The 54594-nt window shown below is 50.4% G+C and overlaps 1 protein-coding gene across 3 annotated transcripts; it reads right to left on the bottom strand.

The window, feature by feature from the left end:
* Nucleotides 1-3113: 3113 nt before the first annotated feature.
* SMOX (spermine oxidase) lies at nucleotides 3114-40769 on the bottom strand. Of its 3 annotated transcripts, none has more exons than XM_045295499.1 (8): nucleotides 40669-40769; nucleotides 36973-37009; nucleotides 14870-15103; nucleotides 13048-13274; nucleotides 8857-9030; nucleotides 7920-8679; nucleotides 6184-6344; nucleotides 3114-3571 (listed from the first exon to the last, which is right to left on the bottom strand). In XM_045295499.1, exons 3-8 carry the CDS (start codon nucleotides 15075-15077, stop codon nucleotides 3434-3436), a joined length of 1668 nt encoding a protein of 555 aa, XP_045151434.1. In that variant the 5' UTR covers nucleotides 15078-15103; nucleotides 36973-37009; nucleotides 40669-40769; the 3' UTR covers nucleotides 3114-3433. The 3 variants fall into 3 exon arrangements, with proteins under 3 accessions (XP_045151434.1, XP_004697912.1, XP_004697913.1); XM_004697855.3 differs by lacking the exon at nucleotides 36973-37009 and adding an exon at nucleotides 4003-4092; XM_004697856.4 differs by lacking the exon at nucleotides 36973-37009.
* Nucleotides 40770-54594: the final 13825 nt, after the last annotated feature.

Raw genomic sequence — 54594 nt, 5'->3', positions numbered from 1 at the left:
AGGGGGAAAAATGAGGAGCTGATGTCAGGGGCTTAAGTGGAGAGCAAATGTTTTGAGAATGGTGAGGGCAACAAATGTACAAATGTGCTTGACACCATTGATGTATGGGTGGATTGTGATGAGTTGTATGAGCCCCCAATAAAATGATTAAGAAGAAGAAGAAGAATGGTCCCTGGGCGGGTGTGGAGCTGGATTCTCCCTCCCCCTTGCAGAGCCAGAGGAAGGCACTTGTGGCCCGCATGCCATTTTTGAACCATGTCAACATAAGGCCAACCCTCATCACCAGGCGGCTGGAGCATCAGCAGAACCTTCCTCCCTTCTCTGCTCTGGGACGGCGACGGCGTCTCCACTGCCAGGAGGAAATTAGCTGCACAAACACAACCAGAGGAGGCCCTGGGTGGTGCCAGCAGTTGCTCGGCTGCCAACTGACTGCTTGGGGGTTTGAGTCCACCCTGCAGAGCCTCAGAAGACAAGTGGGGAGATCTGTTCCCAAGAAGTCAGCCAACGAAACCCTTCAGGGGCAGCTATACTCTGAGATGCACGGGGCTCAACTCAACTGCGGCTGCCTTGGTTGGCTTTCTCGTTTTCGCACAGGATCTGTTGCCTGTTTTGGGTTGGAGGGAAGAGGAAGAGAAGTTCATACTCTTGCAAACTTTTTTTCCCATTGGGTTACAGCCTTACAGACAGGAACACACTCACATTTTCCACGGATGCCTTTTTTATCAACGTACACACCCACCCAAACACCACCCAGACCAAGATCTGGGTCACTTCTACGACCTTGTGCCCCCTCCCAGGCCCTGCTCACCTCCCTTCACTTCTAAGGCCACACACGACATTAGTTTTGTGGGTTCCTGAACCGTGTACAAAGGGACTCACACAGTGTGAGGAAGCGGGCACTCAGGCCCGCCTTCTTTCCCTGTCCACAACGTGTCTGAGGTTCACTCGCCTTGTTTAAGCCGGCTTGCTTCCTCTCACCACTACACAGGACAGAGGTCAGAGAACCTCTTCTGCCAAAGGCCATGCAGGTGTTCATTCCATCACTCACAGGCTGTCCTGGCTAAACATTCTGCTACCTCACCCCGAAAGTGATGGCAGGACCTGCTTCTCTTGGGGGAGGCGTGTGACGTTCGCAGGGATTGATGCTTTCCTGGGCCCTCGATGGCCCGCAGGCTGGATGCTCCCCACCCAGGTCGTAGAGGCCATCCCCAGCATCGACTTTAATAATAATAGCCCACTTTAATATGTGGGTTAACCCGAAAGGTCATATTATTGAGCCCCACTAAAGAATGGAGCCCTGGTCTCTCTCTCTCTCTCTCTCTCTCTCTCTCTCTCTCTCTCTCACACTCTCACACACACACACACACACACACACACACACACACACAGTCTCAGCGTCATTAACCACCTGCAGGTCCTCAACCAGTTACCGTACTCCTTTGAGGTTTCCCTTCCCAGGGACACATCCCACCCAGCATCAGCCTGTGTGGACATGCAAGTCAAACTGTGAGCATTTAGGACCAATGACCAGCAGGCAGCCCAGGGGCCGTGGGCACTCAGGCACCGGTCTCTGCTCCCTCCCTCTTACCTAACCAAAGCCAGGTCCCAACTTCTGTACCCTTGTCAATGCTGCTAGGTGGAGATCTCTAAGATAAACCAGGGAACTTCAGAAAGCAGGTGGAGATTTTCCATTATCTTTTCATTGCATGTTTCCACGAACTCTCTTAAGGCCTTTCCTGATATTACCTGATGCACTCACACAAAAGCAGGGCAGGCTGCTTACTTTGTCCCCTTGTGCATAGAGAACAGGTGGGGCATCCGTTTATACTGGCTGGGCGCTCAGAGAGGACCAAGACGCTAATGGAGGCTGGGGTTGTTGGGGAGTGGCTACTAGGGGCGGGGTGGGAACATATGGCACAGTGTGCCCTTTTGTAGCGTTAGGGCTTGGACCCGGGAGACAGATCCTGGCTTCAAACTTTCCTTCTATGCTTACGTTGATCATTTTTTTTTTTAAATTGAGAGTTTTGTAATTCAGAATCCTTCCAACAGATGGGTGCCGGCAGTTGGATCTGAGTCAGGGTAACCACGGAGAAGACTTCTGCACCCTACCTGCTCACCTCCTCTGTGCCCCCCACCAGCAAGGCACACCTGTCGTGTGTGTGCAGAGCAGGGAGGGGACGTGTGTGGGTGCATCTAGGTGGTAGGCGCACTCCCTAAGCATCTGGGGTGGCATTTGGTCATACTAAGGGCAATGCCCTAAATGTCTGGGAAGGCCTAGACCAGGAGCCTCCCCCTCTTCTCCATGCCCTGCCCCCAGCCGTCCTGTCTACCACCAGGCAACTACAGTGAGGAATGGCGGTCTGTGCTTTGAGTTTCTCTGTGCGTGTGTGCAGGTGTGCCTTCACATCCACACACGTACGTGTGCCTGGGAGGGAGGGAGTACATGTGGGTGCAAGGACGTGTGTGTAGAGATGGGGGTGTGGATACAGGTTTGCGTGTGTCTATCTGTGGGGGAGGGTGTCCAGGTAGGGGTGTGTATATGTGTACAAAGGTGCCTATGCAAATGTGTGGCTATACTCAGCATGAACGAGAACAGATTGCCCCTTCAAGGCAGGCAGGCCGGCCCGTGGGATTCAACAAGTGGGTGCCACTCAGGACTATCACTCTGCCCAAAAGAGCAGCCAAGTCCCCCCACCTTCCCAAAAGACAGTAGCACGGGCCAGACCCAGTGCCCCACAACCAGGGCACATGGGTGATGAATGAACACACCGAGTGTGGCAGGGTGCCCCCTCCCCTGACCCTCACTGCCCTCCACACTGCCTTTCTAGTCAGGCTTGGAGAAGCCAAGGAAAGGCTGGTGGGTAGACCAGGACGACCGGAAGGAGCTGGGGTATGTCAGGGAAGGACCCTTATCCCCAAAGAGCTCTCAGCAGGGAGTCAAACAGCCCTGTCCTGGGGTCTGGAGACACCCCTTGTAAGAACTGAAGGCACCTTCCCTCAGGGAGCCAGCCCAGTCACAGTTCCCCCTGCTGTCCCCTCACTCAAAATGGGGTGTCTGGCTCTAAAAAAGAAAACACAGGAGCAGAGGACGCCTGAATAGAGCAGCTGAGGAGCACGGGAAAGGCAAGCCTCTTTTTATTATCTTAAAATGCAAATTATTGAAGGCACTTACAATAACGAGGCAGGAGGGGTAAGACTATAGGAGGGTGTGGGTCAGAGGAAGAGGTAAGTCAAGGGGCCCTAGCCTTGCCAGGCCCAGAAGGAAAAGCTACAGGCCAGGTCTGGAGCTAGTCAGGACATCTAGCTCTACAGAAGAGAAAACTCCATCCTACCGAGGGTTAGGAGATCAGGAGCACATGGCAGCAAAGGGCACGGGCTAGCGGTCACGAGTTAGTGGTTCTTGAAGGAACACGCTTGGCAGTGAGGAAGGCCCTCAGTTCCCCTGCTGGAAGAGGTCTCGGTACATCTCGATGAGGCGGGCAGCCTCCCGCTGGCCAGAGAGTAGAGCACCATGGGTTGTGGAGTAGTACTTGCGGTGGGTAGCCTCCCCCGAGAACAGCACCTGCATGGGCTAGTGGCAGAAGCGGGAGTAAGGGTGGAGGAGCAGCAGCTGCCATCTGCCCAAAGCCCCATTCCATACTATAAGTCGGAGAGGAGAAAGCAAGTGCCTGAGATGCAGGTACTGCTGCTTTCAGAGGACGAGGCGCTGCCCATGCCACCTTCCCCTGCTTCTTTCCCAAACATCGAGGCCTGTGAGCACTCTGCCCTGAGGCGGTTTGGAGTGCTGCCTCTGCACTCTCAAAGGCACATCGTGCCTCTTACGTAAGAACTCAGACAAGTGCTTTAACTTCCCTGGGCCTTGAGTTTTCTCAACCACAAAATGGGTTTATATCACCTATTTTTGCAGGCGGCTGCAAGGGTTAAGTGACATAATGTGTCTAAAGCACTTAGAGCCCGGAAGAACAAAAGCACTCGATAAAGTGAGGTGGGAATTTAACAAACCTTTGTGGAGCCCCTATTATGGTCCTGGGACTGTTCTGGGCACTTGGAAGATAAAAGGTGACCGGGCTGCTGCTTTGAGGAGCTTCCATGCTGTATGCAGACACGAAACCCAATTACTACACAGCATCATGTGTGCTGGCATGGGTGTTAGGGTGAGGTGTGGAGGTCAGAAAAGAGGCCGACTGAGAGGCAGGTTGTATAAAGTTTCCCAGAGGTCACAGTGTTCAGACTGCTTCTGGGAGGGTACTGGGTGACTAGGCAGGCAGAGAGCATGAGGGAAAAGTTGCGATTCACTGGAGCAGGCTCACTCTGGGAAATGGAAAGCATTTTGGTACAGACAAAACTCAACCTGGAGGGAGCAGGTGTCTCCGCGGGGTTGGGATGAAGTACAAGTTCTTGCATTCCAACCTGAACTTTATCCCAGAGCCTCTCAACATGGCTGGACATCACTGGGGGAGCCTGACACAAGGCCATGTTGAATTCAGCAGGTCTGGGTTGGGGCCTGAGCTCCTCCATTTCTAACAAGCTGCCCAGAGATGCTGCCACTGCGGGTCCATGGACTTTGGGTAATAAGGCTTCACCCCCTGAGCCAGGAGCTCACCACAGCTGTACTGATTCTGCCCTCCACCCATCCTCCTCCTCCTCCTCCTAAAAAACCTGGAGCTGTGAACTGGGTTCCCTGCCACCCAGGAGAAACAGCCTATCCCAGATTCTCTAGCATGTAGATATAGTCAGATGACAGCTCTGGCCAATGAGCTGTTGGTGCACCTATGGGTAAGGACACCTGGCTGGGCGCCAAGGACTCCCCTCTTTTGCTTGTCGGCCTTTCCTCCTCCTTCCAGCCTAGGATGCAGGAGCAATGGCTACCGTCTCAACAGCCATGCTAGGCTGCAAGGTGAGCCGAAAGATGGCAGAGCCATGTGCTAATCAGCCAAGCTCCTGAGCCCTGTCCCCAGCTTTCCTCGGCGTGAGAAAAGTAACTCTCCGTCTTGTCTTGTCTAAGCCATTGTTCCTTTCAAGTGGTGGTTGTTCTATGCACTGCTCCTACCCAGTACAGGTGACAAGGTAAGCTTTGCTCTTTGGGGAGGATGGTTATGGCAGTGGGGAAGATCCTTTCTGGGGGCCTCCGTGCAGATTTTTAAGCATTGGCCCTTTCCTCCCCTGCCCCCCACCCACTCCACCCACCACACAGCTGGGCTGGCATGAATCCTGGTGGTTGATGGACATCTTCACTGATTAAACCAAAGAACTGTGTTAAACACCATTCTCCCTGTGATTTGAATATTGATTATCGGCTGGAACCCCAGGGAGGTGGCTAATGTGCTCAGCTGCTAAGGTTTGAGTCCATCCAGAGGTGACCTGTGGCACAGACCTGGTGATGGGACTGCAAAAACGCAGCATCCTATGGGGCACGGTTCTACCATGCCTGGGCTCACTGCAAGTCATTTTCCTAATACTGTACGCTTGACGGAAACGCCTCGTAGGAGGGAAAAAGACATGTAACGACTTCTCTGAGACTGACTGCTATTTTTCTCTCAGTGTCTCAAACTCAAACTCACCCCCATCAAGTTGACTCCAACTGATGGCTACCCTATGGGACAAAGTGAATCTGCCCCGGAAGTTTTCTGAGACTGCGAATCTTTCTCCCAGGGAGCAACTGGTGGGCTTGAACCACGGATCTTGCAGCTAGCAGCTCAGTGCATCTAGTTGTTAATAATCTGAGGGAGGGTCATTCCCAGTGAAAGACACTGGGAAACTTCCTTCCATAGAATCGGTACACCGACACAACTTTCCACAATGACGGGCAGGTTCTATAGCTCTCGCCCGGCGGCCACCGACAGCACATGGCTCGTGCAACTGAGAGCCTACGATCCCAGCGGATTTACGCTCCATGCAAATTAGGAAAGTGAAGTTGACAGCTCCGTAGCTAATGGCTGCCAGATTAGCCCAGCGTCGGCTGGGTCAACTTTGCTAACCTCAAGAGGCTGAGGTCTCAGTGTGAGCCCATCTTTGCTTCCAGATGTTGAGCGCTCGGCTGCTTCTTGCTTTCTCTTTCAGTAGAGAAGCTGTCCTCCCCCACTCACCCCTTGGTGAACACAACCCCACCCCTCACCCTGGACCAAGTGTCCCTAGGAAGTACCCACACCGTGCCCTCGAGCCGTCCAGCACCCCCACACTCACCGCAGCCTTGGAGCTCTCTGTGTACGGCAGGGGCTTGGCCAGCTTCTCCACATCGGCCCCACTTGAGCCCACCTGTGTGTATGAATAGGAGCCTCGGAAGTGGGGGTTGCTCCCCCAGGCCGAGCGCAGGATTCGCCGAGGTTTAGGAATATTAGGGTTCCCTGTTGGGGAGTCAGAAGAACCAAGGGAGGGGAGAATAAGCAAGGCTGCATATCCATGACATCACTAAGCGGGCAGCCCAGCCCAGTCCCAGGGCTTCTGGAGGGCCAGGCTGCTATGGGATAGGGCTGGGGGGGGGGGCACAGAGGATGGAAGAGGGCACATAGGGAGGACAGGGTTCTAGTTGAGCACCCATTCCCTGCCTCCCTGAGCTCTCCAGAGAACTCCCCATGTTTCTGGGGCTTCCTTTTCTCCAGTTTTAAAAATCATCACAGATAATAATGGTTCCCTTTCTAACTTCAGGGGTTCTTGTGAAATCTTTAAGGAATACCCAAAGCAACCTTGCCTTGCAAGTCAATTCTGCCTCACAATGATCCTATAAGGAGAATTAGAACCGCTCCATAGGATTTCCGAAGCGCTTACATCTTTACAGAGGCCGGCAGCTCCATCTTTCTCCCTTGGAGTAGCAAGTGGATTTGAACCAACTTTGCACTTAGCAGCCCAATCCTTAACCCACTACACTACCCGAGCTTATGGATACTACTCTACTCATGAACTTATGGATGGAAAATGCTCACCTTAAATAAGTTGAACAGTAAGAAACAAACCCACCCCTTAGCAAGACGTTGATGTCTGGGCTTTTACCACCAGGCTCTGGAATAAACATGACACCTAGCTCTTTGAAAGCTTCATGCTGAATGGATGCCAGGTGGGGCCACTTCTGGTGACCACCACGCCAATCAGTGTGCAGACAGCCTGGAGTGCGTGAGGAGAGCTAAGAGGAAACCCAGAGTCCCTAAAGAGCCCTGTTGAAGTCGTGGGTTACACGCTGGGCTGCTAACTGCTCCCTGGGAGAAACATGTGGCCGGCCGCACCTGTAAAGATTTCCAGTCTTGGGAACTCTAGCAGGGTCGCTGGGAGTGGGAGTCAACTTGATGGCAGTGGTCTGGGTGTTTGCTCAGGTCAGTGTTTCCCACAGCGGCCAATACCGGAGGAGAATGACCAGCAGGTGCCTAACATGTTCTCCCTGATTACAGGCTACAGGGCAAGAAAACTTAATAGGGGGGAGCTGAGTCAATTCTCCCCCCCTTGAAAAGGGAGTGGTGGGCCAAATAAGTTTGGGAACCTAGGGCTTAGGTAGTGCAAAGAGTTAGTTACTAGCCCTCAGCTCCTAACAGAGAGATTGGTGGTTCAAATCCATTCACAGGCACCTTGGAAGAGAGGCCTGGAGAGCAGTTAAAAAACCTCTGGAGCACTGTTCTGTTCTGACAGACAGGAGATTGCAACAGCCACTGGTTTTTACCAGAGAGTGGGAGTCCCTGGCTGGAGCAAATGTGACCCCACTCGGCTCCTAACCACTAGCCAGGAGGTCTGAGTCGGCCCTGAGGGATCTTGGAAGGAAGGCCTGGTGATGGATTCCGGAAAGATTAGTCACTGAGACCCCACTGCACACAGTTGGACACACATGGATGGGGTGGCCATCCATGGTTGGAATCGCTAGACGTCAACTGGTTTTCCCCGCACACGGAGGCAGCCCGTGGAAGGGTGGAGAAGGTGAGGGTGGCGGGGGCACCCACCTGTGAACTGACGCAGCATCTCCGTGCAGATCTCGGCCACAGCCTCATCGTCACACTTCTCCATGACAAGGGCCTCCTCCCCGCAGATCCAGCCGCTCAGCACGTGGCCGTAGCGCTCGGGCGGGTAGAGGACGTCGAAGCCGCAGATCTTGCGGTACCAGTGCTCAGGCGGGTAGGTCAAGGTGCGGCTCTCCGCCTCATCCTCCCACACAAACTGTAGGCTGTTGCACTCGGGGCCCCAGAAGGGCTCCTCGAATTCCAGAAAGATCTTGTCGGTGGTGCTGATGCCCAGGCGGTGGATGGCAGCCACTTTCTCGGCGGGCAGGCCTGGCCGGAAGAAACTCGAGTACTGCCTCTTGAGCACGCCCAGTGACATGGTGACGATCACGTGGTCCGCCGGGACCACCTCACAGTCTTCGCACTCCACCAGCACAGGCCACTGCTCGTCCTCACCCCGCCCGTCCTCCCGGGGCTCCTCTCCTCGCTGCTGGCCCTCCCCGGGGTCATGATTGTGGTCACCCTCCCTCCGGGGCTCGATCTCGGGGCCACGGGGGCGGGCCGAAGCCTGGTCCCAGTGAACACAGCGGACGGGCTTCCCCAGCTGGATGACATGGGCGGGGATGCCCCGGGTCAGCAGCTCCACCACCCGCATGAAACCCGAGGGGATGATGTGGTGCGCGCCAGGAATCTCGGTCCACTCCCCGAAGGCGCTCAGGGACACTTCGTCCATGCTGTGCGAACTGCTCTCACAGCTCTCCACCTGCAGGCAGAGCCAGAGGGGGCTGTGGTGAACCCCAGAGCAGGGGGTTGGTGGGGTGAGGGGGGGGGGGAGGCAGCATGGAGCAACAAAAAGCCCCTACCCACCCCCACCCTAACCCAGACTCCGGGGTGCTAGTTTTCCTCCACTTGTCTCCCGCCCATCAGCAGCAAGATCTACCTTCAGGTACTGCTGGATCATGGCAAGCTTCAGGCGCTTGGTGGCCTCTGAGTCGTCTGGGTCATCCCGGATGCGGTTGCGCACCTCCTCCCGGGTGAACACCCCCACGCTGTTCTGACTCTCAGCATTGACTGGTTTACCTCGCTGGAAGAACTCCTGGGTCAGGTTATAGACCTGCCAGAGAGACCCGGGGTGCTGAAAACCCATGCCACCCCACCCCACCCACAGTCATCACTCAGCTGAATAGCATCATCAACCAGAGTGGGGTCACCGCACTGTCCACAGGAGGACGACTGGAATGTCCAAAGTTTGGTTATATGTAGATTTACCACAACCAGGGGTGGGGGGTAGGGGGTTGCTATCTCTCAGTTGTGCTGTGCCCCCACTGTACTGAGGGGCACTGACAAGGTCAAGTTTCCTATGGGCCTCCAGGAAGGCCAGCTGGGCCTGTGAGGGAGGGGAGTTGGGCCCTGTGGCTCAGACCAGGGTGCAATGCCAGGTGCCCATCCAGTGTCTGCCTCCTGCCCCAGGGTGGCCCCCAGGGCCCTGTGGGAGCCTGGGTGTGCACATACTTCCCTTGCCCAAGACCCAACAGTGCACACGCTTCCCCTGCCACTCCTACCAGCATGTCTGCTTGATTCCTTCCCCCTAAGGACTGTAGGATGCTGTGGTCAGGCCACTGCTATTCCTTCTGAGGGACTGGCAGTGTTGCTCTTTGGCCGAACATCTGTGGCTGTGACTGAATCCCTGGTGTGGGTCCCTTTGCAGAGCAAGTGTGGATTCCATAAGCACACATCCAGGAAACAATGTCCGTTCTGTACCCCAGCCCTGCCATCGACTGGGGGCCACCGAGTGACAAAGGCCCAGCCTACTGAGTTCCACATCCACCCCCACTCCATGCCATTCCACTCAAGGAAAAGGCCTCCACATGAGCTAGAAACATGAATTAAACATGTCTCTGAAGGAGAAAAATGAGTCAAATTGTTCGTTTCCCCTCCCTTATAGTCACAAAACGTTAGGCATTTGGCCTTAACTGGGGTTCCCATCAAATTCCTCAACCAGAACCACTGCCAAAGAACTGGACCTTCAAGTTGCTTCCTCCACCCCACAGCCCCGTTCCCAAGTGTTGTTTTCTGCCTGCTCCCCCACCCTGTGGGTGATAAGTAACATGGTAGCCAGTCCTTGGCTTACATTGACTGAAGGCCAAAATGCCCCACTGAAGAGTAACAAATGTCTTCCCACAGCATGATTCAATTTTGGGGCCAACCACTAGTAAGCCTTAACTGAACGTGGGTTTGTCATAAACACATAGTCCTTCGGTCTTGCGTTAGCTGACATCTTCACAAGGTGGTCAAAGGGAAACAGGACAGGTCTGTTAAACGGCTCATTGTGATGGCGCCAATCCTCATCAAGCACTTTTTATTGAGATTTCACTTAATCCCCTCACCCCTGTGAACTTGGGACGACTACATCTGCTTTACAGGTAAGAAAGGTGAAGCTGAAGCAAGCTCAATAACTAGCTCACTTACACCGCCGATAAATGGCAGAATTGGGATGTGAATCAAGGCAGCCTTAGAAAATGTACAGCCAGAAAACTCCTTCCTTACAAGAGGGGGTTGTGAGACTTTGGCTTGCTTTCTTTGGACATTAGGAAAGACCAGTCCCAGACAGGGACACCGCGGGTGGTAAAGCACAGGATCGGCATAAGTGAGGGAGACCCTCAGTGTGATGGACTGATACCATCGCCCCAACACTGGGCTCAAACATGCCAGTGGGCTTCCCTATGGTGCCACCAGGACCAAGCACCAAGCACCTGTTCTCAAAAAGGTCTCCCTCCCAGAGTTGGGAGTCGATTCAGTAGCAACTAACGACAGTCTTGTGCTGGAGATCCAGCTCTGTGGGACACTGCTGAACAACCTACTTAACAAATATAATATATTCAAAAGCTATCAGCTCATTATAAAGCCACTCTCAGGCATTGCTTCTGTGTTTTGAATCCATTCCTTTAGTATTGGCCTCTTGCACCAGTAAAGAGTCAAACAAGAAAATCTGTCTCTTCACATCATGGATCATTATTATTGTTATTAACATGGAAATAGTTCAGTCTCCTCTTCCTTCTGATCTAAAGCTTCGCAATCCAGTTTGATGATCAATGTTATATGCCTCCGTTGATCCTGGCTCACACTCTTGGCTTTTAAAATTCAAAGCCACCAATGAAAATTGATGTATTTTTAAAGATGATCTACTTTTAAAGACATCTAAGAAAATAAGTCATGGACTCTCTGACAGTCCTTCACAAGAGCCAGCCTTACCTGAACTAACCTGAGAATCAGAATGTGACATCCCACAAAAGGCCAACTTGGGGAAATAGCAGGTCATGTCTTCCCATGAAAAATTCAGTCTCTTGTCTCTGAGTAGCCCTGGGTCAGTGAGAGCACAGAACGCCAATGGACTGTGTACACAATATACCTTGTGGTCGCAAACACACAAGACACCAGGAAAGTGTGGGTACATGTGGTAGATCTCAAGTTCAGTGCTGTCCTCTGTTGTGCATGGGATACACCAAAGCAAATGTTCTTTCTCCTTTTCCATGGCCAACACATGAAGAAACTTCACAATACAAGGGGGTACACCTCCCCAAAACAGAATTTTTTTTCTTTTCTCCCCCCCACCCCCAAAACTGTGTAAAAATGTTTTACAATGCAACCGAATCACCTTCAAAGTACTCTCCATTACACTTAATGCGTTTGTCAAATCTGCCAATTCCTTTCTTGGAAACATTTTTCAAACTCATCTGTTTGGAGGGCTGACAGCACTTCCCTTGTTTTTTTCTTCGCCTCTTCTACATCATCAAATCGCTGTCCTTTCATGTCCCTCTTCATTCGTATAAACAAAAGGAAGTCGAATGGAGCAAGGTCAGGTGAGTAAGTTGCATGGGACCAGAGAGGCATGCTGTTTTTTGCCAAAAACTGGCACACTGTGATGGCTGCCATGAGCAGGTGCATTGTCGTGGGGGCAAAACCAGTCCCCTATCTGCCACAAATCAGGCCTTTTTTGTCTCACAGTTATACAATCTTTTCAGAACCTCTAAATAGAAAGCTTGATTAACAGTCTGACCTGGTGGAACGAACTCCAAATGCATTGTCCCTGTCACCTCAAAAAACAATTGAGCATTGGTTTTGGGGGGGGTACCCCCTGGTAGGTGCTTGTTGACCAGTTTACTGACCTAGCATGAAAGGTCATTATATTAAAAATAACAAGCTATCAGAAGGTAGAGCCTACACATGTTACCTTGCTTGTTCAGTGAAGTTCACAGTTCACACTGAAAGATATTAAAATATTTTTAAGAATTTTTAAAAAACTGAATAAGACAAAGATGTGTGCCATTACCAGATCTATCTAACACTGTACTGCAGATACTAGCCAAAGCAATAAAGCAAAAAAAATAAATAGTCTAAACCTGTGCTAACACAGTATGCACTGGAAACATGTAACAATTTAAATTGAAATTAGTTAAAATTAAATATTTGGTGCCTCCATCTCACTAGTTACATGTCAAGTGTTTAATAGACACACGAGGCTAAAACGATTATATTGGATAGTACAGGTCTAGAACATCTCCATCATTGTAGAAAATCCTATTGGACAAAGCTGGTCTGAGAATCAGAAAGGAAAGAGATAAAACTCATTATTTGTATAGGGCTATATTGACAAATGTCTAAAACATTACTAGAACATCAATTTTCTAAACGATTTACTATTAATCATGTATTATTAAAACTTAAATAGTTTAGCTAGGTAGCTAAAGTCAATATGTAAATGCCAATTATATTCTACATATTAGAAAATAATGTTTCATTTGCAAGAGTATCCAAATACACACACACTTACCACTACTGTCCCTACCCAAGCACCTAGTGATATAGCAAACAAAAGATGTTTAAGGCCTTTGCAGAGAAATATTTAATCATGTGTATCAGTGATCTCTTGGCTAGTACTTCTATATTCATCATCTTCATTTTATTCTCAAATTGACTCGCATCATCTTCATTTTATCCTCAAAGGTCCCACAAAGCAAGATATCGCCAGGATCACAGAAGACTCCAGTAGGATCGCCTGACTCCCCCAACCCTGTCAGGGTACTTCCAGTTCCCAACACCCTCGTGCCCAGGTGCCCAGCTCACACCTTACCTCGTTGTATAAATCGCTGAATTCCTCAACCACGTCCTTGGGGATCCTGCGGCCGCGGTTGGTAAGGTAACAGGCCACCCCATTCTTGGAGTAGAGGCTGATGCGGCCCACACTGCGCTCCCCATCAGTTGTCTCTTCCAGGAGCCCGTTGGCTTCTGCTAGATGATAGATGGGATTCCCGTGGGAGCCATGGATCCAGGTGGCTCCCAGCTCAAAAGTGGCGTGTCCTGGTGGTGACAACAACAGGTCCTTAGAGGGGCAAGAACTTCAGAGAGGGCCAGAATAATGCCTCGCTCTCTTTTTTCCAGAAAGATCCTTCCACCCTCCACAACAGGGCAGAAAAAGAAGACTAGGTATGTTTTCTGAAAGTCAACCAGATTTCCATGAAAAGCTCCCAGGAGAAGCCACGTGTGGCACAAGGGTCTCACTTTATACCTTATACAACTGGAGAGACATGCCCAGCCAACAGCCAGCCCCCAGACACAGAGGTAGAGGAACCCTGGTTACCTGTTAGACTAGGATCCACATGGGCAGCAATGTGAAACCAGCAGCTCCGAGAAAGAAAGATGAATCTTTCTACTCCCATAAATGGTTACAGTCTTAGAAACCCACAGGAAGGTCACTATGCACAGCATCAACTTGGTGGCAGTGAGTTTGGGGTTTTTTGAGACCCAGACGTAAGGCCATCCTAGACAAAGCAGTCCCAGACTAGTCGCCAAAGGAAAGCAGCTGTATAGGTGAGCATCAGATAGAAAAGCAAAAAAGAAGAATGCCTAGTTTCTGGGGGAGGTCGTACTGCTGTCTGTATTGTAGATCAGACAGCAATTGCGACATAACAGATCATCCCCGACACATAGTGGATTGCAACACCATGGCTTTATTTGCTTGTAATTCTGTATCAGCAACTAGTTGCTTTTCTATCTGATGCCAGGCCCTGATGGTCTCATCATGATCACACATGAAGGCCCCTTCCCTGAGGCTCCCAACCAGCTCTTATAGGGTCTTGCAGGTACCTGGGGCATTCCCCTCCCCCACCCCACTGGCTCCCAAGTGCCAGACACACACCTGTATGTGCTGGGAGAAAATGAACGCAACATCACATACCCTTTCCAGGAAATGCACTAGAGGAAGACATTGAATGTGATTGGAGTTCCTGCAAACACAGTACCCCTGTGTCTATAAGCTCTGCTTGTCCTAAGCCTGACCAGCTCCATGACCAGATTCCTCATCCCTCCCGTGGGCACTGCATCTGGCTGGCCCCACTGCCCAGTATGGGAACAGACCCAGGGGCACACTCCAGGTCAATATGTGCTCCACTGTGTCATTTCACGTTCTCCTTCCCACTCAGCCTCTCAGTGGCCAAATGCCCCCTAGCTGAGAAGTCTAGACCTCCCGCTACATTTCAGGTAACTTCCCCACCTGGCCCACCTTCATCCCTATCCAATGCTTTCTGTTCAGCCTTCATCACTGTGCAGCCTCTGCCCCGATATTCCCCAGGCCTGCACAGCACATACAAGGAGGACCCAAGCCCCACCACCTCCACTGAGCTCAGCTCCTACCACCAAGGGCTAGTACTCAGTCCTGATCTACTAATTCTCACTCAGAACTTAATGACTGATAGAAATGTGCAGATTTTCCCTTCGGGTGAAATAGAAACAGACACACCTGGTGCCAAGAGAGTCCCCTCCCACCTAAACAGTGCGAGCACAGGGAAGGGCTAAAAGAATGGGACTTCGGGATCCCCAGGGGCCAGGAGCTGAGAGTCAGGAGTGATGGCTGACCGCATGAGACAATGCTTAGGCTGGACCGGGGGGACGCTCACCAAGTTTCACGCTCTGCACACGTCCTCCGATGCGGCTGGAAGCCTCGAGTACAGTGACATCCGTGAAGCCCTGCTCCAGAAGCGCTTTGGTCGCTGCTAGGCCAGCCAAGCCAGCGCCGATCACCACCACGCGAGGCTGTCCCCTTCTCCACAGGCCACGACTGAGAGGGTCATTCGCACTGTCGCCACTGGATTCACAACTTTGCATACCGTCCGCACTCGCCCTCTAGGAACCTGTGGGCAGCAGGGGAGGGGCACTGAATGCTGAGGGGGTGCCCACCTCATTGGCCCCATTGGATGGATGGTCAGGGCTCCCATCACAAAGAGGGGCCTCAATCCTACCTCCCAAAGTCCTGGACAAGAGCCATCTGTGAAGGGAGTGGGAAGGTTGGAGGGATGGGGAAAACGGGGGGAGGAGACAAAAGGTAAGAAGAACACATTTGGATACCCACCAGCAGGCAGGACAGCCGGGAACTCCCCTTGTGCCCCTGAAACCCATCAATGCCACCCCAAACCTGCTAGACACTGCCTCTGTGTTGGCTGTGGATCCCAAGACTAAGAAATTAGCAGGTCAGAGAGGGGGTGACAAACAAATCCAGAGGTTATGGCCCTGGTGCTGCTCCACCTCAATCCACTCAGCCTGGCGCAGCAGCAGCAGGCCAGCTTACACCCAACCCAGATGCTCACAAGCAGCCCCAGGCCACCCCATGGGTGCCCACACAGGTCCCACAATGCTCACACACGGCACTGGATGCTCTGCCACTCCCTCCCTGCCCGGCTCTTCCCTGGCACTCTCGCTTCCTTGCCACTTCTTCTCCTCTGGCTTTCTGTTGGACTTTCACAGCCGCATGCTGGCCGCACTTTGGTGGGCAGGACATGTTCCATCCTCCTCCCAGAAAGTGCCACGAGGCTGGTGCCAGATGAGCCTCTGCTATTCCGGGTAAGTCTCTGGATGCTTTCTCTGACCACCCAGCCCCTCCGTCACCACAAAGTAGCAAGGAGCCAAGGACAGTCGGCCGTGAGGACCCGTGGTACCAGAGACCAGACATCAAATTGACAGTTACATTAAGCCAGCTTGCTCAGAGACGCCAGGCTAGGGGAGCTGGCCAGGGAGTCAGAACCTACTCTTTTCTCCCCAGAGTGGCCATGAGGGTTTGAGGTGTCTGGGGATCATCCTGGGGGTGGTGGGAGTGGGGGCGGTTCACTCAGCCCTGAGCCTGTCCCTGCTCCTTCCTGGACAAGAAGTTTAGATCCCGGTGGCCTTTGCTGAAGTTTCAATGGCATGGCAAAAGCTGCAGTGTCTTTCCAGCCAGTACCTAACAGCAGGGGAGCTGCTTTGGGTGGAAGGTGGCTGTCAGCAGTGGTCAGGGGTGTATACAAAGCTGTCACCCACATCTAATTAAAGCTGAACATAACCTTGCCCGGGACAGAGCAATCCCATTCCTATGAACTCAAGAGAAGTAAGACATATCCCACCAAGTAGACATGTTAGAGAACGTTCACAGCCACATCCGGTTTGCAGAAGGCTGTGGATGACAGCAGAAGATCCAGATCCATTTGCAGGGCCCCACATGGAGTAAGCCTCTGGTGACTCTCCTCGGCCCACAGCCGAGGGATGTGAACAGCCTTGTTATCAGACAGACAGCACTGTTAAGTCGATTACAGCAGATGCACTTATTAAACCCAACACCTTATTGTTTGATCTCCCTCTTGACCCATTTTAAAGTTGTTTCAGGTTTTAGTGTTTCCTGCTTTCTTTTCGTGTGAGGTTTTTCTATGTTTTACCTAGTTGTTGTTGGTTTGTTGTTTGTTTACTGTGTATGGTTTTGTATGATTGTGTTTTGTTTTGTGTGTTTTTTTGTCTATGAAATCCAGGACAGGTAGATCTACAGAGACTGTAATTGGATGGGGGTGTGGTAAAGGAGGATGGTGGAAAATGAGGAGCCAATAACAATGAGTATGAGCCAAAAATGTTCTGGAATTTATTGTGGTGATGACTGCACAAATCTTCTCAATATGATTGAATGATTATATGATATGTGAAGTATATGTCAATAAAACTATTTTTAAAAAAAGGATGTTCACAGCAGTTTTGTTCATGATAGCCCAAACTGGAAACAACCATAATGTCCATCAACATGAGGATCAACAAATAGGGTATGCTATAGGTAGCAAATACACATGTAATGTATGTGTGTGTGTGTGTGTACACAGTGGATTTAAATATATATATATATACACACACATATACATTTAACTCCACTGCCATTGAATCAATTCCAACTCACAGTGACCCTGTGTAGGGTTCCAAAACTGCAAATATTTAGTGAATCAGAGCTTCAACTTGTTCGCAGAGTATGGACTGGTGGGTTCGAACCACCAGCCTTAGCAGCCCAGTGCCATCAGGGCTCCTTATTTACATAAGGCTCTTCAACAACAAGAAGGACTGGTGCACTCTGACGATATGATATTGAGCAAAAGAAGCCCGGTCTGTACGGCTCCATTTACATGGCGTTCTTAAGAGGACACAAAACAAGTCCTTGATGATAGAGGCCGAAAGAGAAGTTAAACTCTCTGAAGAGTCGGGAGGGAACATTCTAGGGGATGGAGAATGTTCCCTATCTTGATCTGCGGGGTGGTTACCCAGCTGTTCCTAGAGATGAAGATTTGCTGAGCTGTATGTCGTTAAGATCTGTGCGATTTACAGGATTCTGTGTAAGTTACACTTCTGTAAAATGATGGCATCCGTCTTGCCTACTTTTCATGCGCGTGGGGAGAAAAGGAAGGCAGCATGTGACCGGCCAACGTTCAACTTCCTTCCCCACAAATGGAAGTCTGATCCTGGAACACGCCCCCCCCCCACCCCACCCCCCAAGGCCTCACCTTGATCTGCTCCCTCTGTCACCGTCTTATTTTCAAAAGTCGACAAGCGGTTCCCTTGCACCTCCCACCTGCAACACCTGGGCTAGTTTCTGGCGCTGCCAAGGGCAAGAATAAGGGCCCTGGAGTCCCACCCCTCAAAACCAAGCAAACCAAACTCACAGCCCCGGAGTCTATTCGGACCCACAGTGCCCCGACCGCAGGGCAGGGTAACCGGCTCCCTGGCGTCTCAGAAGCAGTTAGTACCCCAACTCCGGGTCTGGTGGGTGAGAATTGCCAACCTTCTGGCTAGCAGCCTAGTGTTTAACCCGCTGGGCCACCAGGGCTTCTCTAGGGCTGCTGACACCCCCACCGCTGGGCCCAGGGCGCAGGTCGGGCGGCTGCACCGCGAGTTCGAGCTCCCTCAGGGGCAGAAGCTCCGCGTTCAGAGCGGGCACTCCCCGTTCAGGGGTAAGAGCTCCCCGTGGAGGACAGGCTCAGGGCTCCCTGCACCGTCAGGTCCGGGGCCCAGAGGCCACGCGGGGGAAGGCTCAGGCCCTGCCTCCTCCCACAGGGCGTTCTGCACCGTGCCGGGCCTCCCTCCCAGATGCCCGGTGCCTGGCCTCCTGGGAAGGTGGGGGTCAAGCCTCTCCGCCCTGGCTCCTCGCCGTCCCCCCTCCCCAGGTTCTCCTTCCGGTGGACTAAATGCAGAGGTGAGGATGTGGTGCCTACACAGGTGGCTGGAGAAGGGAGCAGAGGGCTGCGACAAGGCCCCCTCCAGCCGTCTGGGCCCCCGCCCCCGGATGCGTCCGGCGGGTGCTGAGTCAGGTTTGTAACACGGGCGGGCGTGCTTGGGGGGACCCTGGGCCAACTGCGCTGACGCCACCACTGCCGGGCACCCTGTGATCGACCGACCGACTGCAGACAGACAGCGACGTGGCAGCTCCTGCCCCACCCCCACGTCCACAACTGCGGTGGGAGGGGGGGCGCACGTGCGCTGCTCTGTCAACAGGCTGATGCCCTGGCGTCAACCCCACCCCAGAGCCCTGCCCTAAAATGACCTCTTATATACACTGCGGTTATATACACTCCCAAACTTCACTGGGAGAACCCCTTCTCTAAAAGCTCCCTAGGGCACAGGGTGTCACTGGATGAAACTGGGAGCCCAGCTGCTCCCCCAGAATCCCCATCACACAACTCCCAGGACCCTACCTCTGAAAACCCAGGCAGGGGCTGTCTGAGAAGCCAGTGCAGGGACAAGAATGCTGGAATGCCAACCCTGTGGGAGGGTCCCCTGAACTTCCTGGCTGCCTGGAACCCCAGTATTCTTCCAGCTGGTCCTCACTCCAGGACAGCAACAGTTAAACAGGGCCCTCTGTGGATGTCACAAGACTCAGTGTTTTCCAAAACCTCCTGAGTGATAATAAATGGTAAAGCTAAATTTACAACAGAAAAGTGGATGAAGGGAGACAGCGGTAGGTGTAAGGCATGGGGGAGTGGGGGGATTTACAAATCATCAAGGGTTCATGGGGAAGGGACAGTGGGGAAAGGGGGGAAAAGGGGGGAAATGAGGAGCTGATATTAAGGGCTCAAGTAGAAAATGTTTTGAACATGATTATGGCAACGTGTTACAAATGTGCTTGACATAATGGATGGATGGATGGATGGATTGTGATAAGATCTGTAAGAACCCCCAATAAAATGATTCATAAATATATATATAAAAAGCTAAATTTGGGGACAGAGTTCAGGCGTGGCTTGTGGCAGACACAGGCAGGTGAGGTGGCTTGTGTCTAGGACAAACACAGGAAGGACCCCCAACTTCTAATGCAATGGTCTCAAAGACCCAGGGCACATGCAGCCGTGGACACACAGAGATGCAGCAGATAAGCAAGGGTAGCATCAGGCACCTGTACCCCTTATCTTCAGTGGGGCTACAGCTAACCGCAGTGTGTCCCTGCACTGGCATTGTCCAGATGGGCCCTGTCGACCCCTGGTGTCCCCAAGAAGCTAGAGAAGTCCCCATGGCCCACCAAGAACAGAGAGAGAGGCATCTGCCCTCAGCCCCCATCTCAGCCCAGGTTGGTGGGGGTGGGGGGGTGAGAGAACCACCTCCAGGACCAAGCTACTGTGGGCTAGGGGTCAGCTACATGCTGAAGTGGATTTGCTGACACTGCTATCTCCAGGTGCATCTCTGGTGGTAGAGTGGTTGCGCTGCGATCCGCATGGTCAACAGTTCGAAACCACCTGCAGCTCTGTTGGAGAAAGACTAGGCTTTCTACTCCCGTAAATAGTAACAGTCTCAGAAACCCACAGGGGGTCGCTATGAGTCAGTATTGATTAATGGCAGAGTGAAGAATCTGGGGGTGGGGGTAGGGAGTGGATGAAGAGAGGGGCGATGAAGGTGGTAGCAACTTGGTTTCTGTTGGTGTGTGGCATCTTTTACTTTCCCTTTAGGATTATTTGATTTTTTATTAAATTTTTTTTAATGAGAAAACACTGATGGAGGAAGAAGAAATACTTGGCTCTCCTCAGGGCCTGCCTGTCCTTCTCTTGCCTTGGAAAAGAAAGAAATAACATCCGCTCCTTGATCTGTATGCACAGGAAAAACAGAACACCCTGTACTTTTTGAGCAGATAAAGGAGAGAAGAAAGTGCTGGCTCAGCCAGGCAGGGGCGGGCGCTGAGGGCAGCAGACACTTGTCTTCTTGGCAAAATGGGAGGGGGGGTCTGGGGCTCCCTGCCCAGTGCCAGTGCCTGTGCCAGGGCCCATTTGCTCCTGCCTCCCATGTCCCCTAGCAGGTCATGCCTGGTAGCATCAGGAAATCAGGCCAGCAGCATGAGTGGCCCCCACACCCAGATTCAAAATGCTCCACACACCACTGCTCCCCACTTCCTTGGCCTGCAGACCACTACTCCCCCTGCTGCCCAGAGCCAGTGCTGCCCTGATGGAGCCTGCCAAGAAGTCAAAACGGAAGGAGGAACTCAGCAGGGGAAGGAAAGACACAGGGAGGGAAGATGGGGCCCTGGCCCACACGGTGGCTGCCAATGATGGTCAGCTGAGGGCTGGCAGAGGGCACGAACAGGCAAGCTTTGTGTTGGCCGGCACCTTGGCACTCTGCCCGCCACCACCAATTTCATTTCATCACCTGCAGAGATTTACGCCAACAAGTATCCTTCTAATTACCAAATTCTGGCAACACGATCTATTTCTGGTGTTCCAAGATCTGACTCTGCTGACCTCCTGGAAATGCCAGAACAGAAACACCGCACACCTTCTGTGCTTTCCCCATCGTGCGTAAAAGCTGCTGGAGCACTAAGTACTCCCACAGCTCCAAGGCATTCTCAATGGAAGACCAAGCCAACCCCACAGCCCGAAGCACTGTCACCCCTAACCTTAGCTTCTCCACTGGGACTCACACAGAGTGCTGCTCAGCTTGCCCCGGTCTCAACCTGCCCTCTCAAAGACAAGCATGACCTGGTCTCTCATGGGCCAGGGAAGGAAACCCAACAATCCACTGGGCGTCTGTGTGGTAGACATGAGCGAGTTCCCAGTTCATCAACCCTCAGGACCCCGCTGACCCCCTCTGGCTTCAATTTTCACAACCGCTCTCGTCCCCGAGCACATGCAGACTCCAACTCCACCCAACTGTGGGGTCTGCAGGCCACACGGCACTGTTCCTCCTCACGTCTAGGTCCCAGGTTCTCAGCACAGCGCACACTGGTCCTTCATTGTGTGACTGTGTGTAGCTCGGGTCACCAGCAAGGCCCGCTCCCGTGGGTCCTGAGCAACAGACACCTTGGAACGGGGGTTCCTTGCACTGGTTCTTTTCCTCAAAACGTAGGCATCTCACATAGAAAATCCTCTTTCCTATGACCCGGGCTGCAGCCCAAATCACTGAGGAGGACCAACATTCCAGGCTAGCCGGGTGATAGGCTGGTGCTCTTCACAGAGTGGGCCCCCAAAGCCAGTGAGGGAACCACAGAAGGGTCAACGGCCCATTGCGGTTGGGGTGCCTTTCCTCCAGAGCCCTGGGGTCCTCACCCAGAAATCTGTGGGGCTTTCCCCTCCCCAACAATGGCCCCACTTCCGCACTCCAGGAGATGCATGTGGACCATAACAGAGCTCGACTCCACGGGGTTTTCAATGACATGTCTCCAGAATTACATTGCCAAGCTTGTCTTCCAAGAAGCCTCTGTGTGGACTTGAACCTCCAACCTTCTGGTAAGTCACCAAATATGTAAACACTACCACAGCAGCCAAGCTCCACAGAACCCCATACCCTTCCAGGCCACAGCCTTCCTTCCCAAGTGACAAAACCCCCCTCAACTCGGGCTCCTCTCTGAATACAAGCTAATCCCCATTTGGTTGCTTTTTCCTTAATGTCAACCCTGAATAAATGAGCTCATTTTCCAGAGGGGAAGAAGAAGACCCTAATAAGGCTTTGAGCCAACCTGGCTCACCTCACCTCACCCACCCCTTGGGGTCAGGGGCTCTATGAGCTGGTGCACTCCAGAGAGGCCCAATCCTTCCAACCAGCCAGGCTGTCCAGCTCCTGGAACAGAAGGAAGGAGTGCTGGCCTGGGCTCTGGGTGCCCTCAGCTAACAAGTGACAGCTCAGCCCTTACCCACCTCAACCAACCTCGGGGATCTGCACACCTCTCCTCCCAGTGCAGAGGCCTAATACCTAAGAAGAGGTGCCCCACCACCTCTGGGCGCTTGGAGGGCCCCTCTCTGCTTCAGGCTTCCATCATGGAATAGGGGTGGGGGTGGGAAACGGACGCTGGGGCTGGTCCAGGGAACCTCTTTGGACAGCCTGGCAGGTCTGGCGAAGGATTTGGATTCCCGCAGCCCCCCAGACAATGCAATTATTCTTCAAATGTGAAAACCACCAAGAAATCCCAGACCAGCTGCTTCACACAGCGGCCTAGACAAAGGGGCTCTGTGTCTGTGGGCGAGGCTCCTCCCACCCCTCAACCCTAGGGAGGGGCTGGGCTCAAACCCCTCCCCACCCAGCCCTCCTCACCCAGACCAACCAGGAAGTGAGAAGCAGGACCGCTAAGCTAGCCACAATCTAGGTCCAAGGGGGTATAAGCATGGGGGTGGTGGTGGGGGGGTGGTGGTGGTGGAGTGAGGTGGGGGCAGGAAGCCCCCAGAAACAGGAGGGGAGGGGACACGGGCCCAGGCGCCCAGCTGCAGATTCAGAACCCAGCTCCATCGCTCCTTTGCCACGTGACCCTAAACGAGTAGTGCCTTCTCTTCTCTGACCGCACTGGGTCCACCTCTGACCTCTCACCCCAAAGGCCCACCCAGCATCTGCACCTACCGCCTGGGTGCACCTGTCTAAACCCCAACCGATGCTTAGCTGAGCTCTTTAGTCTTCAAGGCTTCCCACCGGCCCGGTGGAGACAGACAGGATTCGATCAGACAGAACAGGGAAAGGTCTGACCCCAGCGAGGGCCCCCTTTGAGGGGAAGGAGGGCGGAAGGTCCCCACAGAGTCCAACTCGAGAGGGCAGGGCCACATCTCCGTGGGCTCAGCGCTAAGTTTCTCTAAGAGATGGGCTCAAGCTTGAGTTGTGTTCAGAACCCAGCTCAACTTTGACCCCGATGCTCACATCAGACTGGGCCTTAACCTAGGCATCAGACTGCCCACAGGTGTGCACGCCTGATCTCCTGTACTGACTCAGCTGGGACCCCCCACACACACACACTTTGACTCGGCTCTCCATCCACCCAGGGACAGAGTTGGTAGCCTCATTCACTAAACCCTGTTCTAGGACACGCTACTCTGCCACACACACACACACACACACACACACACACACACGCACGCACGCACGCACGCACGCACACGCGCACGCAGATGTGAGAAAGAGGCTCGAACTTCCTTCACGCACCAAGGCGATTTCAACGTCTTTGCTTTCTGTCCCCATCTCTTCCACACAACCAGACACACCAGGTCCTGAGAGCACATTTTTAAAGGACTTTGTAAACCGATTTCAGAAAGAACGGGTACAGGGGGGCCTGGGGGCCAGTGGTACATGGAAGAAAGCAGCTCTTGGCCAACAGATAGGAGCCAGGGGTGCAGAGAGCACGGCTCCCACACGCACCGGTGGGCAGGATACGGAGAGGTGAGCAATCTGGCCCCTTCCTTACTCTAAGGGGAGTGCTGCCGGGTATGAGCACCACCTCCCATCACCCCTCCCAGGCCAGTGGCTGGGCTGCTGTCACAAGGAGGCAGGCACACAGATCACCAAATTGGTTGCTTGGCACTCCAGCCCTTAAGGAAGCAAAAGGCCATTACAGCAGTGACAGGCCCAGGGACCCCGTGCCCCAGACCTCAGGCTAGACATGGAGCTTGGGTGAATAAGGGGGGAGGCGGGGAAAGCATGAAAGGAAGGCAGAGGAAGAGTAGGGTCTGTCTGTCTTTGTTGTTGTTTTGTTTTAAAACCGTTTCATTGGCCCATAATCCACACATTCAATAGTTCAATCATATCAAGAAGTTATGCAGTCATGATCACAATCAATTTTAGAACATTTTCTCCTTGATGGTACTTATTACTAGCTCCTCATTTTACCCCAGTCTCCTCTGCCACATCTCCAGGAAACCATTAATCAAGTTACTGTCTCACAGATTCACCCGTCCTGGATTTCATAGAAGTAGGGTCTTTCTGATGGGCATAATGCTTTGTTGGGGGCCTAGATGGCTGTGCCCCCAAGTGTCACCTCCCCAAAGAATCCTTCACAACAGTAGAGTGGGAGGAGCTGAGATAGGGAGAGGAAGAGGAAGAGAAGGAGGAGGAAAAGAGAGAGAGAGAAACAGATAGAAAAATGAGGCAGCGCCTGATACTTGACTGTCATCCCCATCCCAACATCGACCCCACACCCTCCCCTAGAGTAGTAGGGTGACTGCAAGTAGAAGTCAGAAAACATAAGCAAACAGAGTAGGTGATGGTCGTGACAGCTTCTGGACCTCTCTCATGAACCTTTCAAATTCTGGGTCCAGCCTACCAAATCCACCTCCCTAGTTTCCCATCCTAATGGCCACATCACCTCGCTTCTCTGACAGCTAGACAGACCTCAGACCTTCTGGAGGTTGGAAATCCCATCGCCCCTCAGTTTAAAAAGAGGTCCAGGGAGCTGCTGACTATGCCACACCTGGATGCCCTTGGAAAAGATTAAATCACCCAGGCCTGCTCGTCAGTCCCTAACCAGTGTGGCTTTGGGCTAGTCCATTAGCACTGGAGCCTCAGTCTCTCCATCTGAAAAATGGGAACAGCTACCCTTCCCTTCAGGGGTGGGCCCTGACCGCTAACCTTATAAGGCAGCCCCCAGTGTCCCAGGCAGAGTCCTGGAAACACACTGAAACATGTGCCTCTGGCAGCTCGCAAGGTGAGATGTACGGCCTGGTTTCCCTCCATCTGAGTAACGCCTGACACCCCAACTCTGAATTTCTCTCTGGCAAACCATCGACCAGAGAGGTCACTGAGCTGGCCACTGCTCTGTGATCCGCTTGGCATAAAACTCCCCTTGGTGACAAGAGACCAAGCCATAGGCCTGGCCAGCGCTACATGGTACTCATATCCACTCATGCCATGAAAAGGAAGTTTCCTAGCAGGGACGAATGAACCCAGAGAGGAGACCAGTCTTAATACCAAGGTGTCAGCCCTATTCTGAGGTGCCCAAGTCACCACAGCCCTCGGAGAGCCCCAGAGAGATGTCTGTCTCTCTTTTATACACATGCACAATCACAAAAATACACTTCGTGATCACCCAGCTTAATAGTGTCCTCTTTGGGGGACACCATATAGCGCACGGGACCTGGGGTCAAAGCACCTGCTTTTGAGTACCTGTGGGAATAATTACCATCACTTATGATTTGAATGGCCTTATCAGTGAAGTGGGGGGGGGGGGGAGAGTACCGCAGCACAGGGCTGGGTGTGGTGGTGTATCTATGCAGAATGCTTAGCCCAGAGCCAGAAGAAAGCAGGAGCGGTGGTTCTATTTTCCTACCAGCCCAAGTGTGGACACAAGCTGAGGCCACCAGAGGTCAGGAGACCAGATAGGAACGAGGACGGGAAAAGTCCAGCCAGTAGGAAGGTCACAGATCCTCTGACAACCTGTAGCTCAGAGAAAGGCATCCCAACCTGCTATGGTGACACTGCTAGGATTTGGTGACAAGGACAGAACAGGGGATTCGAGCGATGCCCTACCCCATTTTCCAGGAGCCCTAAGAAGGACAAGGATTTTGAGGTTACCAGTCCAGCAAGTGGACAATCTGTGCAGTTACCAGCCTCTAAGATGGCTTTCAATGGTCCTTACCTCCAGGTGTTCACCTCCATCCTAGCATTGTCCTCCCCCCAGGCTGGCCCTGATAACCAACAGAGTATTACAGTAACAATAGAGTGTGGTGAATCCTGGGGGCGGAGCGGTTACACGTTCGGCTGCTCACTGCAAGGTCAGCAGTTCAAAACCACCAGCCACTTCTCAAGAGAAAGACGAAGCGTTAAGGAGCTCCAGTCTTGGAAACTCACAGGGGCTGTTCTCCACTGTCCTATCACGATGAGTCAGAATTCACTATCGGATGGCAGTGAATTTGGTTTGGTGGCTTCCAAGACTGTCATAAAAGACGCTGTTGCTCCCTTCTTGCTCTCCTGCACTGCTTCCTCTGGGAAAGCCAGTCGCCATGCCACGGGGCCTTCAAATACCTCAATGGAGGGGCCCACGCGGCAAACAACTGAAGCATCTGCTAACGGCCAAACTATCTTTACCAGCAAGCATATGTGGAAACCACCCTGGAAGTTGATTCATCAGCCCCAACCAAGCCTTCAGATGACTACAGCCCCCACCCCACCCCCAACATCTGACTACAACATCCTGAGAGCCCCCAAACCAGACCGATACAAACTGCTTCCATATTCCTGATCCATTGAAACAGTGAGGATAAGGGTGGTGGTGGGGGTGTCAAAAAGTTCCTGGAAAAATGAAAAGATGGTGGAATCTTCAAAGAACTTGTTGGAGGCCCCGCAAACGTGCGTTATTTCAGAGGCCCAGGATTGTGCAAGCGGTTCACATGCTTGGCTGTTAACCCAAAGGGTGGCGACTCAAGTTCAGTCATTGGTTCCTGAGAAGAAAGACCTGGCACTCTACTTTAGCAGGATCAGCCCTTTCCTTGGGAGTAGGTCAGGGGAGGTTGGGGAAATGGGGCGCTAACGACGATGGCGACCAGAATGAAGACAACGTGCTAAAACCGACTGCAGTGACGGACTGTACACCTCGTCATGGTGGGAATGGACTACTGGCTTGTATGGCATGTGAGTCATGTGCCAATAAAACTGTTGGGGAAAAGCATAACAACAACAACAAAAAGATGTAGTCCAGGAAAAAAAAGAAAGAAAGAAGCATGAAAAACAAAGAAGGAAATCCCGGCCATTGAGAACAGCATGGGGCATGTACAGGCTGAAACACCTGGGCCCATGACACAACCGACTGTATATTAACACACAGCCACGGCTGACAACCACGGCTCCAAAAAAGGGGTTCTTGTTTCTCGTGGTTTTAACTAACTGAATTTGGAGGTCATTTGTTACACAGCAATAGATCAGTAATCCAATCAGCAGTTCTCTCCTGCTGAGGAAATTCCCTAGGCATACCCCACACCCTCTCCCCAGCCTCATCTTCCTCTTCAGGGAAATGCAGGGGAAGGAGGGAGGGGGCATGCCAGACCAGGGCCTCCCTCTTACACAGCCCAGGAGCCCATCCAATACACTCACCTGGTGGCTTCTAGGAAATATCAATACCCAAGTCACACCCAGATTGCTTAGAATAAAATCACTCTGGAGTTTTTATAAATTACCAAGACTTGACCCTGGATTGTTTAAACCAGAGTCTTCAGGGTGGGGGCTGAGCATGGGTATTTTTCAAAAGGGTCGTTCAGAGGACGATTTCTCCCCTCCATGTGGGAGCGCCAGGCTCCATTTCCAGCCTGCCCCTCCTGCACAGCTACTCCCTGTCGGTCAGAGGGCGGTGGCAAGCTGCTGGGCTACTGAATAGGTTGCAGTGGACCTTCCAGACTAAAATGGCCTCAGAATGAAGGCCTGCCGATCCACTTCTGAAAAATCAGGCCAATGAGAACCTTAGGGATTAGAATGGTCGGAACCACAACTGCCGGCTCGTGGCAGCATCTCAGCCTGCTGTGAGTCACCAGACTCACCAGCAGCTAGCACCGCCACCAACCACCACAACCACCCCACAGCCAGCAGGCTCCTGACCAGCCCAGATCTGTCGGGGGGGGGGGGGTCTGTTTGGGTCAGAAGGAGGGGGCAGAGAGCGCTGCCCATCACCATTCCTATACAGGCCCGCAAGCCCGGCATGCCATCCCCTACCAGCCTTCATGTGAGCATCTCAGCACCCGCATCCCTTTCTCCCTGCATCTCCACGGTCTGCTCAGCCTCACTTCTGCCGGGGACTGAGTCCACAGAGGAGAGGGCTGGGGGCTCGGGAGAAGTCTTGGGTAACACAGGCAGCCTGTGTTTGTCTGCCCTAAGACGCAGGCCGGCCTGCTGCTGCAGGAGACCCCGACCCCCACTAGGCACAGGCAGGGATAAGGGTTGTGATGATGCAGGGCGAGGGGAGGGCCACCTAATGGGGGTGGGGAGAAGAGTTGGAGAAGATTTCCACGGACGTGCAAAGGCTCCTCTTACAAGATCAACGCTCTCAATTCGTGAAAACCAAAGCTGCCGCTTTTCTGTCCCTTTCAGAAGCCCATAGGCCTCACTGCCACCACCACAGTGTATACACACACACACACACACACACACACACACACACACACACACGACCCTGTGTGGCCTTCCTCAGCCCTACCAAAGTGCTCCTAGTGGCCCATGGACTACACCAGCCCCTCCTGAACTGACAAGACCCAGGCGAAGGCCCCAGGGGGTACCCAGAAGGCCTGCCTGCATGGCCCAGCTCTCTGAGTCATACACTTGACAGGCAACACCTGAAACCTCAGAGAAGGGCAGCGGGGCAGCAGGATGGCCACACAGTAGTCTGCAAACAGTGCGGGCAGTGTGGAGGCCTGCGCGGGAGGAGGCATCCCGAGACATGGTTGAAGGCTGAGAACTGGGGTGGGGCCCAGGGCAGCCTCAGGGGCAGCAGGTGGGGAGGAAAAGCACAGACAGGTATGAGAAAGAAAAATGAGGCCTACGTGAGGTGAGGCAAGGAGGAAGCACCAGCAGGTGTGTCATTCTTTCATTCAAAAATGTTTACTGCTGCTGCCCCTCCCTCCTGCCCTCAGGGTTAGAACCCCCAGGGGGAAAGTGCCACACACACAAAGCAAAGCCCTGTGGGCAAAGAGGAGGTCTGGAGGGGCTCTCTGGGAGCCAGGCAGAGTGAGGAGCCAGAGGGGCACCAAACCAGGCTGGCTGGCAAATCATTCCCCCCTGAGGGGCCCCTGCAAATGGAGAAACTGCTCCTGGGCCCGATGCTACGCCACTGCTAGGGAGGTGGCATTGGAGCAGAGGAAGTGACCAAGGTAGGAGGGATCAGAGAAATGGCAGGATGTGGGAGTGAAGGGTAGGGCGAGGTCAGGATGACTTGGGTGACCAGTCATGACACGCTGGGACAAACCCTGACAAATTCCAACTGTGTCAACTGGCTGCCCCTTTGCCCTTCATGGCAAGCCTGCGAGGCAGGAAAGAGGAGCTATGGAGGCCCAATAGTTTGGCCTAGGACCTGCGATGGGAACTGGGCCCCCACACTCTGATTCCAGAGCCCAGTCCTTTCCTAGAGCCCAGGAAATACACACACACCTATTCAGCCTTCACTTCATTAGGCACCATCTGGTGGCATGGCCCTTCCCTGCCCCCAACCCCAAAGACCCACCCATTCTGCAGAGATGGAAGCCAGCAGATAAAGGGGTGCCCCCCCAACCCAACCGGATGAGGCTTCTCCCCTTTTCCTTGAGGTGAGGAGAAGAGCCCAGTCAGCACTTTCCACTGACTCTTTCAAACCCACTTTCAAAACAGGCTCATGAAAAGCTCAGCCAGGCGCAGTTCCCCCTTGTTGGCCCTCGTGACTCCGCACAGAGCCTGTTGATGCTTCCAGTCCTGTGAGGAAGGGGGTCTCCCATGAGCCCTCTCCTGATCCTCTCCTGAGTCTCTGGGACCCATTGATCCTGGCCAGGGACCTGCAATCCAAAAGAGACATTTCAACCCCCATGGAAAACTCTAGAGTTGTCCCGAACTTGCAGGGTCTGGGCTGTTAGCATTCTGGGGGATGGAAGCAGTCTCCTCCAGCTTAAACTATTTGCCTGCAAAGATGTTTCTCCTATAGCTTCACATGGGTTATAACCAAGGCAGGTGGCATGCCTGATCACACAATGACCCCCCAAAAAACCCAAGCACAGGATAAAGCCCATTGTTCAAAAGTTGATTCTGATTCATGGAGACCCTGTATGAGAGGGCACAGAACTTTCTTCAGTGGCACCACTGTGAGGGTCTGAACCACCTATCTTTCTTTATGTTGGTGTTGAGCGCAAACCATTTGCACCACAGCCAGCAAACAAACTCCTTAACCAACCTCTATGCACTGAGCCCTTCCTATACCAGGCCTCACACTGGGTACTTTGAATTCATCACATGACTGCATAATCACAACCCTCTTGGCACCCATTATACAGAGGATGAAACTGGCTTGGAGAGATTCACGGACCTGTGGAGGCCACTCAGGATAGAAGGAGGGGCTGAGCTGGAACCAAGCAACCCCCAGCTCATCTCTTTAGTCTTACCTCCTCCTCTGTTCTCAGGCCCCATCCAGCCTCCCCGGTAGGTCGCCAAGCCCAGAGACTGCCCTTGCTTGGCACTGCTCCTGCCTTACCCTGCCACCACCCCACCCCACCCCACACACACACACTAACTGGCACTGCACATATTGTGCCAGGCACTTGGCGCTCCCAGGAGCTGTCCCAAAACCTGGCAGCTCAGGCCAGCTGCATGGCCAAAACCTAGGACTGCCACCCATCAGGAGGCCACCTGCTTTGTAGCCAGGTGCTTGGGTTGGGCCTGTTGGGGAGAAAGCAGGCTGTAGGCCACCGAGTATCTCTGCCCTGAGGAGACTGGCTCAAAGCTTGCTAGGTCCTAAGGTGTGGCAGGCCACCACCTCTCACCATCATGGTTGCCCCCTCCATTAGTGGGGACAGGGACAGTGGTCTAACTGCTTCTGCCAATGTAAAAGGGAATTCATTCTACGAGTAGGGCTCCCTCCAGTCACCCCCTCTCTCACTGGCAGGGTTTTTAACCTCCTGGGACCATGAGGGAGGGAGAAGGGGGGAGGGGGATAACCACTCCTCCAACAAGTACGCAGGGGCCCCTACCCAAGGGTTCCCCATTAAGCTCAGCCCTGAGGCAGGACTGCCCGCTTCCCAGGCACTTGGGCTGAAAAGCCAGCTTTGTTCATTTCAAAACACGCACGTGGGCCCTGAGCTCAAAGCCCGGGATTTAATCCATGAAAACACCTACGGAGTGAAGGCGCCCAGTGTGGACAATAAGCATATTCTCCAAGCCCCTTTGTTGAGTTCAAAAAGAGACTAGCTCACTCACTGGCTTTTGAAATCGAGAAAGGTTCCTTCTTGTAATTCAATCATTCTTGCAGTCTTGACTTCTTTTTTTCCTTTTTGATGAGCTAATTTTTTTTTTTGAAGTGCAGAGCTAAGAATTCTGTGCGGAGCAGTTTGCCTCACCCCGAAAGTCCCATCGTTCAATGAAAAGGAGGTTCAGAGAGAAAGTCCACAGCCTGCCCCCGCACAGCGGCAGCGTCTCCAGATCCATTTAGTAAGATGGGAAGACGAGGAAAGGCTTATGGGTCCTTACATCCGACAAAAGGGACCCAGTGCACTCTTGCTGCTTGAGTTATCTGCAAACTCCAAACCTTTTCCAGAATAACTTAAAGCTTTTGTAAGTGACTTTTAAAATTCATATTCCAAAATAAAATTGACTAAGAAGCATGTGTGTGTTTAACCTTTGAAGGTCTGGCTTTAAACTTGCTGAGACAATTTGCCCAATTTGAGGTCCTGGGTGACTTCTGCTTCCATGGCACCCTAACGTCTAGCTGACTAGGGTCGACTTCTTACCAGCTCTCCTGGGAGAAGGAGAGGTGGGGAGCTGAGCTGAGCTGGTTTGGGGAGGTTGTAGGTGGGAGACGCACGCCACTGCAGATTTGGGTACAGGCTCTGGGAAGAACGTGGGGAAAGGAAGGACATCAGACCTGGTGGCCCTGGTTCGAGAGCCAGTCATGCCATTTGCTGGCTCTGCCACTGTCTCCATCTGTGAAATGGGGTCACAGCGCAGGCTCCGTGGGGTAATGGGGGGAGGGCAGGAACTATGTGTCCGCCGGAGCCTAGCACAAAGTTGGCAAGGGGCAGTTTGGCTCTCTGTTCTGCTTTGTATCTCATTTCCAAGTGCTCTTTCCTCCCGGGTCTTCAATCGCACCTTCCTTACCATACTCCCTGCAAGACCTGGTTGGAGGATACAGGGATCTGAACTGAGGCAGGCTGGGGGGCTGCACCCTCCAGCCAGGCCATGGTGCTCAGGCAGAGCCAAGGCCAATGCTTTTCTTTATCCTTACCCTCTGGGCCCTGGCAAAGAGAATGCAAGAAGAACCTTGGGTTCTTCCTGTTTGAGGAAGAAAGGGGCACCATTTGGCCGGGGAGAAAACGCACTTGGCTTCACCACCCAGGCCTCTCAGTCGCATCTCCTGCATGACTGTTTGAAATGTCAATTCTCCTGCCTCCCGCCAAGGGCCCGAACACGGAGTCCTCACTTCGGAGGAAATGAGGTGTGGCGCGGGACACGGCAGGGCAGCCTCAGTGGCCTGAGGTTCCTGCCAACCACAGGAAGGAAAGGAAAAGGAAGCAGGGGCCTGGCCCTTTGAGCCCTCCACCGCCACCTCCTGCCCTTGCGACACCCAGTGCTTCCAGGAAGGTGACATGGGTGAGATTCTTCGTGTTTGGGAAAAATGACTCAGTTCCTCGGATAAGGGTCACATAAGCAAACTGACCTCCCCCAAGGCCTATAGCTATGAAAGAGACCACTGTTCCAGTGAGGGTGTGCCATGGGCAGAGTAGGGAGGTTTCGTGAGCCTTTGAACCTGATCTTGCTGCACACCAGCCCCATGTTCCAATTATAGCACAGTTCTGCTCCATCACTGCCTTACTCAAAGACCTTCCATAGCTCCCCCTGCCTGGCCTAATGAATCAAAGCGGGTGTCTGCCACCTCCTCCCTGACCTCAGGCGACCTGTCCCCTTCTCACCACCTGTGCCCAACAACCAGATTCTCCAGCTCCCACACCCAGGCTAGGTCCACAAGGCTCCTCCACTGCCCCAGCTCCCTCAAGAAGCCAGCTGACCAGACTGGCCCTCACCTCACTCTGCCCCTGTGTATGTGCAGCTCTGATCTAATCAGGACTCCAGCCCAAGCTGCACACTGCTCTCAGCTGCCTTCTGTGTCTCCCATCCACCTCCTACCACATCAGCATGCAAGTGAGGGTGGCCACAGGTACTCCAAGGTCATGACCACCTTCAGAAAGAGGTCATTCCGTCCCCATTGAACAGGGAAAATTTAGAGACTTGTGCAGACAACCCTGCTCTGTTAACCTTGTCCATTAGGAGCTGTGTGAGAACTTTCAGAACTAGTTGATGACAGGGAGGTATAGGAGGATCGGCCCTGTCAGATCCCCAAGGTCCAGGGGCAGCAAATATTAGATCCCTAACATCCTACAGGCCCTTCTAGGTTCCTTACTCACTCACCCTGAATCCCACTGCTGGGAAACTGATTCCAAATCACAGGGACCCTGTAGGACAGAGTAGAACTACTCCCTGGGGTCTCTGAGGCTATAAATCTTTATAGGAGAAGAGAGCCTCATCTTTCCCCCACAAAGTACCCAGTGGGTTTGATCCACTAATCTTGCAGTTGGCAGTACAATGTACCCATGGTACCACCAGTGTTCCTCATTCATCCAGTAGACCTAAAAGCTCAGGGCTGGCTCTAATCCAGGTCCCTGCCAGGTCACCTGTTCCTCCCTCTACAGTGCTCTTTTCTTTCACTGGCGGTCCCCATTTGGCTGCAAGGTCAACAGTTTGAAACCACCAGCCACTCCAAGAGATAAAGGTGAGGCTTCCTTCCCCCTTAAAGAAGTACAGTCTCAGAAACCCACGGGGGCCATTCTTCCCTGTTCTGTAGGGTTGCATGAGCCGGAGTTAACCCTATGGCAGTGAATTTGGTCTTTTGGGGACAGTCAAAATGCTGCCCATCCCACCAAGTCCATGCCCCCTAGAAAGCCATGCACCCATCCATCCTGCCTCCCCTCCATGGTTCTGCTGACCACATGCAGCCTACCAAGCCCACGTTTACGCGCTCCTGCTGAGCAACATCCTTCTTCATCGGGTGTGTATTTTCCTGGCCAGGGGAATATTATTAGGAAATCATAAATTTTTAAAAATGATTTCCATGGTCAGATCCATTTGGGACACATGAAATGGTTCCTTTTCTATGGCTCTTATCGGAGCCCTTTTAATTCCCTTAAATGCATTTGGGATTTCCCAAAGGGGTGTGGGGATGAGTTTTCAGGCTCTTCCCTGTTCAGTGCGCAATAAATTTTAGCTACCCACAGGTGCTGGCAGCCTTGAGTTTTCACAAGCAGGATCATCTGTCAGAAAAGCACCCTTCCCACTTGCCTCAGTACAGCCTGGCCCAGTGGCAGGGACCAAAGGGTGGTGGAGCTTGCCCAGCCCAGTCCTGCCATTTAGGGGATCTGTGGAGCATCTTAGAGCCCCAGAGAGTGCTGGGGTGTTAAGTTAAAGGCCAGTAGTTTGGACCCACTAGCCGCTCTAAAGGAGAAAGCTGAGGCGGTCTGCTTCCATAAAGGTTACAGCCTTGAAGACCATAGTAAGTGAAACTCACTATGAGTTGGGACGGATTCTATGGCAATGAGGTAGGGTTTGGGGAGCTTGGTCTGACAGCACTTCAAGTCCTTCCCCTGAAAGCCCTTCTTAGCACTACCCGGAGGCAGTGGCTGTCCTTCCCACCCTCCTTTAGGTGAGCTGAGGAGCCCTGGCAGGTGCTTTGGGCTGCTAACTACAGGGTCAGCAGTTCAAAGCCACCAGCCGCTCCTCAGGAGAAAGACAAGGCTTTCTACTCCCATAAACTAAACATTTACAAGCGTGGAAATTCCCAGGATAGTTTTATGCAGTCCTTACAGGGTCGCTATGAGTCAGAATCAACTCCATGCTCAGGAGTTTTGGGTGAGTGAATGCTACCCTCTGACCTCTTCACCTGACCAGCACCCTCAGGGACAGCCACTGTCCAAGAAAAGCCACCATTGCTCTCGGGGCTTTGCACCAGGAGTCTTGGGAGACACCACCCTCACATCCCACCCCTCAAAAAAAAGCAAGCTGGGCAGTCGTTCCATGCAGACTCGGCCCTCTCTCTATTCCATCACTACCATGCAAGGGTTAATATCACACCAAAGTAAAATGTGCTTGCTGCTACTCAGGAAGCTACAGCATCCCCCCCTATAATCCCATCACCCCAGCAAACTCTGTGATCTGAAACTAACCCCTCAGAAAGGAGACTGGCCTCTCATTTTACAGACAAGAGCACTGGATCCTCAGAGGGGAGCAGACCTTTGCCTGTAGAAGCCCACCTGGGGCAGAGCGGAGAAGCATTCAGGATGCCCCATTCCCAGTGCCCAGGAAGGTGGCATTGGGGTGGAGGATGAGCCCTCACCACAGTAAAAGAAACAGTCCGCTGCGAGTGCTCACGCAGCCCGCTGGGGATGATGGCTCCAAAGCTCCAGGGACCTTGAGGGCATTTAAAAGAAGACGCCATGGCTGAGGGTGATTCTCCCCAGCATGGCCCCATCCTGGCTGCAGGAAGGGTGTGGACCCCAGATTGGCTCCCCACAGTGTCTGCCTCATCTGTGGGCAGAGATAAGCTCCCCAGTGTGCTGCCTGCTTGTCAGTTTGCCCTGGGGCACAGTCACTCAAGACAACTCCCAGGCTTTGGGGAGAGCCTGATACCCACTGCCTCCTTCCAGCCGGTGCCCTGACACCCAGAGGTCCCTTAGGCAGCAGCACCTCCTAGCTAAGTACCTCCTGCAGCCCTCACCCTCTCCGACACATCTCCCTGCCCTGTACAACCCACACCCACACCCTGCAGACACACACCCCCTAACCAAAACGAGGTCCACAGGAGCTGAGATCATCCCCCCTTCATGTGTTCAGGTCCCACCTGAACTCCCCCTGCTCCTGTCCCTACCAACCCAGATCAAAGTCCTCCCTCCAGGTAGCGTGGCCCCCCGGAACCGGCGCAATCACATACCCCAGAGGTTACTTGGCTGAATCAGAACCTGTGCTTTAGCAAGCTGCGAGCCAGGTCTCTGAGTGGTAAGCTCTACCCAAGCAACTGCACCCTCTGCTGACAACTGCAGACATCCCTCCAGGGCCTGGGGAAGTTCTTAAATCATGACACCCAGACTCAGCAGCTGGGTAGCCGTGACCCCGTGCTCAACCTGACTTCTCCCCAGGCTGAGTTAGGGAGAGGGAGTGTCCCGGTGAGAAATGTTATCCCCTCCTCTGGCAGGACTTCAGGACCCTCTGCCTCCAGGACCCCAGGCTGAATTGCAAACTGGTGTGACTTGCTCAGTTTTCCTGAAGAGGATGGTAGTGCCCTGTGTTCCCAGTGGCTCCTCACGGCAGCCCAAGTGCCAACTATAGTTACCTGGGCCAAGTGACCTCTCGTCAGGAAGGAAATCTATGCTGAGCCCTAACCTGCCTACCTCCTGCTATGCTACGGCCTTCCACTGCAGGTCACAGACGCCCAGGGAAGTCTGGTTTCCCAAAGCCACACTTGAAGCACCACCTCACAACAGTCTAGATGGAATCCCAGACCCAGGCCCCTGTCACACCTATCTCTCTTTTCCTGGGGCAGCTGGGCCCTTAAGAAGCAGGGGAAATAGATACCGCTGACCCCAGTGGGGTGGGACAGCTCTAACGGGGGCACCTCTAACTGGCAGAAACAAGAGACCACCCAACCTGTGCCAGATGCCCCGTTACTCAGCCCAGGCCTGGAGTTCTTCCTGCAGGGACACCTCCTCTCTCACTCCAAGCAGGGGGCTCCTCCACTACAGCAGAGGTGGCCCCCAACCCAGAACCAGACATCTTGCCAGGTGGCAAGAAAACCCACCTGTTGGTTAAGAAGCCCACAGCAGGGCAGGGTGTATCTACGAGAAGCACAAAATGCAGTGAGTTAGAATCCACATTCCGGAGCAGGGCTGCCTGGGCCACCAATCTTGGCTTTGTCCCTACTTAGCTGTGTGACACTGAGCAATGTCGCCCAAAGGTGTCTCGGTCTTTCCATCTGCAAAATGGGAGTAAGACCTACTTTATTGAGTGGTTTAAGAGCATTAATGTTTGTTGCATCCTTAGAACACTCCGCGTATCGTGAGTATACCATACCACAGACCTGGTCTGTCTTTTGCCCTCTGCCTACTCTCCCCCCACCTCCCCCAGGAGCTGGCCTCCTGGCTCCCACACCCAGGCATGCCAGTCCCACCCCACGGCTGGGCACTCAGCCCTTTCTCCCACTACTCATCTCAGAGGGCCACTCTGCGCAGGGTCCAGCTCCCTTCCCACCTTGGTGGTCTCCTCTGTGGAAATAAGGAATGCTGAAGGGGCATGGAGGAGCCCTGGTTGAGGTGTGGTTATGCACTGGTCAGCTAACCACAAGATCAGCAGTTCGAAACCACTTGCCACTCCTCTGGAGAAAGATGAGGCTTTCTGCTTCTGTAGAGAGTTTTATAGTTCTACCCTGCCCTCTAGGTTGGCTATGAATTGGAATCAACTCAATGGCAGTGAGTTTGGTTGGTGGCGGAAAAGGCACAATCTACAGTAAGACCTCTCAATTCCAGTTTCCTCCCCTCCTCAATGCCCCGAGCCCCAGGGCTGGCCCCTGGCAGTCATCTAAAGGAGTGTGCTAAACAAAATCTCACCGGCTGGCTTCCCAGACCACACCATCTCCCAAGTTAGGGGGTTCTCCACCATGTGCTCACCCACCCTTCCACTGAACGGGCCTAGGTTTGTTTCCTCCACAGTGAACAAAGGGAATCATTTTTCCTCAACCCACCGTGACCTGCAGTAACTCTATATGCCCCACACTTCCCCTGCCCTCAAGCCACCCGGACCTTCCCACTTCCCTTTTTCAGAGCCCAATGGCCACCTCAGATTCTTGCAACTGTTTTTGTGGAAATAAAATTTAAATCTTCAGGAGTCACTTAACGCCACTTTAGGGCTCCTATACTGTCTGCAGTACCCACCTCTTTCAGCCTAGCCAGATCCCAACCTTCCCACCTGGCTCAAGATTTCCTGAGCATCAATAACGTGCCAGGCAGTGTGTGAGTTGCTCCACAGCCAGCAGTGGGCTCCCTGGTCAATTTTTCAACCCTTGAAAAGCTGACAAAGTCAAATAAACATACAAGTGAAACAAGCAGTTATGGGCTGGCCTGAACATAACAATGAGGGCAAACCAGGTACTTTGACAAAATATCAAAGGGTGGAGACCTCTACCCAGACTGGGTATTTAGGGAAGGCATATGAGCAAGGAACATTTAAACTGAGAACTAAAAGGTAAGATGCTGAGCCAGCCCAGAAGAGTATTCTGGTCAGAGGGATCAGCATGAGCAAAGGTCCTGGGGCAGGCAAGGCTTAGGGTATTAAAGAGGAATAGGTGATTTGGTGTGGTTGTCAGGGAGGGCACAAAGAGGACAGTGGTCAGGGCGAGGCTGGGGAGGTCTGCCATGGAGGGTCCAGTGGGTCAGGGGAGAGCTTTGAGATTTCACTCCAAGTTCGTTTTCTTCTAAACCACCAGGTTGCGGAGGAGTGGGGTGATCTCATTTATTTCTTTCTAAATCATTCTTGCTGCTCTATTAAAATGGATCAGCGGAGGGCAAGTGCAGACACGGGAAGAAGAGTTAGCAGCAACCGCAGCAGTTCAGACAAAACAGAATGGCAGCTTAGCCTGGGGCGATAGCCCTGAAGTCAGAGGTAGTAAGAGAACAGACTTTGCAGGAGGAAAAAAGTCTAAGGATTTTCTGTTGAACTGGGTGTGAGGAGAGCCGGAAAGGAGAGAATTGGTGCCACCGGCTGTCTTTCTTTAAAGAAATGGCCAGGCCTGCGATGGATCCTGTTTGGGGAGGTGCCACCAAAGGTCCTATGTTACCCAGGTTAGGTTTTTTCATATCTGTGAGATATTGAGGCACCACCAATCATTCTATGGATGATTAGCTAGAGAGGCTGGGGTCAGACAAGATGTGCTTTTTAAAACCATGAGGATGAAAATCATGTACATGCAAAATCTATGTGTTTGGAAATTAATACTTGCTTGATTTGGAAGACCACACACACACACACACACACAAGGAAAGAGCTGGGTAAGGAGTATGTATTTAGAAGGGAAGGGGAAAGGGAAAGGGAGGGGGGCTAGTGAGCCCTCCAGTATTTAGTTCCATGAAGCCCTTGTTGGCAAAGAAGACTAAGAAAGGGCCACCGGGGAGAGGGGAGAAGGTACCAAAGTGGCGTCAGTCCAGTATAAGGGAATCTGGAGATGTGGGGTCACAGGTGGAGGGGTCAAAAAGTCAGAGGTAAAATGGGAGGTGGGGTAGCAGAAGCTGTTCTTACACTAAAGAAGCCACTGATAAAAAATGGTGAGGCGGACAGTAGTAAATCCTACCAGAGCCCAAGTGGCAGGAATTGTGGGTTTAACAGCATCTGTGGCTATAAGGCAAGGTCAGAGGTTCACACCCACTGAGGGAGGAAGCTGAAGTTGTCCACTCTCATAAAGGTACATCGTTTCCAACACCCTATGAGCAGTTCTACTCTGTCCTATAGGGTCACCATGAGTTGGAGTTGAAGCCAAGGCAGTGGATTTGGTCTTAATTTGGTTTTCCTTCCTCTAACAAGGAGGAGGATAGAGGTGGAAAAAGTGAGGGCCTTCACAGCACATCTTTCAGATTCCCTCCCAACTACCCTCGCTATCCGTGCCCACTCCAAGTGACCCCAGAGGGACCTGCTGCCTTAAGTTACCCCACACAGACTGGCATGGGATGTAACACCAATTGGCACTTTCTGCAAACAGCCAGGGGCCCCATCTCACCATACACGATCCACACCTAGCTCATCCCATCAGGCCCTGCTCCCTCCTGCTGCAAACACCAAGGGGGTTCGCTCGCAGGGCCCTCCACCTGCTCTGAGCAAGACCCAACCCCAACCCCAGGACAGTGGCTTCCCTCCCCTAAAGGGAACACTCAAGTCCACCCTACCTTTTTTCCAAGCCTGACCCCCACCCAGTCCGAGACCCTCTAGTGGGCCCTCCCAAGATAGCTGCTCTTCATGCTTCCAAAGCACGCCTCCAGGCCTCCAAAGCACAGAGCCCCAAAGGAGAGGGGCGCAGCCTCTCCTTGGGTCCCGGCTGTCTCTTCGAAGCCACCCTCCGGGCCGCCCGAGTCGTCGCTGGGCGCCCGCACCCGGCTTTGTCTGCGCCCACGGAGCGCACCCGCTGGGCACCCTGGGTGCTCTCACCGGCTGGCACGCAGCCCTCGGGGACCCGGCTGTCTTCTACCCGCGCCGCCCGGGGCCAGCCCTCCGCTTCCCTGCAGAGGAGCGAGAGGGGCGCGGCGCCACCGCTCTCGACGAGCCCCCCGCAACGCCGCACACCCCAACCTCCCGCCCGGGCGCCGCGCTGGCGGCCGCAGCCCGGGGCCGGACGAGCCCTCGGGGCCCACGGGGGCCGCTCCCGGCCCCTCACCACTCCCGCGGGCGGCCGCAGCCCCGGCCAGCGCCGGGGCGCGCGCCGGTGGGCCGCGAACCGGAGAGTGGCGCGCGGTACCTTTCCCTGCTGAGCCGGGGAAGTCAGTCTGCGGCGAGTGGCGCTCCAGCCTCGGCCTCCTCCGCCTTCCCTCCTCCTCCAGCCGCCTGGCTTCCTCCTCCAGCCGCCGCCGGGACCTTAGGGGCAGGAGCCAGCCGCCGCGGCCTGTGTGGGGCCCCGCTCCGCCTTGCGTCCCCTTCCCACCCCGCCCGGTCCTCTTGACCCCGCCTCCGCCCCGCCTCTGGGCGGGGCCTAGCCGAGCTCCTCCCCCGGCCGGGCCGCCGGGAGCCCGGCAGCTGGAGACAGTGGAAGCTCGCGGGGGACTGCGCTGTCTCACCTGAGCCCTTCCCTGTCTGCTTATGCTTGGTCCCATCACTAGGCGCCAAATGTCCGCCCTACTCCCCCAAAGAAAAGGAATCAGCCTCCTGAGCCCCCTGTGCTGGGCGAAAGGTAAATCCGAGGCTGCCTCCAAGGCGATGGTCAGAACCAGGACCTGGACCTCAGTTTACCCAAAGGTCTCCGTCGTCCTTTCCGATGGGAAGGGGGAACTCCCTCTATCCTTCCCGCCCGTCTTCACTTCCTCGCGCCCTGGATAGCTTAGTTCGGGCAGGGGCCTCGTCCCTAGGGGTCTCCAAACTCATTTTCTCCCTACACCCCTCCAGCAGCTTGCCCCACTGTCGCTGTCCCCACTACACCGGCCCCCAAACCTGGGAAACCTCTGCTTAACAATCTGGGCCCCAAGGGACAACCAACCTATCTCTCCCCACCTTCCTAGACCACTTCTAGGGATCCTAGAAGCACCTCCAATAAATGTCACGTACTGATACCCAGGGCCAGGTGCTCAGTTTAATGAAAATCAAAGTAACTGCAGGTGCAGGTGTTACTTAAGAAAACACACACACACACACTTCATTGGGAACTATTTGTTTGCGTGGGGGGGGGGGGCGTTGTTGGGCTTGGGTTTGGGCATTTGTTTTATTTGTATTGTTCCCTTATACCACTGATGAAAAATGGTGAGGCCTGGGATGGATCCTGTTTGGGGAGGTGCCACCATATTCACTCATTTTAGTTCAAGAGGGGAGGGCTGCTGAAGGAAGCCCTTGTCTCTGATGGATTTGTTCTCTATAACCCTGTAAGCATCTCCCTGGTCTCCCGTGGGTGATAAGGACCTGGGTGGAGAGTGCAGGTCTCAGTGGGAGGCAGGCCCCACGCTGAATTCTCAGGCAGGAGAAGACCCCCACAGGGACTATGGTGGGACGGACCCTCAGTGCAGACCCTAAGTTCACGTGGGTTCAGAGGTCAGAGAACAGCAGTGTCCCTGCAGAAATGGGGTCTGATGCTCCCTTACAGGAGGGAAGCAGCTGGGTGCGGGCTCCAGAGTAGGGCCACGGCAAATTTCAGGTGCGGTTTCTGTCATTGGCCAGGCTCTTCTCTCCCAGGAACCTCCTTTCTTCCCTTAGGCAGATGCCCTCTTGGGGTTAAATATCACACTCTCCTCTGTGAATCCCTCCTCGCCACCAAGGAGAGAAGAAGGTCTATGAGTAATCCCTTGGGAGCAGATTTCTTGGGTTAGAATTCGGCCTCTATGTGGCCTTGGGGAAGTGATTTAATCTCCCACTTTCCTCGTGTGTAAAATGGAATTAAAACATTCTCCAGAGAGGCCCTGTAGGTATTAAACCTAAAACCAGACTCACTGCCATCGAGTCGATACTCAGAGCGATCCTATAGGACGGGGTAGAACTGCCCCTGTGGGTTTCTGAGACGGTCACTTTCTGAGAGTAGAAAGTCCCATCTTTCTCCTTCGGAGAAGCTGGTGGGTTCAAACAGCTGACCTTGAAGCTAACCACCCAACATGTAGCCACTACATCACTGTAGCTCCTCCTGTGGGAATTAGACAAGAACTTTAATAAGGGCCTGATACATTATAAATGATGGGGAACTCTACTTAAAGTGGCTTGGTGTAAACAGAAAATGCATATGCTGACATAACAGAAAATGCATATGCTGACGTAACAAAAAAACTCCAGTGGAATTCAAGAAGCTCAAAAAGCAATCATAACGGCTCTCTCTTCCTCTCCCCAACTCTGTTTCTCATGGTGGCAAGATGGCTGCCAGCAACTCTAGGTTCCATGCTTACAGCCCAAGACCTCATTTTTTTTCCAGCTGTACAGCAAAAAGCCAAGGTTACTCCTGGTTGACTCTGACTGGGTCACATCTCATCCCTAAACCATGCACTAGAAGTATAATGTTCTGAATGGCTGGCCCAAATCACAAGCCCCTGCCCGCCCCTAAAGTCAATCCCACCCAAGCCACGTGGGTGGAGAGTGAGAAAAGGGATTGATTTCCAGAAGGGAATCAAGATGTTGTTTTCCATTAGAAGATGAATAAGTCCAAAGGTAGGTGCCAGGCACACAACAAGTTCCCAAAAAAGCGCTGATCATTGTTGTGGACCTCCGTCCTAGTTCCAACGTGCCTAGTACCTTTCACACATCCTTCTGTTTGGGGAGCCCTGCAGCCACCATCCACCCCACCCCAAAGCCAGAAATACTCTTTCTCATCCTCCTTTGCAGTTGAGGGGCTGCCATCAACCAGGTCCACTAAACCAATGCACCATTGAAGATTTATATGTGAAAAAGAGCAACGGGAGGAAGCAAGTAACACCAAAAACCCATGGGGAGAGAGGGAAGCGGGTGGCAAGGATAGCACTGGAAGCATCTGGCTTGAGGGACATCAGTAATAGAAGTGCCGGAGGGCTTGTCAAAAATAAAAATGAAGTTGCCTATTGCTACCTAACAAACCACTCCCAAGATATAGAGGCTTAAAATGACAAGGCTTTCTTAGCTCTCACAATGCTTTCAGTTGGCTGAACTCAGGTAGTGATTCTGCTGGATGTAATAAGGTTGACTACGGATATCAGCTGGAAGCTTGGCTGAGGCTACAACATCCCAAGTTGCTTCTTACTGTGACCTCTCCAACAGGACTGTCTCAACTTCCCTACAGCATAGCAGCTTGACTTCCCAGAGGGATGGAATGGACGTCTCCCAGCATCCTAAATCCTAAGCCAGAACTGTCAATTCATTCCTTCTGCCACAGTCATGCTACATGACTTGGCTAAAGCAAGTCACAAGTCCAGTCCAGATTCATGACCTGGGTCAGTTGACTCCATCTCTTCTTGATAGAAGGTGTGGCGGGAGCATACGGAGATGGAAAGAGGCATTGGCAACCATCTTGGCAAATATCTTCCCCAAAGCTGAAGCCCTGAGGATTGCTACTCTCTGGTCTTCAAGAACAGACTCCTAGGGCAGGCAGTTTCTTTCTGGAATGTTTCCTACAAGTCACCCTGCCAATACCTTCAGCAGCCTGTGTAAAACCTATCCCACCAAGGGGGGCTTTGGACCCTGGTTGGTGCAAAGTCAACAAAAGCTAAGAAGGTTCCAGAATAATAAACTCACATCTGACAACCAGCAATGTAACTTAGAACAAACTTAGGCATATCTTAGAAATGCAACAAGCATTTCTTCCTTGATTTTTTTTTGATTCCTTGGCTTATAGACAATCTTCACACAATATTTGTCTTCTTGCGTGTGTGTGTGTGTGTGTGTGTGTGTGTGTGTAATCTGTTATTTTTATAGCGCTTAAGTGATCTATAATCTACCTTATGTGGGTACTGTTTAATTAACATAACAAAGAAACCCAAGCAGGATTACATCCGTAAACACCAGGACCAAAAATTAAATACATATTTTAGGGGGGCATAATTCAATTGCTAACAAAGGGATTCCATTTTTCAAGTATGAAATAGGGGCAATGAAAGAAAAACCCCCTGTCTCTCAGGGTTATGATGAGGACTTAAAAGAATAAAGGAAACTAAAAGGAATGTCTAAGCATTCAGGTTCCCTCCAAATGTCAGTTATTATTAGCATCAGGTCTCTACCACATCAATGCAGCTGACGTAGACTCCCTTTTGTGTTGAAACATTAGTAAAGCATTGGTCACAGTCAGAATTCACATCTGTGAGGCACTTCACAGTTTACAAGCCACTTCCACGCCCCCTATTCTGGGGAGTCATTCTGTGAGGGCAAAGTAACAAGGATGAGTTTGTGAAGACGTGTATTAGATTCAGGAGTGTTCATTGCTGTAAAAAGGGAGGCTGAGAAAGGAATGGTTCCAATATAACAGACAATTCCATCTCATCCACATAATAAAGGGGTGATCCCATTTCATGGCTAGCTTTTCCTCAGTGATTCAGGGATCTGGGTGCATTCCATCTTGTACCTTCAACAATCCTTGGAGTTGTACGCTCACACGCACAAAGCCACCAGCCGAAGAAAGCCGTCAGCTGAAAGATTACATTTACTGCTTCTACTCACATAACATTGGCCAGAGCTGGTCACGCATATTCCCACCTAACTGCAAGGAATGTCGGAAAGGGCGTTCTAGGTGAGTCCAGCAGAAGAGCAGGAAAGTGAAATTTGGCGATCAGCCAGAAGTCTCTGTTATGAGTCAGTTTAGAAGGGTCTAGAAGGGGGGGAGTCATGTGTCATCCCTGGGAGGAGGATGCTGTGGATTGACTTACTTCAGTCTCCTATATAACATTTTGCACTTACATTTTTGCCAAGGGCTCAGAGAGATGGAGTGTATTTTCCTTCCTAGGAATATTGAGCTTGACCATGTGACTTCCTCAACCAATGGAAGTGGTATTCTGGCCGTTTGGAGCATCAGCTTTAGGAGATGGCACTTTTTTCCACTTCCTTCTCGAACCTTCCGCCATCCCCTCTAAAAGTTCTTTCCTAGTTAGCGACTGCCCCTCCACTTGAGTACAGAGTGAATACAGACCAGAGCTCAACCCACAACCCAGACAAGCACCCGGAAGCAAAACCACATACTTACTTGATCCACGTCTGGATGACCAAACACTCAGCCAATCTCCAGGGCATGAGATCGGCAGAAACATCCTAGCCAATGGACACATGCAGGAGAGCAAGCACAAACTGTTGTGTGCTACTGAGGAGTTACACATTGTTGTGACAATAGCTGACTCATGTTATTGTTAGTGACCCAACAAAACACAGAGCAAAACACTACCCAGTCTTGCACCATCCACACAATTGTTGTTAGGTTTGAGTTCGTTGTTGCAGCCACTGTGTCAATCCACCTCGATGAGGGTCTTCCTGTCTAAGGCTGACCATCGTCTTTACCAAGAATGAATGTCTTTTTCCAGAGACTCGTCCCTCCTGATAACACGTTCACAATATATGAGACAGAGTCTCATCCTCCTGGATTCTAAGGAGCATTCGAGCAAATAGACTTATTTGTTGTTCTAACAGTCCATGGTCCTTTAAGTATATTCTCTGGCAACACTATAATTCAAATATACCCATACCTCCTCAGTCTTCCTTCACCATTATCCAGTTTCATGTGCACCTGAGGCTTTTGAAATTACTCTAGCTGAGTTCCACGTACCTAAGGCCTCACGTGACATCTTTGCACTTTAGCGCTTCAAAGGAAGCCTCTTGCAGCAAATTTGCCCGATGTTATTACATCATTTGATTTCTTGAAAGATGCTTCCAGGAGCATTGATTGTGCATCCAAGTAAAATAGGACCCATGACAGCTTTGCTCTGATTTTTTTCTTCGTTTTTCATGATGTTAACCATTAGTACAAAGGTTTCCTTTGGTTTTTTGTTTTCTTTACATTGAGTCGTAACCCGTACTGAAGGCTGCAGTCTTGGATTTTCGTCAGCAAACGCTTCGAGGCCCTCTCACTGTGCTTGAAGTTTTTAGTGAGCCTTCCTCCAATCCCGGCGTCCAGTCTTCGTCACATCGGTCCCCTGTCTCTGATGACTTGCTCAGCATCCCACTGCCATCGCGTCTATTCGGACTCAGAGTGCCCTGTAGAACTGCCCTGTGAGTTTCCGAGGCTGTGACTCTGTATTGGTGTCATCTAGTCCGTGCTGATTCATAGCAACCTTATGTGCAACAGAAAGAAACAACACACACACACACACACACACACACACACACACACCCCATGTCACTAAAGAATCCAAGTCCACTTCATTTCACTTTATCTCTTTTTATAGCCACTCAAACCAGTATTTATATCCAAGGGGTATGAAATCTGGAGGTTATTTTTTAAGGCTGCGAGCTCGTTCGCGCTCTCTCTCTCTCTCTCTCTCTCTCAAGAAAAAGCATATTCTGTAAGTTGCACAGCCCATTTCACCGAGTCAAATCAATAATAGTAACCCATTAAACCCTCCATAAATGGTCTCCCCTGCTTTCCCTCCATAATTCCCTGTCCCCACTCCCCTTTTCCCTGCCCTGCCCCTTATCCGTGCTCTCCTTGCCGTCTTCAAAGTCTTGTCTTTGGTGTAAAACACCACTTTTCTTTTTTTTAATTTTTCCTTATAATAATAGTGTCATTAAATGTGTATCTTTATAAGATTAACTATACTAAGCATAAAAGTCTCTAGTTTTGTCCATGTCTTGTGGTGTTTAAGAGAGTTGTCTTCAGTATAAGATATGAAATAATAATAACAATATACAATGGATCAAGGATTCATGAGTGTGAGAGGGTGGGGGAGGAACAGGAAAAAAAGAGGAGCTTATATGAAGGGCTCAAGTAGAAAATGTTTTGGAAATGATGATGGCAACATACTATGTACCAATGTGCTTGATACAATTGATGTATAGAATGCTATAAGAGCTGTAAGAGCCCCCAGTAAAAATGATTTTTAAAAAGAGCGAGAGAGGGAGAGAGAAAGAGACTTGTCATTGTTTTTTATTTACGCATATGATTCCATTGTATGAATGTACCAGAGTTTGTTTATCCATTCTTCTATAATCAGAGTTTTTGGCTGTATCCATGTTTTTGCTACTATGGATAAATTGCTGCAATAAACATAGATGAGCATATGTCTGCTCGTGTTGTGTTCTTTATTTTATTAGGATATAGAGATTGCTGAATTATAAGGTACTTGTATTTGTTCAAAGAAGCACCATGCTGATTTCCATAGTATTTGTACACTTCCACAGTCCCAACAGTGATGTAAAAGAGTTTCAATCTCACCATACCCTCTCCAGAATGTACTGTTTTCTGTTTGTTGAATTTTGTTAAAAGTATCCTTGTGGGGTGGTATCTCATTGTTGTAGTAATTCATATTGCCTTTATTGATAATGAACTTCAACATTTCTTCACATGGTTGTTGGCACCTAGATGTAATCTTTAGTAAGTTGTTTAGTCTTGTCTTGCACCCATTTTTTTAATTGGATTATTTGTATCTTTCTTGTTAAGGTGTTACAGCTTTCTATAGATTCTTGAAATTAGCTCTTCATCTGATGCATCAGTACTGAGTATTTTTCCCAATTTGTGGATTCTTCGTTGACTTTTTTGATAAAGTCTTTTTATGTGCATAAATGTCATATTTTTAGTAGGTCCCAGTTCTTTATTTTGTCTTCTATAGTGTGGGTATTTTAGATTATGTTTGATAGTATATTTATGCCTTGTTTTAGGATCCCTAATTTGCTTCTAATTTTTCATTGACAGTCTTTGATAATTGTGTAGTTTATATCTGGGTGTTTTATCTATCTTGTACATGGTATGAGGTATGGGTCCTGTTTCAAGAATGGAGATTGAATTTTATCAAATGCTTTTTCTGCATTGATTGATATAATCATATGGTTCCTATCCTTCACTTTGTTTCTGTGGTGGATTACATTGATTGTTGTTCTAATATTAAACCATCCTTACATATCTGGGCTTGAATCCCACTTGATCATGATTTTGTTAAATGTTTTGTTGAATCATCTTGGCTAGAATTTTATTGAAAATCTTGGCATTTATATTCATCAGAGATATTGGTCTATAATTTTGCATTCTGGTGGTGTCTTTGCCTGACTTATGTATTAAAGTCATATTTGCGTCCTAAAATGAGTTTGGTAGTATATTGTCCATTAGGATATTGCAAAAGTGTTCATAAAGGATTGATGTTAACGCTCCTCTAAATGTTTGGTAGAATTCCCCAGTAAACCCATCTGATCCTGGGCTTTTTGATATCAGAAGTTTTTTATGACTAGATATATTTCTTCTCATGCTATAGGTTTATTGAGATTTTTTTTTACATCAGTCTGTGATGATTTAGGGAAATAATGTATTTCTAGAAATTTACCCATTTCGTCTAGGTTTTCCTTTTTTTTTTTTGGAATACAATTTTCATAATACTGTGTGATTATTTCTTATCTCATTTTATTCTGTTGTAATGTCACTCATTTCATTTCCTATTCATACAATTTGCTTTTTACATTCTTTTTCTTTGTTAGGTTTGCCAATGATTTATCAATTTTGCTCATCTTTTCAATGAACCAACTTCTTGTCTTGATTTTTTTTCTCTTTTTTTAAATTTCTGCCAAAATCTTTATTATTTCTCTTCTTCCAGTGTTTTAGGTTTTATTTTGCTGCTCTTTGTCCAATTGCTGTAGTTGATGCATTATTGTGTTTATTTTCGTTCTTTCTGATTTTTTGATGTGTGCAGTTACTGCTATAAACTGCCTTCTGAGCACTGCTTTTGCTGTGTCCCAGAGATTTTGGTATGTTATATTTTCATTCTTACATGTTTCAAGGAAGTTTGCATGCTCTTTATTTCTTCAATTACCCTGTGGTTTTTTAAGTAAAACATTGTTTAATTTCCATGAATTTGATTTGGTGGGGAAGGAGGATGATCATCCTATAGTTGATTTCTACTTTTGCTGCATTGTGGAAAAAATAGTTTGTAGTATCTCAATTTTTTAAAATTTGTTGATGCTTGCTTTATGGCCTAAAATGTTATCTACTCTGAAATAGGTACCATGAGCACTAGAAAATAATACAAAGTGAACTTTTCTTGGGTGAGATGCTCTATGTATATCTTAGAGATCAAGTCATTTCATTCTTCTGTATCTCTTGACTTTCTTTCTAGTTGACCAAGCTTTGCTTAAAAGTGGTGTGTCGAAGTCTCATCATAATTTCATATTACGGTCTATTTGTCTGTTCATTTCTGTAAGAATTTGATTAACATATTTTGGAGGTCTTTTATTTGTTGCATATATACTAGTTCTGGTATGGTTTCTTGTTCAATTAAAGTTTTCATGATTACAGTGACCTTCTTGGTCTCATCATGTCTTTTACTTTGATGTATATTTTGTCAAAGATTAATATTGCTCCTTCTGTTTTCTTTTGATTGATGTTCGCTTGATATTTTTCTTTTCCCCATCCTTTGATTCTTAGTCTATGTTTGTCTTTATATCTAAGGTGTGTTTCTTGTAAGCAGCATATTAAAGGTTTATGTTTTCTTATCCATTCTGTCAGTCTTTGTCTCTTAGCTGGTGTGAATTCAGTTTACTTTCAGTTTTCTATTGATAAGTATGGTTTTATTGGCATCATTGTGTTGTATGATTTTTATGGTGATATTGGTATCAATTTTCACAATCATTTTAGTGTTGTATTCCTTTTGTTCATAGGTTTTCTTGACAATACTCTCTTTGATTTTGTTTTGTTTTGATTTTATATTATTGGTCAACTTGCTTGTATGATTTTCCTCTTATTTTGCTGAAGTTTTACCTTTTCTTTGAAGATTGATTGTTTTCTCTGGTTCACTTTCCAAATTCAAAAGTTTGTTCTTTTTCGCAAATGATTCAGATCTTTTCTGTTTGACTATTAATACTCTACTCTGCTCCCTCTCTTCTGTTTGGGGTTGCTGTTTTCATTGAAGAGTTGTTATCTGTGTTTCCTTAGTTTCATTCATGCAGCTCTGTTTCACATTGCATATGACTTAAGTAGTATGTTTTCTCCATAATAATGTATTTTCTCATCATTTTAGGTTGCTGACTTTTGTTTTGATGGATTTTCTGTCCAAAGAACTCCTGTTAATATTTTTTCATAAAGGTGATCTTATTTTTACAATTCTGTTTAGTTTTTCCTTCCCTGAAAGTGATTTTATGTCTCCCTCATATTTGACAGATAATCTTGGTGAATATAGGATTCTTTGTTGGCAGGTTTTATTATTATTATTCAAAGTTTTTAATATATCCATCTATTGGCCTTCATTTCTTCGGTAGAGAAAATCTGAACTTCTCCTCATTCGTTGGCCTTTAATGTGATTGGTCTGTTTCCTAAGCTGCTCTCAGAATTGTTTCCTTTCCTTTTATATTAGAAAGTTTAATTCAAGTGTCATGATCGTTTGCTTTTGGAATCAGTTCTGCATGGAGTTCTCTGGCTTCCTGGATAGCTTTTTTGTTTTGTTTTTGATAGTTATTGTATGTGCTGTCATATTTGGGAAATTCTCCCTTGAGACTTCATCAACTATTTTCTCTACAGTTAATATTTTTATGTTCTGGAATATTTATTAAAGCATGTTGTTCCTTCTGATAGTGCCCCATAGAATTCTTAGAATTTTTTCACCTTTTTTATCTTATATTTTTGGTATTGAGAGATTTGTCTTCAAGATCATGAATTCGTGAGTCCATTGCTTCAGTCCTTTTTGCTTTGTCCTTTCCTGGTGTTGCCCAGTTCTAGTATTTTAGGGTTTGTCTTTGAATTCATATTTGGAGTTGTTCAATTATTTCTAGCTTGTCGCTAATTTTGTCAGAATGGTCTTTTAAGCATTCCCAAGTTCTTGTACAGTCTCCTCTGCTTTTTCTCTATTTCTATCAAATTTTTCCTCAAGTCGCTTAAAGTAAGTGGAGCCCATCACTTTAATCTCCCTGATGGGAGGATGCGAGGCCCTCCTCTAGGATCTCCTACAGATAGATCCATATCTGTATGCACTCCAGTTAATTGGCTGTTTTGTTCTGTTTCTGCAAGTGTGCAGAGATTGACTATTGTTCTTGAGCTATAGCATTATTGTTTGTTTTTGTTTTCATGTTTGTCTCTGGGTACAAAGCAATCCCCACCCACTTATCGTGGAACCCAAGTAATCAAGGATGACCAGGTAGTTTGGCACCAGCCTACCCACAGCAGGATCTCAAGGCAGAAAACATTAAATTTTGCCTCAACGTCCCAGTTTCAAGGCTGGCTCCTAAGTCATCAGCAAGTGCCGGCCAATGATCAATTAGATCAACACGAACTGGTGGCAGAAAAAAACTACAACAATGCATGCCAGAGTTCTTTTCACTGGCTCTGTATATCAGAATGGGGCCCAGTTTCTATTTGTGCATGGGTCTACAGACAGGCAGGTGGATCCTGGACCCTCGAAGAAACATTCAATCTCTGCCTCACTGGTTCTCCCCCCAGTACATGCCTTCCCAATTCTGCACTCCACCAGGGTGGGTTCATCCTCTCAGTGCTTCAAGGTAGTTCTGCCACAGTCCAGTCCCTAAGAGTTCTGGCCAGGTATCAGAAGCCAGTCCACAGCAGACCTAAATCCCTTCCTTCTGGCTGGCAGACAATAAGCACATTGGGACCCTCTCAAACACTGGGTTCAGAGCCTGAGAATCCTCTCACCCAAGTTCAGACTCAACCTTTTCCAAATAATGTCAGGGGAGCGGTGCTAATTAGTGGTGGTAAGAGGAAGTGGGTCATGAGCTCACTGCTAAGGTCTGGAGAGCCAGGGAGAGGGATGTCTCCACAGACATCCTGCTGGGTAGCACAGAATCAGAGGCTTTTTATAGGATCCTTTGTGTCAGTTCCTCCCTCTGAGGTACCAAGATGTAGTTAGCAGAGGTGTTTATTCCTCGGGGAAAGTCTGGGACTCAGGCTTTGAAAGTTATCCACTATTTTCAAATTTTTTCTTGGGAGAAGGATGAAGAGAAGCTCTGTCTACATGGACTGTTGGATTGCCCCTCACCATGTTTCTTGTGTTTGAGCCCATTGTTGCAGCTGCTGTGTCAAACACTTCTCTGGTGAGTTTCTCAGCATGCAGATTTAATAAGTGTGGTGAGAGGATACAGCCCTGATGCAAACCTTTCTTGATTTTAAACGGCATAATATTCCCTTGTTTTGCTCCCATAACAGTCTATTGATTCAGGCATGGGTTCCACATGAACAGAACATAATGAAGTGCTCTGGAATTACCATTCTCCTCCAGGTTATCCAGAGTTTATTATGATCCACACAATCAAATACTTTGAATAGTCGATTAAACACAATTAAACATATTTTGGGTATTCTCGGTTTTCAGTCAAGATCCACCTGATATCAGCTCCCTGCCAATGTGCTGCTGCAACTGTCTTTGAATGATCTTCAGCAAAATTTTACTTGTATGGGATATCAAGGGTACTGCTCTATCATTTGAGCGTCCTATTGGGTTCCCTTTGGAATGGGTACAAATATGGATCTCTTCCAGTCAGTTGGCCAAGTAGCTGTCTTCCAAATTTCCTGGCATAGACGAGTGAGTGCTTCCAGGACATCATCAGCTTGTTGAAGCATTTCAATTGGTATTCCATCAATTTCCGGAGTCTTGTTTTTGGTGAACACTTTCAGTGCAGCTTGAATTTCTTCCTTCAGTGCCATTTGGTTCTTGCTCATATGCTCCCACCCCAAGTGGAGAAGTGTCGGATGGTTCTTTTTTGGTGCAGTGACTCTGTGTAGTCTTTCCATCTTCTTTTGATGCTTCCTGATTCGTTGAATATTTGGCCCATGGAATCTCTCAATACTGAAACTTAAGACTTGAATTTTTTTTCATTAGCTCTTTTAGTTGAAGCTATAACTCTTCAGATGTAGCTCTTTACATAAATACAAAGCCTCATCTTTTTTCTTTTTCTTTTCTTAATCATTTTATTGGGGGGCTCATACAACTCTTATCACAATCCATACATACATCCATTGTGTCAAGAACATTGTACATGCATTGCCATCATCATTTTCAAAACATTTTCTTTCTACTTGAGCCCTTGGTATCAGCTCCTCATTTTTCCCCTCCCTCCCTCCTTCACTCACTCAAGACCCCTTGATAACTTATTATTTTTTTTATGTCTTATACTGTCTGATGTCTCCCTACACCCATTTTTCTGTTGTCCATCCCCCAGGGAGGAAGTTATATGTATATCCTTGTAATCGATTACCCCTTTCCACTCCACCCTCCCTCCACCCTCCCAGTATCCCCACTCTCACCACTGGTCCTGAAAGGATCATCCGCCCTGGATGCCCTGTGTTTCCAGTTCCTATCTGTTCCAGTGTACATCCTCTGGTCTAGCCAGATTTGTAAAGTAGAATTGGGATCATGATTGTAGGCATGGGGGAGAGGAAGCATTTAGGACCTAGAGGAAAGTTGTATATTTTATTGTTGCTATACTGCATCCTGACTGGCTCGTCTCCTCCCCGTGACCCATCTGTAATGGGATGTCCAATTGCCTACAAATGGGCTTTGGGTCTCCACTCCATACTCCCCCTCATTCACAGTGATATGATTTTTTTTTCTGATGATGCCTGAGACCTGATCCCTTTGACACCTTGTGATCACACAGGCTGGTGTGCTTCTTCCATGTGGGCTTTATTACTTCTGAGCTAGATGGCTGTTTGATTACCTTCAAGCCTTTAAGACCCCAGACACGATATCTTTTGATAGCCGGGCACCATCAGCTTTCTTCACCACATTTGCTTATGCACCCATTTGTCTTCAGCGCTCGTATCAGAGAGGTGAGGACACAATAATATGATTTTTGTCCTTTGATCCCTGATAACTGATCCCTTCAGCACCTCATGATCATGCAGGCTGGTGTGATTCTTCCATGTGGGCTTTGTTGCTTCCGAGCTAGATGGCCACTTGTTTATCTTCAGGCCTTTAAGGTCCCAGACACTATATCTTTTGATAGCCGGGCATTATCAGCTTTCTTCATTACATTTGCTTATGCACCTGTTTGTCTGCAGCGATTGTGTCAGTAAGGTGAGCATCATGGAATGCCAATTTAATAGAACAAAGTATTCTTGCATTGAAGGAGTACTTGAGTGGAGGCCCAATGTCCATCTGCTACCTTA

This window comes from Echinops telfairi, unplaced genomic scaffold (genome assembly GCF_000313985.2).
Source record: "Echinops telfairi isolate 266 unplaced genomic scaffold, ASM31398v2 ScPeMD7_5592;HRSCAF=6446, whole genome shotgun sequence".
NCBI classification, from domain to species: Eukaryota; Metazoa; Chordata; class Mammalia; order Afrosoricida; family Tenrecidae; genus Echinops; species Echinops telfairi.
Note: the sequence above shows the minus strand (reverse complement) of the source record. Positions and strands in the feature narration are given on the sequence as shown.

What these genes read in the sequence shown, in the direction of transcription:
- SMOX (XM_004697855.3), bottom strand. Translation starts at nt 15,077, where the DNA reads ATGCAAAGTTGTGAATCCAGTGGCGACAGTGCGAATGACCCTCTCAGT. An exon ending in TGATCCAGCAGTACCTGAAG is followed by an intron (nt 8,680 to 8,856) that starts GTAGATCTTGCT and finishes CTCTGCCTGCAG; the next exon opens with GTGGAGAGCTGTGAGAGCAG. An exon ending in CAGAGAGCTCCAAGGCTGCG is followed by an intron (nt 4,093 to 6,183) that starts GTGAGTGTGGGG and finishes GTCTGCATACAG; the next exon opens with CATGGAAGCTCCTCAAAGCA.